Source organism: Triticum urartu, chromosome 2A (genome assembly GCF_056163025.1).
Source record: "Triticum urartu cultivar PI428250 chromosome 2A, HENAU_Tu73, whole genome shotgun sequence".
NCBI lineage: Eukaryota > Viridiplantae > Streptophyta > Magnoliopsida > Poales > Poaceae > Triticum > Triticum urartu.
Window position 1 is genome coordinate 735,169,281 of NC_141874.1, and position 71,887 is coordinate 735,241,167.

A 71,887-nucleotide genomic window follows, 5' to 3' on the forward strand; every position below is an offset into this window, starting at 1 on the left:
GAACCTGGATGCTCATATTGGCTCCTACATATTCTACGAAGATCTTTATCGGTCAGACCGCATAACAACATACGTTTGTTCCCTTTGTCATCGGTATGTTACTTGCCCGAGATTCGATCGTCGGTATCTCAATACCTAGTTCAATCTCGTTACCAGCAAGTCTCTTTACTCATTCTGTAATACATAATCTTGCAACTAACTTATTAGTTGCATTGCTTGCAAGGCTTAAGTGATGTGCATTACCGAGAGGGCCCAGAGATACCTCTTCGACAATCGGAGTGACAAATCCTAATCTCGAAATACGCCAACCCAACATGTACCTTTGGAGACACCTGTAGAGCACCTTTATAATCACCCAGTTACGTTGTGACGTTTGGTAGCACACAAAGTGTTCCTCCGGTAAACAGGAGTTGCATAATCTCATAGTCATAGGAACATGTATAAGTCATGAAGAAAGCAATAGCAACATACTAAACGATCGGGTGCTAAGCTAATGGAATGGGTCATGTCAATCACATCATTCTCCTAATGATGTGATCCCATTAATCAAATGACAACTCATGTCTATGGTTAGGAAACATAACCATCTTCGATTAACGAGCTAGTCAAGTAGAGGCATACTAGTGACACTTTGTTTGTCTATGTATTCACACAAGTATTATGTTTCCGGTTAATACAATTCTAGCATGAATAATAAACATTTATCATGATATAAGGAAATAAATAATAACTTTATTATTGCCTCTAGGGCATATTTCCTTCAGTCTCCCACTTGCACTAGAGTCAATAATCTAGATTACACAGTAATGATTCTAACACCCATGGAGCCTTGGTGCTGATCATGTTTTGCTCGTGGAAGAGGCTTAGTCAATGGGTCTGCTACATTGAGATCCCTATGTATCTTGCAAATCTCTATGTCTCCCACCTGGACTAGATCCTGGATGGAATTGAAGCGTCTCTTGATGTGCTTGGTTCTCTTGTGAAATCTGGATTCCTTTGCCAAGGCAATTGCACCAGTATTGTCACAAAAGATTTTCATTGGACCCGATGCACTAGGTATGACACCTAGATCGGATATGAACTCCTTCATCCAGACTCCTTCGTTTGCTGCTTCCGAAGCAGCTATGTACTCCGCTTCACATGTAGATCCCGCCACGGCGCTTTGTTTAGAACTGCACCAACTGATAGCTCCACCGTTTAATGTAAATACGTATCCGGTTTGCGATTTAGAATCATCCGGATCAGTGTCAAAGCTTGCATCAACGTAACCATTTACGATGAGCTCTTTGTCACCTCCATATACGAGAAACATATCCTTAGTCCTTTTTAGATATTTCAGGATGTTCTTGACCGCTGTCCAGTGATCCACTCCTGGATTACTTTGGTACCTCTCTGCTAGACTTATAGCAAGGCACACATCAGGTCTGGTACACAACATTGCATACATGATAGAGCCTATGGCTGAAGCATAGGGAACATCCTTCATTTTCTCTCTATCTTCTGCAGTGGTCCGGCATTGAGTCTTACTCAACTTCACACCTTGTAACACAGGTAAGAATCCTTTCTTTGCTTGATCCATTTTGAACTTCTTCAAAACTTTGTCAAGGTATGTCCTGTTGGGGAACGTAGTAATTTCAAAATTTTCCTACGCACACGCAAGATCATGGTGATGCATAGCAACGAGAGGGGAGAGTGTGATCTACGTACCCTTGTAGACCGACAGCGGAAGCGTTAGCACAACGCGGTTGACGTAGTCTTACGTCTTCACGGCCCGACCGATCAAGCACCGAAACTACGGCACCTCCGAGTTTTAGCACACGTTCAGCTCGATGACGATCCCCGGACTCCGATCCAGCAAAGTGTCGGGGAAGAGTTCCGTCAGCACGACGGCGTGGTGACGATATTGATGTTCTACCGTCGCAGGGCTTCGCCCAAGCACCGCTACAATATTATCGAGGATTATGGTGGAAGGGGGCACCGCACACGGCTAAGAATATGATCACGTGGATCAACTTGTGTGTCTAGGGGTGCCCCCTGCCTCCGTATATAAAGGAACAAGGGGGAGGTGCGGCCGGCCAGGAGGAGGGCGCACCAGGAGGAGTCCTACTCCCACCGGGAGTAGGATTCCCCCTCTTTCCTAGTTGGAATAGGATTCGGGAAGGGGGAAGAGGAGAGAGAGAAGGAAGGGGGGCGTCGCCCCCCTCTCCTTGTCCTATTCGGACTAGGGGGGAGGGGCGCGCGGCCCAGCCCTGGCCACCTCTCCTCTCTTCCACTAAAGCCCACTAAGGCCCATATACCTCCCGGGGGGTTCCGGTAACCTCCCGGTACTCCGGTAACATCCCGATTTCACCCGGAACACTTCCGATATCCAAATATAGGCTTCCAATATATCAATCTTTATGTCTCGACCATTTCGAGACTCCTCGTCATGTCCGTGATCACATCCGGGACTCCGAACAAACTTCGGTACATCAAAATGCATAAACTCATAATATAACTGTCATCGAAACCTTAAGCGTGCGGACCCTACGGGTTCGAGAACAATGTAGACATGACCAAGACACGTCTCCGGTCAATAACCAATAGCGGAACCTGGATGCTCATATTGGCTCCTACATATTCTACGAAGATCTTTATCGGTCAGACCGCATAACAACATACGTTGTTCCCTTTGTCATCGGTATGTTACTTGCCCGAAATTCGATCGTCGGTATCTCAATACCTAGTTCAATCTCGTTACCGGCAAGTCTCTTTACTCGTTCCGTAATACATCATCTCACAACTAACTCATTAGTTGCAATGCTTGCAAGGCTTATGTGATGTGCATTACCGAGAGGGCCCAGAGATACCTCTCCTACAATCGGAGTGACAAATCCTAATCTCGAAATACGCCAACCCAACATGTACCTTTGGAGACACCTGTAGAGCACCTTTATAATCACCCTATTATGCTGTGACGTTTGGTAGCACACAAAGTGTTCCTTTGGCAAACGGGAGTTGCATAATCTCATAGTCATAGGAACATGTATAAGTCATGAAGAAAGCAATAGCAACATACTAAACGATCGGGTGCTAAGCTAATGTAATGGGTCATGTCAATCAGATCATTCACCTAATGATGTGATCCCGTTAATCAAATAACAACTCTTTGTCCATGGTTAGGAAACATAACCATCTTTGATTAACGAGCTAGTCAAGTAGAGGCATACTAGTGACACTCTGTTTGTCTATGTATTCACACATGTATTATGTTTCCGGTTAATACAATTCTAGCATGAATAATAAACATTTATCATGATATAAGGAAATAAATAATAACTTTATTATTGCCTCTAGGGCATATTTCCTTCAGTCTCCCACTTGCACTAGAGTCAATAATCTAGTTCACATCGCCATGTGATCTAACATCAATAGTTCACATCTTTATGTGGTTAACACCCATAGTTCACATCGATATGTGACCAACACCCAAAGGGTTTACTAGAGTCAGTAATCTAGTTCACATTGCTATGTGATTAACACCCAAAGAGTACTAAGGTGTGATCATGTTTTGCCTGTGAGAGAAGTTTAGTCAACGGGTCTGCCATATTCAGATCCGTAAGTATTTTGCAATTTTCTATGTCTACAATGCTCTGCACGGAGCTACTTTAGCTAATTGCTCCCACTTTCAATATGTATCCAGATAAAGACTAAGAGTCATCCGGATCAGTGCCAAAACTTGTATCGACGTAACCCTTTTACGACGAACTTTTTGTCACCTCCATAATCGAGAAACATATCCTTATTCCACCAAGGATAATTTTGACCGCTGTCCAGTGATCTACTCCTAGATCACTATTGTACTCCCTTGCCAAAATTAGTGTAGGGTATACAATAGGTCTGGTACACAGCATGGCATACTTTATAGAACCTATGGCCAAGGCATAGGGAATGATTTTCATTCTCATTCTATTTTCTGCCGTGGTCGGGCTTTGAGTCTTACTCAACTTCACACCTTGTAACATAGGCAAGAATTCTTTCTTTGACTGTTCCATTTTGAACTACTTCAAAATCTTGTCAAGGTATGCACTCATTGAAAAAACTTATCAAGCGTCTTGATATATCTCTATAGATCTTGATGCTCAATATGTAAGCAGCTTCACCGAGGTCTTTCTTTGAAAAACTTCTTTCAAAACACTCCTTTATGCTTTGCAGAATAATTCTACATTATTTCCGATCAACAATATGTCATTCACATATACTTATCAGAAATGCTGTAGTGCTCCCACTCACTTTCTTGTAAATACAAGCTTCACCGCAAGTCTGTATAAAACTATATGCTTTGATCAACTTATCAAAACGTATATTCCAACTCCGAGATGCTTGCACCAGTCCATAGATGGATCGCTAGGAGCCCACTCAGAATGGCCATAGATGGGTAGGGCTAATAACATCCGGAAGAATGAGCTTAAGGTCACTACACCATGACCAAAATTTAGGAGTCACCACATCTGCCGGGAAAAGTAGCCATTGGAGGCAGACTAACTGCCGGGAATGCTTTTTGCAGGCAATTAGGAACTTCCCTTGAAAGTCCCGTTGGGGAAAACAATTCCCGGTAGTTAGTATAAACCCCGGCAGATTCTCTGCCCTTCATATTCACACCTTCGCCGGCAGTTAGAACTATTCCCGGCATACAGCTTTTTCCCGGCAGGCTTACAATTCAGGGCGGACAGAAGAGTTCCCCGGCAGGTAAACTGCCTGTATTTGTGTCCACTGCGAACAAACAGATCTCCTGTATATTGTATACATGTATTTCAACAACTAGCATTTATCTTCAGTCTATTTTGTGTCATCTATATATAACAACACACATGCATCCAGTAATTAAGATTGCATCACTTAATAGATAATGTGTGCGTGTATATATATAAGCAATCTATCATCCATACATAGGTTCATAAGTCCAGGACAGCCAAAAGCACAAAATTCCATCATGTGTGCCTACGTGCACACATAGGCATACAAGTCCAGTAACAGAACATCCATCAGGTCTACATGTACACATGCATAGATTTGTAGGTTCGTAAGTCAAAGTATTACATAAAAGACAAAATGCAAAATATAAGATCTGGTTTTAGGTAGAAACATATCCCAGCAGAAGATCCTTTTTAGCTCACCAAACACACCTCTAGAAACTTGTGGATGCAAAGGGGCATTATACTGGTGACCTGTAAAAAAAGGAAATGGCCAAATAGATCAGCTTGGAAGAACCCATGTTCCAAACATAGAAGTTGCATGGCTGAAAAAGAAAATCAAATCATCCAAATGAAAAATACACATGTGTGTCACCCTATATGTACTCATAAGAATAGATTATGCACTATGTATGGATCATCAGAAAGACCAATTTAACCTATCACTATAAATATTTACCAATAGTCACCTTCTTTTGGTATATTAATTTCTTTTGATTGCTGTCAAGTTAATAAAACATTCAAAAACTGTAGGTAAGGATTAATTACTGGCAATCCAGTAGCAATGCAGGATGTCTTTTTTTGTACATGTTTGTTCTGTGTGTAGTGTGTACTAGTGCTAGACAGTGAGAATCAATAATTATGAGAATAATTATGAGAATGTATACCAACTGAACAGCCCTCTGATTAAATCTGCTACATGGGTTTCATAAAAATGTTGATTCAACAAAAAGAAGAGTTTGCAGGCACATAAATCATTTGCTGAAATGAATATAGGTTGCTCAAAATAAAAGAATGTTGGTTTGCTGAACATATAGTTGTGTGGTCCCTCTTATTAATCCATGATGTTTGTCCAAATTGTGTGCAAAGTTTCAGTAGTAGCTATAGAATTGTTTAAGAAACAGAGCTGCTGGTTGATTCAGAATAAAAGTACTTAAGCATGTGTTTGAAAGTAGGCACAATTTTAATCTTCCAGGAAAACCAAAAAAAGTACTAGTTGCTCAGGAGAAAATAAGAAACTTGTAGGCTCCTACTTTCAAACACATGCTTGACTCAGAAAAATAATTAGTCTTCAGCATGTGAGAGGAGAAAATATCATGTTAGCTCCCAGAGTGTCGATGCTTGCTATGATTGCTTTTCAGACAAGATGGCAAGCTATGATTGCTTTTCAATAGAATAGCCCTTGGGATCAGAACTAAATTTGTAATTCCAAATGGGTATAAAGGGATCCATGGTAAGGTCTAATTTTTGCAAGGGCTAGTTCATTATACGCCTTGCCTATTTAATAATGGAAACATAAATATCTTTTCATTAGTGTAATATTCAAGAATTCTAAGAAGATGTAATACCTTCTAGATGTGAGGACTGCTACCGGCTGTCATGGTTGCTTCTGCATAACTTTACAAACAACCTCGATCTGCATCCATAGTATTAGAACTACCTACTATGTCGTGTCACTGCATCACGGTTTGTTTGTACTACTAAATTTCAATCCTCGCCTAAATATCGCAAGCCAACACAAATCATTATTTTTTACAAAACTAAATAAGGCCTTGAAAGCATAAGTACTAGAAAAAGCAATCTTTGAGGTATTCGAAATTGAGTCAAACGATAACATGCAACGATAGAAACAAATTACAAGGTATTCAAACTAAAATCAAAAGATCCTGCAGTGTATAGAGCCTTATATAACAGGGTATGAGAAAATTATAACTTTCTTCTATGAGAGCCCCCAAAAGGACATTCATCGCAACCTTATACAGCAGCGTATAAGAGCCTTATACCTTATTATCTAACCTGCATATCAATCACAATCCCAGCTTTTTCCACAGTGCGCAAATATGATTCTGCAGTTTCCACGTCAACATTGGAGATAGTAAGCACAACTGTCAATCTGTCACATAGCAAAGAGTGAAATCCCTCTACAGAAAAACAAGATAGCACTTTTTTCTCAACAAAATACTGTATTCCGCCGTTTTCAGGACTATAGAAGTTTTGTCAAGAACATTAACTGATAAGATTGTACTGGAATGTGCACTCGACTTGGTGCTAGTGATTTGCATGGATATGTGTCATTTTTCTTAGATGGGTTGCTGCTGCATATTCATTCATAGCAGAATTGAAGATCCAAAAGGGAAGGATGCTTTAGTTTTAGTCTAACCACATAATCTTGCCCGGCATATAGAGCTTTGGAGGCAGTTAATTGACCCCAATTCTTGATCATTCCCGGCAGTTAATTGCCCTTAAATTTTTGTCATGGTGTAGTGGGTGGGCAGCCAACATTTTAGAGATTACCTTATAGACCACATTACACAGGCTGATAGGTCTGAATTGTGTACCTTCCTACGGATTAATTACGTTAGGGATGATCACTATTGTAGTGTCGTTCCATCCTTCACGAAAGATTCTAGTATTAACAGCAGCAAGAACTTCTGTAACTTCATCATCACCAAACATTGACCAAAACGTTTATAGAATATAAAATGTAGTCCATCTGGGCATCATGCTCTAAGATTCCTAATATCAAACAAAGCCTTTCGGACCTCCTCTGCTGTATATGGCTTTAATAGCGCTTCATTCATCCCAATGGTAACACTTCTTTTTAACCTGAGATAGGACAACCGGGATTGGAACAAGGACCTCCAATGTTAAAAGATTAGCAAAATAACTAGTTACATGAGCTTTTAGTTGGTCCGTACCTTCATGCCAAACACCTGCGTCGTCCAATCGTTTCTTAATCTGGTTTCTCTTCTTTCTGGATGTTGCTGCATTGTGAAAATAAGCGGTATTTCGGTCTCCATGGAATAGTCAGTTGGCTCTACCTCTTTGGATCCAGTACATCTCTTCCTGATCCATCAAATTCTCAAAAAGCAACTGGATCTCTCTCAATCTCGCTCGAGCCAGCACTGTGTTAAGTCAATCTAGTTGCAGTGAGCTTCACATATCGACGCAAATTTAATACACGCACCGGTGCGAGCCTTGCATGTAGGGGTGGGCCCAGCTCCATTCAAGGAGTGTGGTGTTTTTTTAAGGAACTTCAAGGAGTATATATGTACGGAATTCCCTATTTGACGCATACTGCATCAAATTGGCGGACCTTCGCAGAGGCGAGCAAGGGGAAGCGCTCAATGGGACAGGGCCCATTATAGTAGTTCAGCGTAGCTATTAGGGACGGTTTTCTACCAATTTTGGGAAAGGTTTCCAGCCGGTTTTTTTTTCTGGTTTCGGGAACTGAACCAGTTATTTTAATTTTCTTTTTTTCGTTTCTCTTTTTTCTCTTTCTCTTTCCTTTCCTTTTTCTTTTTATCTTTTATGTTTCTTTTTCTTTTATTTGGTTTTTTATTTATTTTTGTTTTTCAAAATTTAAATTCCTTCAAAAGATATTTAGAAATTTTCAAAATGTTTGCATTTTCAAAATTTGTTCATTTTTTCCGTTTGAAATATTACAAAGTGCTGTCATTTTATAAGTTTGTTCAGAAATTTTGAAAATCATATTGCTCTAAAAAATCAGAAATTCCAAAGAATAGGATTTACAATTTTTTTTGCTCCTGTTCAAAAATACATAGATGTTTAAAATTTATTGTCCGCAAATTCAAAACTGTTCATGAATTTTATATAGTGTTCACATTTTCAAATTCATTCTTTAATATAAAAAATGTTCTTGTTTTAAAAAAAATTCAAAAATTCTAAAAAAAGTATTCTAAAAAATATTTTTATTCTTTTATAAAAATGTTCTAAATTTTTTAAAAATATAATTACATATTTCAGAAAATGATCACATTATTAAAAAAATCACAAATTCAAAAATTGTTTGTAGACTATAAATAATGTTCTCATTTGAAAAAAATTGTTTTTAACTTTCATAAATGTTTGCGTTTTCATTTTTTGATCATGTTTTAAAACAATTGTTCATAATTTCTATAAAAGTTCTCATTTTGAATTTTGTTCCAATTTTTTTCAGAAAATGTTTGAGATTCCTCAGTTCGTCACTTCTGTTTTTGTTATTTTTACTACACAACTCGCTGGTGCCTTTCAATGGGCCGGCCCTGTTGCACGCCTCCTGTCTGCGTTGCGGTCGCAATTCGCCGCAAAATGCGGAGCTCCGTGTATGTACAAGAATGAAACTGATGCAATAAACAACGTGCTAGCTAACTAATTCAGCCCAAAACAAGAGTCTAGCCCAGCTTTGGAATTCTGCCTCACCACCCACGACATGGCCCATAGGCCCAAACCGGAGACTGCACCATCCACACGCCATATGCATCACCGTGCACACGCCACGCCTTGCTCCTCCATGTTTTGTAGGTTCAACTAGCAGTACATATGATCTGTTCATCGAAATTAGATGTATTCATCTTGTTAATTACTCTCTTCGTTCCTAAATATAAATCTTTGTAGAGATTTCATTATGAACCAAATACGGATGTATATAGATGCATTTCAGAGTGTAGATTCACTCATTTCACTCCATATGTGATTCTTAGTGGAATCTCTACAAAGAGTTATATTTAGGAATGGAGGGAGTAGATTTTGGTTATTGATTTCTCTTTGTATCTCATACTTTTCAGCTTATTCCTCTTTTTGATAGAGTCCACTGAGAATACCCAGTAACAGACTGGGAAGCCAAAATTCCACCAGTGTTGCCAACCATGCAGATTCTTAGTTGAACTAAACTCATTTTGAAGCATCAAGGATAGGGAAGTTATCCTGTAATTTGTAAGTTTTTTTATCATTCATTATTTTCTATCTCCATATATCTTAAATGTTGCCACTTTGATATGTTGAACAATTAGTATTTTCTATATGATGGACAATTTGAAGTTATGATCAATTATGTGGACCTATTGTACTTTTCTATATCCTTATTTATTAACCAATTTGTGTAAACTGGTACTAGAATCTGTTATATATGCCAAAACAAGGCTTTAGGCTTTCATAAAACGAGTAGGGCGTTTTGGAGCTCGGCCTCCATGGAGGCCGGATTTTTTGAAAAAATCAAAATTCGCATTTTTCAATTTCAAAAAAATTTGAAAAAAATCATACAAGTAAACAAGGATGTTATGTGTATGTATGTGAAGTTTGAGGATGAAATACCCTAAAATGCGATCTGTGAAAAAAAGACAAATCCATAGACTTTGAGGATGAATAGTGCATCTACTAAAAAGTCTCAGATTTATTCTTTTTGTGTAGCACTCATTTTAAGGTGTTTTGTCCTGAAAATTTACATACATATGCTTTATGTCTCTAAGTATGTGTGTATTTTTTTCAAATTTTTTTGAAACGTGAAAGTTTGAATTTTGACCAAGTCAAACCCAGGCTCCATGGAGCTCGAGCTCTAAAGAGCATTTTCGTCAGAAAACTGCCTTTAAAATTTGAATGCACACTCTTGAAATCTTGGGCCCACCCCTGCTTGCGCGAATGTTGTTTAGTCGTTTGACAGTATTTGTATTTGTTCTAATTTAAGATTTGGCTCACTAGAGAATATACTGTTTTTGAAAGCATATGTGTAAATCACACCTATTTTTTGTGATGCAAGGCCTGCCTGCATTTTGAGCATGTCCTCGTACTCCTCCTTGGGCGTGCCCTTGGTCGCGTACTCCTCTCCCTTGCCCTTGATCACCCTCTTGCACTCCTTCCTCATTGGGCCCTTGACCATTCCCTTGATCATGCCCTTGATCACCGCCGGGTACTCCTCGGTGATGCTCGTATTCGCCTACCCATCTAGAAGCCCTTGATGGCCACCTCCAACTCTTTCAGGAGCCATCTCCTCCTCAGGTAGGCAAACAGGCCAGCGGCACAGAGGATGTGCTCCCAGTCGGTGTTGCTGGCTTGTGCGCCCTTTCTCGATCGAGGGGGTCTGTGGAGAGGCGTAGTAGAAATTGTAGATCGATCGTTTGGATGGATGGATGGATTACATGGTGATTGACGGGTTGGGCCGGGTAGGACAACATTTTATATGCGCGAATTGGCGCGTGGATTCCTCTAGTCTAGAGTAGTTCCAATCGGACTCAAGCGCTCCACCGCGCCAAGTTCTTTCCAAAAAACGACAAAACTCTCCAAATTGGGGCTGCCCGAGTATGATAGCTTCCTCCGTCCCATAATATAAGAACATGTAGTGTCAAAAACGTTTTTATATTATGAAACGGAGGGAGTAGATTCGAATTACTTATGACTTGTACGTCATGTACCAGTTCTTTCCAAATATTAGTATTATTTTTGCGGAATCTTATCTCGTATCTGGCAACCATTCGCTCGGAGAGTGATGGCAAACAAACCCTTTTTTATGGCGTTTTTAGTTTTTATTCGCCAGCTAAGGGCTCCTTTTGAGGAAGAAGTTTCGTTTCTAGTTATGTGAAATCAGGAGAATTTTGTGTTTCTTTTCATGGAGCCGAGGACATGGAAACATGTTGATGTGTCTTGGACTAGGGCTACTGAGCATGTCGTCTTCCAGTCAGGAGCACCGGGCCAAGAATCCCCGTGGCGGTTCATTAGCGAGCCATTTGAAGCACCCCATGACGCATACGTGAAAGAATTCAAAAGCCTTGACGTTCAATAAAGGACATCTTTCCACTGACGTAGTTGACTAGGACTCCTGTTATCCTAAGTCTTCGGTAACTTATATAAATCGAGGTTAGGCTAGTCGATAAAACAATCTCAACACATCTCATAAGCAGATGTAGAGTATTATCTCTTTGAGATAGCTCAAAACTGGGTAAATCACCGTGTCCATTGTTATCATCGCATCAAGGCTACTAGCCCAGGACCTCTACCTGAGATCTACCGAAATCGTCTCCAACACTGGTGGCCCATACAAGTCCTGCTACATAGTCGTCACAGTGCGATGGGAGATCAGATCGATTCCAACACGATCTACGCGCTCGAACGAATCTTCGTCTTCGGCATCTTCATGGCCGTCTCGACTGGTCACCTTGGCCAGGTTGAGGATTACACCCCATGCCGGCTCTCTCGCAGATCGATGGGCATCTTCATCAACATCTACTTTGATCTCAACTGAGATCATAGAAACTTTCACACATGGAGCTTGAGGGCACAACTCCAGCCTTGCCCTCGCGCGACCGTGCAGAATTTTCTAAACAACAGATTCATTTTTGCTATCGCCACTTTCTCGAGCATTGTTTCGAAAATTCCTTCGGTGGGATTGTGCGAAATTGAGTCTAAAACAACCCTGTAAAATTTCATCGCGTTCCCATGGAGGAATCTGTGGTAACGTCCGATATACCGAGACCCTGTCGGATCTTGACAGAAATCCGTGCGAGTTTGAAAGAAAGGGTCCAGCAGCCAACTCCGTCATCTTCCTAAAGGTCCAATCGTTAAAATCATCCCCAATTTTCTTGTCAACAACCCCCCAAATTTGAGGACGATCCGGTGCTGCAAACAACAAGGGGAGCCCGAGGAGTGCATCAATCTTGGATATGTTTTCCGCACAAATGCGATACCAACCTGAGTTCACCCTTCTTCATGAACGGGTTATTGGACGTCATTTTTCTTGGAGAAAGTCACCTTGGTCATTGGTCGGCATGGGCAAGACCGCATCATCGCTCTTTGGATTGCGCGGATCGGGCATGTTGGCATCGCCGCACCTGCACTTCATCAAACGGGCATCAACTGCGTCGCAAACTTCGATCTGCGTAGGCATCACCACCCCATCACTTCATCAAGCCAACATCAACCGCGTCACTAACTCTGACCTGCGTTGGCATAGCCGCATCGTCGCTTCATCAAGCCGACATCCACCATGTCGACCGGCTCTGTCACATCGGCTGACGTAGGGGCTCTACGTCACCACACCAACTTGCCCCGCCACCTCTGCCGGCTTAGGGGCTTCGGTGCCATCGCTTCATTGATCTGCTCCGGGAGCTTCGACGTCACCCACTTGACCTGCTTCGTCATGCCAGCTGGACCGGGGGCTTCGCCACCTCGTTATCGGCTTGGGGGCTGGGACCTCGTCAAGGTCGTGGACTACAAACCATTTGAATTATTTCTATCTAGCTCGCTCATGCATTATATTTGTGTAGAATAAAGACCATCCTAAAACACTTTCTTTATCCAAGTCAACTGGTGGCTCTTAAATTTAAATGTGTCATTTTTAAGTGTTTTATTCTAAGTCGTTGCAAAGTTTTTTTCTACTACTCGTTTTTTAGCTTGAGTACTCGGCCAAATGAGGAGGAGCCGACGGCAGAGTGAGCGAGGAGGCTCGGACAACCAATCTGGGCGGGGGAAAAATGCCTTTTTATGCCTGGAATGCTGGACTGGAACTTTTGTGATTGGGTGCATGTAGAAACTATGAACACACACCTCTTTTTGGTTGTGATCAGGCGCTATTAACACCACACTTTAATTTGCTGATATTGCTATGAATTGTGCTATTTTATAGAATTGTTTTGAGTGATGCTCTATCGGTGGAGAGGCGCGCTAAACTCGGGGACGATCTTCACGGGGCCTGCGGAGGCGCGCGCAACCGACGGGCTAGGTCGGTCGCATGGCGTAGATGAGGCAGATCGCGGTGGTGGGCGGGTGATCAATCCGATCGCGCGCGAGGTCGGGGACGCCGCTCGGTGGAGGCACGGTGGCGGCGGAGTCCAAGATGAAGCTGGCGGCGGCGGGCGGCAGGGCGGCTATGATTGGCCGCCGCATGGCGTGAGGCCGCCGGGTCGGGGTGATGTAGGAGTCTCGGTCGGAGCAGGGCGGTGACGGCCGGCGTAGATCGACGGGCACGCCGTCGCGCGAACGGCAGCGGTGAAGGCCCGCCGCATGACGCGAGGCCGCCAGGTCGGGGCGACCGGCGGGCCGACGCGTGGACGACGCGCGAGGCCGCCGAGTCGGGGCGACCGACAGGCAGACGCGTGGACGAAGCGCGAAGCCGCCGGGTCGGTGAAGAAGCCGGCCAATCGCGCCGGTGTTGGAGTAGAGGCGCACGGGGGCGACGGCGGCGGTGAGCGATGCAAACCGGATCGCATAGACCGAAAAACCAAAAAGTAGACGCCGATCAAAGCGACCGGCGAGAGAGAGAAAAATCCCGATCAAAGGATCGGAAAAAAAGACTCTCTAGGGCAGCCGCCCAGCACGGCCGGCGGACGAATCCTAGGTACGGGCGGCGCGGCCCCTGGCGGCGGTCATGGAGGCCGACCGCCCCGGGGCGGCGTGGAGGTGCGAAAGCGGCAGCGGCTAGGGTTTAGAATCCGGAAACTGATACCATGTTAGAAGGGAGAGAGAGGATTGGTGGAATAGTTCAATTTATTGCTTGAGCCTCGTGGGCATATAAATAGGAGTACAAAGACCAACTTGGAGCACAAGATAAGACAAAGACCAAATCCTAGTCTATCCTATACTTCCTAATAATCCTTATACTCAACAGCCTCCTCCTCCTCCAAAAAAGTTAGGGTTCCTGCCTCTCGTTGATGCCACCGCAGATCCGCCTCGTCTCCGATGGACTTAGGGTCATGGGGCGCGGTGCATCCTCACAAGCGCCAGCGGGAGGGCTCCAATTTTTGTCGTTCCTTTCAATTTTGTTAGGGATTGTGTCTTGCTCAGAAAGACGAGATGGCGGCGGCTCCCTGAAGATGGAATAAAAGTCTCCCCGCCTAGCCCCCGTTCCGGCGGTGCGTCTAGAATCGTTGGTGGGCGTGTGGAGGCGTGTCTCCGGCGGATCTATCTTTGATGGATTTGCTCGGATCTGATCGTTGTTCATCTACGATCGTGTGTCTTTGGGTTGTATCCTTCTGAACTACGTTATTTTTCATCGGCGGCGGTTGTTGTTTTGGCACGCTGGTCCTATGAGGCCTTAGCACAACGACTTTTTGACTGTCTACTACAAAAAGTTGTGCCTGGCTCTGGCGATGGAGGGGCGATGACGGCTCAAGTCCTCGTAGTCGTCGCTAGATGGTCTATGAGTTTGGATGTGATTTTTATTATTTTTGATATTCGTTGTAGTATCATGATTGGAGATGAACAGATTGAAAGTTTTTCTCGAAAAAAAATACACCATAACTTTCTTTTTGACTTGCATTTTCATCATATATATAAATATATATATATATATATATTGGTATATATATATATATATATATATATATATTGGTATGCCAATGATTTTTTGAGTCCCCCATCGTGATGAGTGTGAAAAAGCGAAGCGCCGAACCGCAGCCCTCCTCGTGCGTTTGCTGGGATATCGTATCCACCGTTGGCTGGTCGATCCAACGGTCCAAGCGAGTCCCCTCTTACCCTTGACGCCGGTTTCCCTGCTACGTAGTATTTTAGATCTGGGCAAAGCCCAACCCGGCTTCTCCTTCCTCGCTCGATCCCCAAATCAAATCGCTCCACCCAACCCTAGCCCTAACCCTAGCCGCGCCGCCGCCATCGATCACCAAATCCCTTCTCCCTCCACCCTCCACCCAACCCTAATCCCTACCTCAGCTAGCTAGCCGCCATGGCCCGTTCCACGGCTCTGCTCCAACGCGAGATTTACTTCTCCGACGACGCGGCGTTATCCGGCCGAGTGTCGTCAATCCGCTGCCCGTGGGAAGGACGAGATGATCCACCAAGCCGCCAAGAGATCAGTGACGCAGTCACCGATTACCTGCGGACCTTCAAGGCGCACGCAGTCGTCGCCGATCCGCCGGCGCTCTCCTTCCTCCACATACTGCGGCCGCCGGCATCTGTCGGGCTCCCGATGCAGTTCCACAGCCTCACCTTGGCCACTATCTCCAGCGCGGACAAGAACCTGGTCGCCATGTACGCCGGAGGGTACCGCCCTGGCAACCGTTTGCCGGGAGGCTACCTCATCTACGACGCCAGGAACGACTCCATCTCTGGGATCCCCGAACTCCCCTCCGACCACTCACATAGAGCCATTGGGTGCGAGTCGGCCGTCGTCATGTGCGAAGCCGCCGCCGCCGCCGGGAACGACTACTTTCTTGCCGAGCTCGTCAGGGTCTGGCCAGAAGGCTCCCAAGCTGCGCTCTGGCTGTGGAAGTCGTCCGTCCAAAAATGGGACTTGCATCCCAGTCGCCTGCCCCTTCCATCCAGCACCACCAGCCACTTCTCCCCTGACTTGTGCTTCTCTTGTTGGGGCTCTGTCCTCTGCTGGGTGGATCTGCTCAAAGGCATGGTGCTCTGTGATCTGAAGCAAAACTGCAAGTTCAGCTTTATTCAGTTGCCCAAAGATTGTCCAACCTATGATGCCGACAGCAACAAGTTTACATACGCCTGTGCCGAGGAGTTCCGTTCCATGGCCTGTGTTGGTGGCGAAATCAAGTTTGTCGCCCTGGATGAATGTGATGAACACCAGCCGGAAAAAGGATTGGAACTGACCATCTGGACTCTCTCGCATGACCTCTCAGGGTGGAAGGAAAGCCGCAAGTACAATGTTGAAAACATCTGGGCAAACGAGGCCTACAAGCCTGCTGGTATAAGAAATCTTCCTCCGTCGTTCCCTGTTCTGAGCATCCATGAAGACGGCGTCGTCTACCTAGTCTTAGATGATCTCAGGGAGTTGGACGATGGACTAGAGTACATGGGCCAGTGGATGCTTCGTGTTGACATAGGCAATGACAAGGTCCAGTTCTATCCAAAGGGTGAAAAGAGTTCTGTTAATTCCCAGCTCTTTGCCAGTGAGTTCAGTGCGCACCGACAGCATTTACAGGATCACCGGTATTACTACCACCACTAAGCACCGTTTCATGCTTTCATTTGCATAATAATGTAATTATGCTTAGGTTTTTAAATGATAAAAATTCCAATGCATGTTTATCACATCCAGTTTGCTTCATTACTTGCTAAAAAAATCAAGATATTTGGCCACCTCCCCATGTTGAACAGTAGATGTCTGATATTGATGCTCATCCGCAATCATGACTCTGTAATCAATTGTCACTACCTAATTACTCTGCCCCCTTGTCATATTAGGACCCAACTTCTTGCACATCATGATGACACTTATTCAGGTTTTAGGGCTGTTTTTTCTTCCTTTTTTGCTTGATGGAGATAGTGTTATCATTAGCTTCACATCTCCACTTTAACATTTGAAGACATGGGCATTCGGTGAATATAGTAGTGTATGTGTTATTTTAGTAGTTGTTTCTGAACTTGGAATTTGTATGAGCCATGGCCGTTCAAAGATGCACATAGCAGATGAAGCATAATTTCAAACTATAGATGAACAGTGGCAAGTGTCTGAATGAAATATGTCAATCAAAAGTCAAAAATGTACTCTCTCTGGCCCATAATATAAGAGCGTTTTTTATACTAGTGTAGTGTCAAAAACGCTCTTATATCATAGGATGGAGAGAGTACCTTTGACACATACATCTGTTTCCACAATTTTTTTTAGTAAGGTCATGTTGGACTAACGGTAGACATTGTGTTGGAGTTGCCCAATTTATTAATATCAGTAACACATTTGATAGGAAATGGCAAATGTGGTCACATTAAAAGTATTGTATTTGACAGGCATCTTTATTTATTTTTGCAGAGAGAGGTAAGAGCAAGCCAGTTTGTTTTAAGAGGAAAGAGGATGAAGTCTTGAGATCTTGGCAACATATCATGAGGAAATTTGGACCGATGGCGGCCACTTGATTTTGCTTAGGCCCAATGAAGACATTTAATGTCATCTGTATCGATTAGTTGTAGTTATAAACTTTATCAGTCATGGCATTATGCCTATTGAGTGGCTCCTTTTGGATTGTAACTGGGCATGGTTTAAACTTATCAGTCCTGACTTTATGCCTATTGGAGTGCTTCTTTTGGATTGCACTAGCTGGTTGTGGCCGTTTACGGTTTATTATTTTTTATTGTGTTGATTCTGGCTTCATACTTACCGTATAAAGTGTGTGCGATTGTGTCTTCTACTGTTTTAGTACGTCTAATTTGTCTTAAGTGAACGTTGTTTTGGAAGTAATACTAGATAGCCAGGCATCTGGATGTTTGCTTTGCTTGACCATCATACTGACTTGTCACAAACCAAACATGAAAGTCTGGCTTTCAAAACAAGATAGGCATTTAATAAGTTTTGGTTCTTTTGTTTGGTTTGGTTTGCGACATGGCTTTGGTTTTGCCAACCCAACCTATCTTGGTAAGAGGGCATTTGCAGGTGTTTCTTTTCAAGTCGATCCAACCAATGGTGTCACTTTTTCTTGCTATCAATTCAGTGCAATTTTGTTTTCCTTCTTAAGTAGTATTAGATAAGGGTAATTCCAACGTGTATCACCAAAGCACACCCAAATGTTCGCATCATGCAATTCGGACACTTCCAACGTCTGCGGTAGGTCCGGATATCTGAAATCCAGCATATTAGAAAACAACTCATGGGAGGTTTGGAGGAGTCAGGACGCCCGCCACGTCGGACTCCAAAACACCAGGTCCACCCAAACCCCGTCTCCCTAAGACTTTTACCGCACTCCGTCCCTCCCCCCTTGCTCTACATTCACACCCATCAAGACCAACATTTGGTTCAGTTTTATGCTTTAAAAAAGAAATGGGGTGGACATTTTCTCATTCATGAATCTGCAGATGCTGTGCGGATTACAGCACAAACGTGAACCTGATGTAAATTGGGTTATCAGCACATAGGGCAGCTTATTTTTTCTTCTTTAGGCGTGCACAATCCTGAAAGGTTGTACATGGCCATGAGAAAGAAAATGAAGCTCCCTCGCCAATCACCCATCTACTTGTACTTTGATCACAACTGAATAAATGAGGGATGTTGTATCAAAAAAGAAAAACGAAGCTCCAACGTACACCACAGGTCCACCAAACCAACACAAGAAACAAATGGCAACAAAAGGGAGACAACCCTACATGCGCTTGATGCGTCTTCTCCATTCAAAAGATCACCTTTCTTCGGCTCAGAAAACTCAACCCTTGGTACAACCAATTGTGTTCTTTCCGAGCCTGCGGATAATTAACAAAAGTATCAGCTACAGTTCTCATATTATGTGAAATTATAAACTACAAGCTCGTAACTTACATCGCAATAACTTGGTCCACAAATTCCTGGACTTTGGCAGTGCAGGGTTTCTGTGCATCTTTAAAAGTTACTAGAGCATCGTACACCAGCTGCGGTATGAAACTCTCCCATTCCATGACTAAAGAGAACGCAGCCTCTAGTTCCTCTGGAGAGAACTGCATCAAGACAGGTCATAAGCATTGTTGTATCTACTAGTTATCCCAAGTATATGAGCGATTGTATCCAAAGAAGAAGATTAACGTACACTTGGGGAATGCTTGAAGAAGTTTGTAGAAAAACGGAGTAAACTGATTCTGTTATCCTTATACGGGACACATTTTTTCCCTTTCCTAATAAATTTAAAGTGGTTGTAAGTGGTGTTCATTGCTGGAACCCATGGCACCCTAACAGTCCATTTAACAAACTTCATGTAAGTTTTGAGCAGCTTCTTATCTTCCTTATCAAGTCTTTCAACCAAGAGATCCAGAAGAGCGCTGATAGCAATACGCTCGGTGTGGGACAAGAGTGCCATGTGATTGGTCAAGTATGCGATGATGGACTCGCTTTGGGGGTCAATTTCAGGAGGAGGACCTTGCAGAAAACTAAGCAAATTTAAGGTATGCATAGGGTATCTGTTGCCTTCATATTTAAACGCTTTGTCAAATATGTCATATAGTCTGTTGTAGTCAAGAACAGCCAATCTTTTGGTGTATGGATGCCGGGTAGCATTGATTCGGGCATTCCCGTCCTCATCAAACAAAATTTGCTCTGAAGTAAATTGTCCTCCAAAGCATATCCCACTGAAATGCCTTCTGCATAAATAGATCAAGACCTTTCGAGAACAGAATTGCAAAACTTCTCCCAAGTACTTCACCTCTACTACTGGACCTAGCTTGGCCAGGGACGGGAGAACTAGTGCTCGTCGTAAAGACACGGTGTGCAAGCGGAAGAGACCCAAACCACTAATTATTGCATCCCAGTTTGAGGAACTGTGAAAAACAAACATAATCAGTCTTTTCCAATACAAGAAATAAAGGCTTAGAACTGTCACAAAAATGTTTTAAATGTGAAATGGCACAGCGCAGTCAAGGTAAAAATAACAAAAGCATGGTTTGTCCAAGACCAGAAATGATCGATGGCTAGAATCATACAGAACTAAATAGTGTTCCTTTTACCAAATTAATCTTTTACGATCAATGATGGCTAGTTGACACTGTGCTAGTATAAATAGTTTAGCCACATCAAACTGACACTTTACCTTAACTTATTTACACCATAACCACTAAATATTCAAATAGATCTAACATGATTCTAAAAAACAACAAGTTATGCACCTCTACACATGAACCCTGCAAATAATAATCACATCACTATTATATAAAATCATAGTTAAATTAGCAATTTAGGGCTAAATCAACTAATGGAGTGATGCCAATCAATAATTATCATAACTAAGCTAGATTGGTGAACTCGGACAGCACCTTCAGAGTTGAGGCTCACACACTAGCTAAATGAAGTCTCTACCTTTATTAGGGTTAAAAGACAACAATGCACATCAATTTCCAATCAGCACAGACCCCTAAAAAAGTGTTCTTCCAGTCATACTACAACAGCACAGACCCCTAAATCATGTTGAACTTAACATATGCTATGAAGGAATTCAAAGATAACAGCCCATTGCATAAATCAACCAGTACTACCGATATCATCCAATATTTCCAAATAGGAAGACCAATTTCTGGGTAACAATCGTAAAATAAACAGTACTGTCCATGTCGGCCTGACAAAAATGAAGTAAAGGCATACTGAGGTTAAACAGAGACCTAATCGGCCAGTTTTACTAGATATAGATGGCAAACAAATAAATTGACTAGTTGACAAACGAAACTCAGAGAAGTGTTGTCGAATATTCCGCAAGCAAATTGACAGGCTGACCCATGAAAGCTATAGAGGAAAGTATATAACTCAGCAAGTCTAGTCAATGCATGTTCTAACATCACCATCTAGAATACGAAGCTTGGATTACACAGATTCAAAAGTCAAAATAAGCTCAACTTTCAGGAAGGTTGGTGGATATTTCCATGTGCGTCTATAAGAAACTTAACAATTTAGTGATGCCAATGTTCTATGTATACAAATAAACTCACAGACAAGAAAACTGCAGAAACATGGTACAATTGACTACAGGTATGCACTCAACATAAGCCATGAAGGAATTTGCAGGTAACAACCCCATATCATCTAATATTTATACAGAAGAAGGCCATTTTCCTTGGTAACCATTGTATAAGCTGAACAGTAAACGATAGTGTCCAGCCTGACACAGCAGAATCGAAAGCATGCTGAAGTTAAAATCCACATGAGCCATACATAGATTAATGGTTGGGCATAATCTATCAACTTGAATTGTTAGAATTAAAGGGAAAAAATAGATATGATCGGCACATATTGCATCACCCACTTCAATTATTCATGAAGCCTAAGTTTCAGAATTAAGCAACAGTATTTGTGAAACTTCAATTTTAGTATCCATCATACCAGGAATTGAACAAAATAACAATGTGGAACCTATCCACCAATGGAATGTAATGCCACTTGCAAGAAAAAAATAACATCTTAAAGACAGAAAGCGGCTGTGAGGAAGAGTAAGTTCAAGAAGCTGGTAATAAACCTCTACCAATAAAAATAATTTCTGAAATTTAGTCTAGCGCAATTTATTACATACCAGCCACCTCTGAGTCTTGGATTAATTATGATTTTTGAATCCTTGTTTATCTGATAATAGGATAGAAGTTGCTCAGGATCCAACACTTTTCCACAATAAATTGAGTAAAAATCCTTGGATTTTACACCCACTTTATCACATGCCACCTTCATTAACATATTCACATTTGAAGTGTACAGATTTTCCTGATGAGAAATGGTTGTGCCACAGAGATGTAGAAACACCTGAGAAACTCCCTGCAAATAATTGTTGGATAGAATGTTAGATAAATTGGAAGTTACAATTAAGGCAGAGAGAAAGTTATACAAATATAAGGCATAATAAGCAGATAACATAATTATGTTCAGTTTAAATCTAGATTTGACGTTCATTTAAAACTAATGTAATATCCACCGAAAAACAATCTATGGCTATTTTCTTCAATATGATGATACCTACAATCATCAATACCCATAACAAACTCAGACAGCTACAATTCACTAGATTTAACGGTTATGCTTGTTGGAGACATAAAGGTAGCATGCTTCTCAACAAATCAAATTAGTAAAAACCTTGGAGCCATTGTAGTTGCATGCACAAATGGCAACCATAGAATGGATGGATATGACCCTGATAATCTATATAGAGCTGACGGTTTGGTGACAAGATCGCATTGTTCCAGATCAAGTTGAACCCACTGCCCACATTTACAACAAACATTTGATTCAACATCCAACATCCAAAATACTACCATGAAGCATTGCAACGCAAAATTACCTCAGTATAATAGTCGTTGTCTATCTTCTGCACTAGGCCTAGGCCCTTTGAGCTGTTGGAGGAATTCTTAAAACCCTGACATAACATAAGCAATTGATGAAACCATGTAACAACTCATTGAAATAAACAGACAAACATACAATTGAATAAGTATGAAGAATCATAATCCACCCAATGTCATTTAAGGTATTGTTTCTAGAAATATCACCTTTATAATCACATATTTATTGAAAATTAATTGAAAGGTGCTACTAGTCTACCACACATGGACAGATAATAACACAGCATTTTCCAACATATAGCAACAACAAGTTCCTGTAAAATTTTCCAGCATATTGTAACTCCGGCAGAATTTGAAGCGCGCGCGTGCACACAAGAACAAGGGAGAAGGCCATACCTCTGCGCGCAGATCTGCAGTGGGGGCATGGAGCTCCGCAGCCCGTGGCCTCGAGGTGCCGTAGTAGTCGTCGTGGGTGTCCTTGTGGCCGCGACCCCGTCCAACTGCCACCGGAATGCAGGCCCCCATCTGCGCGCACCGCGTCGAGTCCCTCCGTGGCGGCGTGGCACACCGCCGCACCAGGCTCGGGTTTCGGAAGCCGCACCGCGCGACCGACTCTTCGAAGCCGTCTGAGTGCACTCCGTCGCGGCTCACCTCCACGGGCATCTCGTCGCGCTTGTTCTTCAGGCCCCGCCCTCCGCGGCCGCCCTTGATGCCGAGAGCCGTCGACGTGCTGACCGGTGTAGGGCGTCGGGGCGGGGTGTCGGTGTAGCTCCCGCACGTCCGCACGGCCTCCTCAGCGCCGGCCACGGACGTGCCCTCGCCGTCGTCGACCCGTACAGGGCGTCGACGGGGAACCGCGTCGTGGTGACGGCAGCGCTCGATGTGGCACCCGCACGTCGGCAACGCCTCCTGGATGACATCGGCGGCCGCGCCCTTTCCGCGCATCTCCCCCGGCACGACGCGCCTCTCAAGCGTCCGGCTCCCGCCCTCGCCCGCCGCCCTCACCGCAGGTGTACGAGCGGCTGACCTGGCCTCGTCGTCCGCGTGGCGCCGGGTCGGGCAGATGCCGCCGGATCTGGCGCAGCGGCCGACGCTGGCCGAATACTCGTCCTCCCCCTCGGCCGGGTCGCCGCCCCGCCGCTCCCCCTTGGACGGCGCCATGCCGCCGAGACCTCCCTCAGCCACCGCTAAACCCTACCCAGCTGCAGCGGAAAGGGAGGGGAGAAGGGGAGAGACAGGAAGGCGAGGAGGCCGCGCGGGGGTGAATGATTGGGGGCGCGGAGTGTTTGGGTTTTCCTTCCGTTGGCTGGGTTTCATGTTTGGGGACGTGGGTGGGGCCGGAGTGTCAATCTTACCCTGTGGCACTTTCAGTCAACACCCTTGTTCATTCAGAGAAGGGGTGTAGCAGATCCGGCAAATACAACGGATGGCTACGATGGCTCCTTGCTCGGACGACGAGTCCCCACCGTAGGATTTGCTTTACCGTTGTCGCGATAGCAGCATTTCTACCGTTCACTGTCTTACGCTTGCTGTTGTTTTCCAGCCTATAACCAGCCGGGATGTGGCCGGAGAGGTTCATTGTTGAATCCCCGGTTGCTGCCTACCATGGCTAGCACGTGAACCCTACATTCTTCACCCTATAGAAATAAATAGTTCGGACCGGTCGGTAGTTCCCACATTCTTCGTCGATTTACAATTCATCTCCTTAAATATTGTTCGGGTCCTAACAAATTGGTATCATGAGCCATCATTCCTTGGCAGAGGCATTTCCTTTATGAGTCAAGACTTTTTTGGTGATGCCCTTTGGGCAGTCCAATGCACCAGGCACTTTCCAAGCATTGATGAACAACTTTTTTGGCCCTTATTCGAGACAGTTTGTGTTAGTGTTCTTTGATGATATACTCATTTACAGTACAACTCTGAAAGATCACATGGACGCACATAGAGACTGTCCTGAGAGTTTTAAAGGAAAACCAGTTATGTGCAAAGTTATCTAAGTGTGTTTTTGCATTAGAACAAGTAGAATATCTGGGTCATATGATCTTTGTGGCATGAGTAGCCACTAATCCACAAAAATTCAAAGCTGTTGCAGACTGGACAACACCTGATAGTGTTACAAAATTAAAATGCTTCCTTGGGTTAGCAGGTTATTATAGAAAATTTATTAAAGGGTATGTGATCTATTAATAAAGGACAATTTTCCTGGAAGAGTGAACATGGCAAAGCTTTTGCTCAGCTCCAAAATGCTCTCATTACAACCCCAGTTCTAGTCCTACCAAATACCTCTCAGCCTTTTATCTTGGAGACTGATGCTTCTGGTAAAGGAATTTGGCGCAATGTTGAAGCAGCATGGAAGACCTCCAACATACTACAACTCTTCCTTGTGCCCTAGAAATATTGCACTTTCCACTCATGGAAAAGAGACTGTGGCTATTCTAGAAGCACTTAAAAGACGGAGACTATCTAATTGGAAATGAACTCATCATCGAAACAAATCAACGGTCTCTTAAATTCATTACTGATCAGAAAATAACAGAGGGTGTTCAACATAAATTTTCATAGAGGGACTTCCACAATCTCAAGGCAATGAAGTAATATTGGTGGTAGTGCATAGATTTACTAGGCATGCTCATTTTATACCACTAGCACATCTATACACTGTCCTTGGTGTAGCACGAGCCTTTGTGGACAACATTATCAGATTGCATGGCCCTCCTAAGCTCATTATTTCAGACATAGACGGAATTTTCACTAGTAAATTGTGGAAGGATATTTTTGCTAGTTTGAAAAGTGAACTGAGGTACATTATTCCTCCCATCCTCAAACTGATGGTCAAACTGAGAGGGTAAACCAATGTGTGGAAACTTATCTTAGGCGCATGACAACCAATGAACCCAAGAAATGGTGTTCTTGGCTTTCTTTGGTAGAGTTTTGGTATAATACTACATATCATACTACCCTGAACATGTCTCCCTTTCAAGCTATTTATGGTTTTACTCCACCCTTGATCTCTGAGCTAGCTATTCCGGAACCTGAGGATGAACTCAGACCTTCTTGTCTGTTAAACAACACATGTTGGAACAACTGAAAGACAACTTACAACAAGCCTAGAACAGAATGAAAAGATATGTAGATCTCAAGAGAAATGAAAGAGCGTTTGAGGTTGGAGGCATGGTGTATCTTAAAATGGAACCATATAGGCTAGCAGCTTTCGGATTCAGAGGAGCTCTGAAATTTACAAAACAAATATTATGGACCATTCTTGATCATCTAGAAGATTGTCAAGATGGCTCACATACTTCAATTTTGTGACCATGTGAAAATCCACCATGTTTTTCATGTGAGTCAACTAAAGAAGCACATTGGCAGCAAATCCATACCTAGCCCAAATTTACCCATGGTCACTTCTAATCGAACTATCAAAACAGGTCCTGCTTCAGTCTTACAAGTGAGGCAAGTTCCTAGAAATAACTTGCATGTGTGTAGCAGTACATCCAGTTGGAGGATTTGTCACCTAGAGAGGCAACATGGGAAGACGCGAAATTTATCAAGTACATATTTCCAAAGTTCTTCAAGACAACAACTCAAATCTGGCGTGCAAATCAACAAGCGCCATGAGGACACGTCGTTTCTCAAGGGAGGGGCAATGTCAGGCTTAGACTGTCGCACGTTCAGTCAACACCATTGTTCATTCAAAGAAGGGGTGTAGCAGATCTGGCAATACCGATTCAAAGGAATGGACGGCTGCGATGGCTCCTTACTCAGACGACTAGTCGCCATTGCATGATTTACTTTACCGTTGACGTTTTAGCATTTCTACCTTTCACTGTTTTACGCTCGCTATTGTTTTCCAGCCTATAACCAGCGGAGATGTGGCTCGAGAGGTTCATTGTTGAATTCCCTAATTGGTACCTGCCATGGCTAACACATGAACCCTGCACTCTTCGCCCTATAGAAATAATAGTTCAGATCCAATCAATAGTTGCCAAATTATTCGTAAAGTTATAATTCATCTCCTCAAATATTGTTTTGGTCCTGACAAATTGGTATCATGAGCCATCAATCCTTGGCAGAGGCGTTTCTTGGTGAGAAAAAATTGTCAAAACGGTGATTCACACCCCTTTTCCCACCCTTCTTCGTGAGCGACGGCGAAGGTGGTGTATCAGGCGGCACCGACGGAGGGGTTGAGGTTCAGGGTGGCAGTGTGTAGGCGCTCAAGTCGGTGACAGTTCAGGCATGGATCAGTAGAGCAGAGGTGGTTGTTCGAGTACTCTGCTCGAGCGGTACAATCCCACGTTCAGGCATTGATCTGTGTGCCAGGGAGGCGTGGAGCTCGGTGGCGGCAGGATCAGAGGTTTAGGGATGGTTTCTAGGTGATTCCTAGTGGTAAATTCCCAACCTACACCTCAGATCAAGGAGATGGGACGCGCAAAAGCAATCGATGAGGCGGATCTTCAAGAGGTTCTATCCTTGCACGATGATTTTGGTGTTCTGCTAAAAGATAGTGCCCAAATGCAAACTCGGGTGTCTAAATTACAAGAGGAAGCACAGTCGATAAGTTCCAAGCAGGGAGGAATTTCATTACAAGTTGGGTATGTAGAGAAAGTACTTTTGGACTTCAGTAAGCAACTTTCAGCTATTAGTTATGTTCTTCACACATTGGTGAAACCAATGTAGAACATGCCTCAAAGTGATAACCCTTCCAATTCGACTCAAGTGCTTAGATCTCCTACCTTGCATCATGAGCAAACACATGAAGAAGTTGAAAGAGTGAATCGGTTGAGGAAGCAATTAGCAGCAGAGAACGAAATGTCTAAGCAACTGGAGAACTTAGAAATGCAGAATTTGCCACCAATTAGAACTAACAGGGCAACAATGCCTCCTGGGTTTCCCATTTAAGTGAGATAGGACACTAATAGTGTGGCAGGAAACCCAATTACTGCAAGAAACAATGTACACACTCCTGCATTCAATCAGTTTTATCAACAGAACAAAGACATGCAACTATGGCAAGGTTACTGTAGAACATATGTACGGGAGGTGCAAGCACAGTTCATGAAATCCTTAACTAAAAGTCCCAAACTATATTTTCTGGAGAATATCCAGTAGGCTAGATAAGGCAATGTAATGAATATTTTTAGATGTTTGTTGCACCTGAGGAGTTAAAAGTATCTCTTGCTCAAATGTATGTCACCGATGAAGCTGATATATGGTTGAGAAGACATGGGAAATCGAAGAAACAACTCTCCTTGAAATAGTTTGGAGTTGAGATGGTGAGGATATTTTCAGAGCAAGGCTCTTATGACTTAACTGAAACCTTTGAAGGGCTAATGGAAGATGTGCTGGAAGAAAATGCTGAGCTGGGAGAATTGTGGTTTGTCAGGTGTTATGTGAATGATTTAAGGGAGGGAATTAAATTACAGGTTAGACCATTAAGGCCACAATCACTCACTGGTGCTTATTGTCTAGCCAAGGGAGTGGAAGCCAACTATCCTATAGTTAGTGTAATCCCTAAGAAGCAAATCAGTCCTTATGTCAATTATTATCAAAAGAACAATGGAAGTTTCTAGAACAAAAATAGTAACACAACAACACATATACAACAAAGTATACATGTCAAACAAATAGAAATCACTACTGGCACATTTCAGAAACTCGGGAAAGTAGGAGAATGTTGGAGGTATGGAGACAAGTGGATGCATGGTCATACATGCAAGCTCATTCCTAATGTTCACTTAATGCAACACTAATTGGGAGAGCAAACTTCTAATGCAGAAGAAACTGTTCGAAAAATACAAAAGGAAATTCCTGAAGAAGGGGAACAAGCTATGTTCATTACTTAAAGATGATGTTATCAACCGCTCCTCGATGACCTCCCCAGCAGGGGAAACGAAGACCCTCTTGCATGGGAGCACAGAGCATCTTATCGAGCATGTCCTCCTCTCCATCAACGATGCTGCTCACCTAGCGACTCACATTGTGGCGTACCACTCGACGCAATAGACTTATATCTACACGCAGCAAAACTTATGCAACGTTTGAGTTTGTTGGTTTGTTGCACCTTGGATGCTTTTTTTCTTTCTTTCATTATGTTACCTTTCTGGTAGTGGGATACGATCCATTTTTTGATCGAATGGAAAAAAAATCATGCCCACTAACAAGTGTGTTTGCACATGTATTGTGGAAAGGACCTCCGTCCGGAAATACTTATTCGAGAAATGGATGTAACTAGACATATTTTAGTTATAGACACATTCATTTCATGAGTAATTCCGTACGGAGGGAGTAGAAAACAATCCATCTCTATATACGGCAACAACATTCTTCGGTTGGGTTGACTAGCCCACGCGCGTCGAGTCCGTGTGGCACACCATTTTATTTTATATCTCTTTCTCTCCCCCACAAACATGTGGGACTTGCTACCACGGTGGCATGCCATGTAGGTGGAATCAACAAAACATGAGTGACGGAAATCTGCCCAAGTGTTCCCGAACATCAAGTTACATGATCAACTCGTGTCTTTCCTAAGTTATCGTATGACTATGTACCCACCGTGCAAGTTCATGTACCGTAGGTACAATTACTCCTTTTAGCCTTCCTTCTACTCCCTTCGTTTTCGGACGGAGGGAGTACTTATCACCTCCGTCTTCTCACCGAGGAAGCCGTCGGCCTGGTCCTTGCTCTCACGGTGCAGAAGTCGGTGCCCTACATTGTAATGAATGCCTCGTCCTTTGTCGCATGCGTCGTCTACTACATTTCGTCCTTAGTTGTCTCTGCCATTTGGGACTTTTTGTCCATGTCCTCGCCATTTGTAAGTTTGTTGGTGTGGCAGTGACGACAGCTCCCCTTTACAACTTGGTCATACAGACTCCTCTTCGTCATGTTGGTGCGGGCTCCGGTATCATCATGAGGCGTGTGAACTTATTTTGAAGATTTTGATCTTGGATGTGTGGATCTTCCGGCGATTACTTCGACCTTTTTTTCTCTTGAAAGCATTGGTTCCGCGGGCATGTGTCCTTGATGGCTTGCCGCGTGCAATTTATAATGGCGAGCTGGCTCTGCCGATGGGGAGGCATCAGGGGTGGCGCGCCATCAGCCTGTTCTCGAGGAAGAAGAGAATCAGACCCTAGGGACATTGGTGTATTTTTTGTTTATTTTAGAGGGGTGTGATGCCTCTTTCACAAAAGAAAGTAAAGAAAAACAAAAATACAAACCTGGGTCCCTCTCCGCTGACTTTGTTACAAAGAAATATATTTTTCACATTGTACGTCTTTTTAACAAAGAAAAACTGGTGTAATGCAAAAGGAATAACATAAACTTTCAAAAAACACAGTAAGTACTCCATATTAACCGTGTTAATTCGAAGCCTTTAACGGAAAACAAAATAATGTAGGCTAGTTTTTAAAATACATACTTTAAATATATTTTTGTGTAATCTTCGGCTTTTATTTCTTTTTTGCATAAGAAAACGATGTCCAGTTAATGTAATGCAAAAAAGAATCATGCATGTAAACTTTCTAAAACTATAGTAAGCACTACAGATTAGTCACCTTTGAAGGCTTAATGAAAGAGCAAAATAACTTTTTTATTTCTTTTTTATCAAATACATAATATCTGGCATTTAGTAAATCTTACTTTTTCAGAGTTTTTTAACTCCAATTTTCTTATTTGCTCAAAGGAGAAAATGGATGCTTATCCATATGTGCACCCGTGATACTACACACACACACAAAAATGTGCGCCCGTGATACACAGAGAGGTCACGCACACAGACGTACACGGTCATCCAGTCAAAAGTGGGAACAAGTAATATAGTAGATGGTAAGGTGGTACGCCTGTTTACCGGAGCGGTAGAACTTTTGCCTGTCTCAAACCGGCAAACGAGAAGTCAGCCCCTCCTCTATCTCTCTCACTCTACACATTATTTTCCTCGAATCTCGGCCTGCTTTTTCCTCTCCCCCAGCCAGCCTCTCTCTCCGTCTCCAAATCCCATGACCGCCGTTGTGTTCTCTTGATTGATTGGTTGCCTTGCCTGATACACGGCACAGAGCTGGAGCCCACGCGACGTACGTACATACGTACATACGGCTCGTCTCGGACGCAGCGAATGCAAGCAGCACCGCACCGCGGCGGCCGATGAACGTCGCCGTACGTAGGTAGGCGAGGCACCGGCCGGTTCCACTCGCGGCGGGGGCGTCGATCGCCGTGAGCGCCTCGTCGGCGCTCAGCGTTGGCGGGGCCGGAAGGAGGAAGCCCGGCCGGCGTGTCCGTGCGTGCGTGCGTGCATGCTCGTGGACGCGACGGAAAGGGAGGGAGCGGGGGCGGGGGCGGCGTGCGTGCATGCATGCAAGGACGGACCGGGCGGCAGCCGAGGCGCAGCGCGATCGCAACGCACAGGAGCTCCCAGGCTTTGGCGTGCCAGCCTGCTGCCCGGCCGGCCGGCCATCGCAGGTGTTCAGACCTGGCCCCGTCACGATGTGCAGCGCACCTGACAAGGCCGCCCCGTGAGGGAGCCAGCAACGCGTGCCCGGGCTTCCCGGAGCTCGCAGTGGACGCTTTGCATGTTGCAGCCAGGAGTGGCCTGCCCTGCACTACCATTTCGTGCGTGCCTCTTCGGTACGTACATGCCCCTGCCTCCGTTCATGGAAAGACTACACACTCAACAATGCCCTCCAATGAAAGATGACGACTTGCTTAATGCAAGTTTTATACTCCCTCCGTTCCTTGATATAAGGTGTATAGATTTTTTTTAAAAAAATCCAAAATATAAGGTGTATTACGTTGCACCACTCGTTTGAATAATTTTTTTTAAGGATTTGTTTACATTTCTTATACTAGGCAAGCTCCTCTATTTTCTCATGTCAATTAGTCAGGTGTAATCTCGCCCAAAACTTGTGAAATTTTTCCTCCATGTGCGTTCTTTAATTTCCGTGCCAAAAACTATACACCCTATATTTAAAAATGAAGGGGGTATAAAAAAGGAGGCATCCTCTACTTGGAATGCATCGTGGCATATTCACAAAAATAAAGGAGAAAACATTGCGGCATGCGAACACTGAAATTTTGTTTTCGGTACCCACACACCCCTCTAAAAAAGTTTACATATTTCGATGCAGGTTAAAGATGAAGATTACAAGTTGCCCCTTCAAAAAAAATCAGATTGTTCTAATATCTTATTTCGGTCCGTTGGAAGAACGAGGATCAACTAGAAGGGATCGTTGGTGCTATAATCCTTAATCATAACGGGAAGTTTATAGCGGCAACCAACGAGAAGATGAGTTTCTATTTCGATGCTTTTTCATTGCAAAGGTGATAACTGTTAGATTTCGGCTAAACTTGGCTAGAACACTCAGGTGAAACAAGCTAGAGTTGGGATCTGATAATGCCGAGGTGGTTTCGGCCTTTCAAGCAGTAATGTGACCTATCTTTTTTTATCGAAATAAAGGCAAAGGTTTTGCCTCGTCTATTAATTAAGCAGAAGAGAGTTGCCTGGTTAATTAACGAAAAAACGGGCTAAAACCGTCACAACCGTTGAGCGGCACACACAAGATGCCCCGCACATACCACTCCAAAGAGTGCCTCGTCGAGACAGCGCATGTGCATCATTGTCATCATTCCTCCCCTAGAGGTGTCATCGCCACCCCTAAACCCTGAGCAAACGACTCCAATTCCGTTCTAGGCGATCGTTGACTCAACCCACACTATAGAGGCCGAGTGAAGTTGTATGAAGATCCGCGCCAAACTCAACCACCTACGATCAGACAACGCAGCTCCGACTCTCACGGAGAACAATGAATGGCAAAACCAGGTACGACTGGCGCCACGGAAGATCACCAAACTGTCCACCTGCACCAGTCATCGTATACCATAGGGCCCCCGAAGCCGCAGCTTCGACTTCACAGCAACACAAACAGAGGAAATCCCGTGGACATGCCAAAAAAGAGCCGACTACCTCAACCATTTCCGCGTCGCCGATGTCGCTCCCATGCCACAGAAATCTGAACTCCAAAACCACCGCCATCCACTGGTCCCACTCACCGGTGCCGAGCTCCAAAGACAAAGCCCCCAAGAGGGAATACGACACCAAGGCGCCGCCATCATCCAATCACGCAAGATCAAGGGATGTGAACACTGAAATTCCTTTTCGGTACCCACACATCCCTCTAAAAAAGTTTACATATTTCGATGCAGATAAAAGGTGAAGATTATAAGTTACCCCTTCAATAAAAATAAACATAATGTTTTGATCTCTTATTCGGTCCATTGGGAGAACGAGGATCAACTAGAAGGGATTGTTGGTGCTATAATCCATGATCATAACGGGATGTTTATATCGGCAACCAATGAGAAGATGAGCTTCTGTTTCGACGCTTTCACCCCAAAGGCGACAACGGTTAGATTTCGGCTAAACTTGGCTAGAATAGTCGGATGTAACAAGGTAGAGCTGGAATTTAATAACGCCGAGGTGGTTTCGGCCTTGCAAGAGGGAAGATTGAGTTCAGTGACATGACCTATCTTTGATGATAGCTACTACATGACCCAGGCCTTTAAGCATGTTTTGTTCACTCGTTGTAACATGGAGAGCAATCAAGTTGCCCATGAGATGGCGAAGTTAGGTGGATTTTCTACCCCCGGTACCTGGATGGAGTCATCTCTAGTTGAGGTGGTCTCGTTTATTGTATCTGATACGCTGGTTCTCACAAATAATTAAATAAAAAATCGTTTGTCAAAAAAAGAAAAGAATTAGAATTAGTTGATTGTGAATGTCTGAGAGTACCCTTTGAAATAACTTTAAGATTCGAGTAAACTTTTAACTTGGTATACCGAGGCAAAACAAGTGAAATGCAAGAAGCCACCACATTTGCGCCATCACTAGAAGAGAAGATGTGTTTAAGGGGTTTTGTAGAAACAATCGTAATCCCCTGAACTGACAGACCGGGCCCGCTTGCAGATGTTGACGTGGCAAAATAATAATATCAATTGCATATATACGGATCTAAGTTTCTATTGCAGAAAGACTCCTCCTTAAAAGAAAAAAAAAGAAAAAAAAGGTGATCGGGTCCCTCCCTCCAACTACAACCCGTGCGCCTTCATCTTCCCCGGCACGCCTCCACTACATGCTCGGTCATGGGGAAGGAGCCCCGCGGTATTTTAATCAGAGCATCTCCAACAGGCGCCTCAAAAAAACTCCGCGCACTAAAAATTTATTCTTTTGGGCGCCGAACAGCTCCAGCAGATGCTGTAGCGCTAAAAGATTTAGGGCGCGCGCTGAAAAATGCTATCGCGGGCAACATATTTTGGGCTCCGGATTACGTGTGCTTCACAATTTGCACTGTCTGCTTTTTGAGTGCGCGTCTTTGAACGTCTTCTAAAGCAATGTTGGTCCGACGCATTAAAAGTGCTACAGTGGCGCCCTAAAAGTTTTATTGGGCAATTTTTATGCGGCCGGTGGAGATGCTCTCAAGAAGGAGGGTGTGTACTCCCCTGATGATCTAAAAGAAGGAGGGTGTGCGTGAGGCACTGAATGCTAGAGAAGCACACTTGTTTACAATGACCACGCATGCATGCATGTGGTTCCATTAGAGCAACTCCAACGCACGGACCCAACCAGATATGGGTTTTGTCCCTTTTTTGGCCATATCGGTCATCTGTCCGCCTAGCGGACATGAGACGGACACGCGATGCATCCAACGCAGGGACCCAAACGGACAACAGAACACAGAGGCAAGCGCACAGCAGCAGCAGAACCAAGCGAGCCAGACGACGGGCAGTGCCCCGGCCCCGCGCCGCCGCTGCCGGCCCTAGGGCGCGGGCTCGCCAACGTCACCGCCCCTCCTTCTCCCTTCTTCTCCCTCACCGGATCTAGCGCAGAGGAGTTGCTCCGCCATGGCCGACAGCCCAAGGTGAGCGGCAGTTCTGGGCGGAGCCCACGTCCGTGCTCGACCGCCGCCGCAGCCCCAGCCCCAGGGCGCGGGCTCGCCGACGTCACCGCCCCCCTCCTCCATTCTTCTCCCTCATCGGATCTGGCGCAGATGAGCTGCTCTGCCATGGCAGACAACCCGAGGTGAGCGGCGGTTCTGGGCAGAGCCGACGTCCGTGCTCGACCGCTGACGCAACCCCAGCCCTAGCCCGCCCTCCTCGGCATCCACGCTGTCATTCGAGGTGGCGAGCCTCGCGACCGACGGCAACGCCAACAATGCCTCCCCGCCGCCCCCGCAGGCATGGTCGGGTAGGAGTACGGGGCTGCCGCGGCAGGGCCGGGTCAAGGAGGAGTGGGCGCACCAGCTGGCATGGGGATGGGCCTTGACGCCGGTGAGGGGTGGGACGGCGCGTGTGGGTGACGCTGGATTAGGTGGGGATCTCGCCCCGTCGAGCGGCACGTGCTGTGTCACTGATACGTGTGGGTCCAGGGGCGGACACGAGAGCGCAGCAGCGGACGAGAGCGGACGACGAGAGCGCTCGTTTTGTCCGCCGCAGACTCATTCGTGGCCCATTTTTGCGTTCAATTTGGGTCAGGGCGGAGGACAAATGGACAGCATGCGGACACGAACGTCCGTTTGGGTCGCCCCGTTGGGCCAGCTTTTATGTCCGGATGGCCCAAACGGACGAAATGGGTCACCCCATTGGAGTTGCTCTTATTATTTACGTTTGCCATGCCATGACACACGATGCATGTTATCAGGCCAACTCCACCGCGCGACCCTATCCTGTCCGGCCCCGTCCATTTGGGGTAAAAGGGACAAAAAAGGCGGCCCAGCGCGCGGGAGCAAACAGACTTTTGTCCGCTTTCGACCCATCCACGGCCCAAGTTTGTGCCGCTTTTGGGGTGAAACAGACACCACGCGGACGCGTCGGTCGTCTGCGCGTGTCCTCCCCTGGCCCGCCTGTCGGTGGCACAAGACGGGCCTTTTTCTATCCGCCCCCTCCCTCCCTCCGGCCGCACCCCCTCCACTCTTCCCCACTCTTCCCCTCGCTGCCGTCGCCGCCGCCGCCATTGCAGCCGTGCAGTTCGGACGCGAGCTCGCCCAACCCCTTCCCCTCGGCGCCGCCGAGCTACCCAACCACGGCCACCTGGTTTGCGCACCCGCCGGCCGGTTTTGGGGCGGATCCGGTCGGTCTTGAGGTCGGCCGGCTGTGGGAGGCCGGGCCGCGCCATGGACTGGCCGGGCACCTCGCCGGAAGGCCCTGGCAGGGCCGCAAAGCCACATGCAGGCAGTGGCTCCTCCTCTAGCCGCTCGGATCTACACTGTCGGTGGTCCGCCGGCAGATACACGAATGGCGGTCGGCCGGGTTCGGTGCTTGCCCAAAAGCTCGCCGGCGCACCGTTGCCACTCATTAAGTGCGACCACTGCCCAAGGATGGTCGTGCGCCGCGTGTCTACAACGCCGGAACATCCCGGATGGGTGTTCATCAAGTGCTTAAACGATGGGGTATGCGCTTTTTTTAGCTTCGGTTTGTGCTCTAGATTTAACTAGTTGTACTAACTTCAAATTTTGTTGTGTAGAACGGATGCAAGTTTTGTTATTGGGAAGAAGAGTACATTGACATATTGATAGAGAGAAATTTAGTACATGTTCGTGCACTTTTAGCTAGCATAGAGGCTGTAAATGAGACAAGTACACTTGTTGCTAGATTAGAGGCTAGACACGAGACTAGGTGTGAGGAGGAAGCAACATCGACTTCCGGCTTGAAGAAGAAAGGAGGATGCCACATCGAGCCTTCTGGCTTGAAGAAGAAAGGAGGATGCCAGATCGACCCTCCTCCACAGATCAACAACGAGTGCATCGAGAAGACCCTAACCCAACTCAAGGAAGCAGTTATGGAAATTAGGTATCTTTTAAAATGTATTCTTGTGATTCTTGTTTTCTTTAGCCTTGCTTTACTAGTCAAAATGTGATGATGCATTTTTCATGTACCAAAAATAAATGATGAAATAAAGTTAAGGACTTGCAAAAAAATAATACGCGGACAGGATGCGGCCGGGATGCGTCCGCGCGGTGGGTGCACGGCCACCACATCCCAGGACACACCCGGACACGACCCCAAATCTCTACCCAAACTTGAACAGAATCCGGACAAAACAGACGTCCGTTTGGGGTCGCAGCACGGTGGAGTTGGCCTCAAACGGACCTTTGCTACGGAGAAAATGATTCCCTGTGACTGTGAGTCCCTGCATATAACTGGAAGTTAAAATATTCAAGCGACCGGAAGGTTTGTGCCTATGCATGGAGGAAGCTAGAGGCGAAGCAGGAGTAGGCGCACAAGTCAACCGACGATACAAGAAGAGCCTCAACACTCCATCCATCCAACAGGCCAAGAGGATGTCGGAACACACACACTCCACTGTTGGAGGAGCCGAGCCTCACATGGACATGGATGAGACGACCTGGGTCTTGGTGTTGCCATGCATCCCCGAGCCGAAAACAAGACAAGGATGCCAACACTTGGGTGGGTGGGTTCTGTACGCCTACGCCATCGCCACCTAGTGGCTAGTAATAATATATACTTCCTTCATTTCAAAATATAGTGCGCCCGCGCTTTCTGAGGTTAAATTTTGACCATAAATTTAACGAATAAGACCGACTGCGGCGGAAGAAAAAGTTACATAATTAAAAACTTCTTTCGAATACGAATTCACTAATATAACTTTTGCTCCCGCCGCAATCGGTCTTGGTAGTTAAATTTACGGTTAAAGTTGAAGCACGGGTATAGAGGAAGCACTACATTGTAGAATGGAGGGAGTACACTCTACGTAGGTTTAGACGCAGCAATCAACCGCCCATCCCATGGACGAAATCACTATTCTGACCCTTTAAACGAACGTTGTCACAAAATGAACTCGACGTCAAAGTATTTCACGATTTGACCCTTTTAGCAACGCCATAGCCCGCGGCGTTTCTGTCCAATATAGAAACGCCGAGGTAGCTAGCGTGTCTGACCAAAGAAGAAACGCCGAGGTAGCTAGCGTTGTGGACCAGGTAAGAAACGCCGAAGGCGCTGGCGTTGCAGCCCATCATGGAAACACGAACGACCATGGCGTTGCTGCCCACTTTGGTCATAATTAATTAGCCTTATTAATTAGGTTGTTCATCCAGGTTTCACATGCACATGAAAAAGGGCAGCAACGCCATGGTTCTTTGGCGTTTCTATGATGACCAGAAACGCTAGCGCCTTCGACGTTTCTTACCTGGTCCGCAACGCTAGCTACCTCGGCGTTTCTTCTTTGATCAGAAACGCTAGCTATCTCGGCGTTTCTTCTTTGAGCAGAAACGCCGCGGGCTATGGCGTTGCTAAAAGGGTCAGATCGTGAAATACTTTCACGTCGAGTTCATTTTGTGACAAAGTTCGTTCAAAGAGTCAGAATAGTGATTTCGTCCCCGTCCCATCCCATCCCATCCCGACCTGTCTTGTCCCCCATTCCTCGCCTCGCTAGCTGCTGCCCGTGGCGTGGCGTGCGACCCGGCCGGCCGGCCATACCGCATTACCGCTGACTGCTGCCGTGCTGCGGCCTGCGGGTGGTGGTGCGCGCGACGCCGGCGCGGGCTCAGCTCGAGACGACACGCACACACCTTTCTCCATCTTGCTTGCCTGTGGACTCATACTGGATAGACACATGAGGAGAGTGACACACGAGACGCATCCTGTGATGGCGCGCTCGATCCCCGCGCTCCACAAAGCCAGCCGATTTTAATGAGCCTCGGACCTATCTCAGGCCGTCCATGCGCCGCTCCTCTCTGCGACTGGGCCACGCCCCACCCACCCTAGGTCTGGCGCTGACATCATGCCTGCATGCTGGTCTTGCATGCACTCGAGTGCTCCTCACCCATGCACGCCTTGCCTTGTCACCACCGCAGGCTAGCTAGCTACAACCGCCCATCGCCGGCCGGCCGGAGAAAGCCTATCCACCTACCCTATACCCTACCCCGGCGTCTCGTCTCGACACCGCTGCTGCCTTGTCTCTCGTGCGTGAGGTGAGGTGAGGTGAGGTGAGGAGGTTGCCAACCCCATCCCAGCACACTGGCTACACACGTGCCGTGACGCTCTACCCACGCACCGTGTCAGCCCGCCCGTCGCGCGCGGTGACATTTCCCCTCTCCTCTGCTCGTTGGGCACGCCGGCGACAGGTTCGGCGTCTCAGCCTACTACGACACGATCTGTCGCACGCTACTGCGGGCCCCTCTCGAGCTCGACTACTACCTGACCTGACCTGACCTGGAGCACATCGGCAGCGTCGGGCACGGTCATTTCGTCTCCGTCCGCGCGCGTCCTCCTACTCCGCCTGCCCGACCACTGCCGGCTCACCGGAGCTCCTGTCCGCCGCGATGACCTCCTGCTCCCTCAAAACCGATTATAGGAGTAAAAAATTGGTTTTAAGGGGTTAAACCGACCTAGTGATCCCCGACTGAACTTTTCTTACTCGCGTCGGCCACCACTTATATTTACTTGGCCGAGGCCGAGGCATGTTTACTGGAAAAAAAATATCTCCTTCTCCCTCGCTCACACCGCATCCATTCCAGTGCCACCCAAACCCCCTCGATCGCCCGCACTGCAACTACCCCCACACACCCGCTTACACTTCCAATCGGTTTGCACGTCGCCAAGGAGCGTCGGTGGCTCAAGCTGCACAAGAAGGGGGCTACCGACAAGGAGGAGGTCAGGCCGTCCTATGGGGAGGATGGACCGAAAGTGATATGATCCTATGGCGATCCTCATCGAGGTCATCCAGCACGCGATGTTCGAGGAACGCGCGCGGTTCACCGGCAACGATGGAGGGATGGACTACGAGCTCATCTTCTGGGCCATCCAGGAGCGGAGTCAACGAATCCGAGGCAGGCGGCGAAGTGGGCGAGATTCAGGACAAGGAATCCGTCGCGCCTCAACATCCGGCCGCCGTCGGTGGTGCAGATCGCCAACATCCCCCCGGAGTACCTGCCGCCGGGGACCGTCCTGCCGCGGGTCCCCTGACTCGTGGGGAGCTGGCGTGCTCGCCCCGCAGGGCCTCTCCAACCTGCGGGCGCGGCGTGGAAGGAGCGAGGCGCACTTCCTCAACCTTCCACCATGGCCGGGCGACCGCGGGGAGATCCCACATCTCACTGATAAGGTGAGGAAATTCAGACCCAATTCTCATGCTCGTTCGGGATCTGGTTGTGAGTTGGGTGTTGAATTGAATGTTAAGGAAAATAGGGTTGTCCCTTGTGAGAATTTATGTGTATCCACTCCTATTTTTCCTGAATCAGTGAGAGATTCTTGTGAATCTGCGGTTCCGGTGAGCTAGGCCGCCGCCGACGAGCTCGCTTTTGCGGGAGGGGCGAGTTTGGTTTCGAATCCGGTGGTCCCACAAACGGGGCCGATCACTGAACCACCGCCGTTGATTTCGGGTCGTGTGGTTGGGAAGAAAACGGGTCGTAAAAATACGCTTCCTGCTTCTGTAAGCGGGGACGGGGAGGAAGTGGCGGATTTCTATGGTCAGCTATGGGTGGTTCCCTCTCCCAGTCGCTGCCAGCGCCTACATATTGAGAAGCAGGCGCCACCAAACCCTAGCTTTGCAATTCCCAAATTGTTTTGGGTTAGGAAAGATCTGTTTAGGGATAGAAATTTCTCAGCACAAGATTGTTTCCCGATTAGGGCGGTGAGCAGATTCGATCCGACTCCTACTATCTTCAAAATTTCCACCGAAAAGCTAGGTTTTCCTAAATCGTTTGTCGAGGTGGTCAAGGGAGGGATGGAGCGGGGGCAAGGAGGGCAACGGCAACGCCGGCCGCCACCAGGGAAGAAGCCTGCGCTTCAGGATGGGAAGGTTGCGGCCCCGCCTGTCGGAGGTGCGGCTACGGTGGCAGGCGCTGTCAAGCAAGGGAGCAGCCCCCCAAACAGGCGATGCGGGGGATCCAGCAACAGCAAGTAGCCGATGCAACAGTCCCAGCTCCACCTCCTCCCCCTGCTGCTACAGTTCAAGCGCTGGATCCAAGGTACAAGGACATGACCTGCTTTAATTGTAGTTGGCCGGGGCATTATGTAGGGAACTGCATTGAACCGAAGAAATGCTTTATTTGCGCGGGAGGCCATAATGTCAATAACTGTGCTGCCTGGGCGAAACCACATCCTACAGCGACATACTTTGGTAGCGCAGCGGCTGGTCTTGGTTTTTACCACATTGATGTTCCTACTGCATCTGAACTAAGTTGGCTTAACTACAAGAATTGTGCAGTTCTCAAAGTCGTTAAGGGTGAGGTTTCTGCCTCGGAGTTGCTGATCCAGCTCAAGGGATTTTCTGTAAAAATAAAGAATGGCCTTGGCAGATTAGGGACTTGGGAGAGAAGAAATTCTTGCTGAGATTTCCACCTTGGAAGAATGTGGAAGATCTGATTGAGTTTCCTGCATTTGAGCTCCCAATTGATGGTGTTTCTGTTAAGATATGTGAATGGGTGGGGATGTTGGATGAATTTGGAGGACTTACTGAGGCCTGGGTTCAAATTGAAGGGATTCCTCCAAAGTGGTGTGCATGGAAGGTGTTTGCCCAGATTACAGCTTGTTTTGGGATCCTAGTAGATATGGACTGGAATGGTATATTCAAGAGTTTCTATGAGAATATAAGAGTTAAGGTGGCTTGTAGAGATCCCAGGAAAATTCCTTTTGAGAGGTTAGTGGAAATGAAAACGAAGCTATACATTCTGTTCTTCACTGTGGAGGGTTTTGAGCAACTGGGGGAGGACTCTGATGGAGATGATTTAGACCCAGATGTTGACAATATGGAGAAAGAGGAAGAAGACAATAATGAAGACATGACTAGCAAGGATAAAAATCAAGAAGAAGACATGGGGGAACCTATTGATGAGCTGGACAAGGCTAATTTCCCTTCCAAGAATAATTTGGCTGCAAGCTCTAGTCAGTCAAACCCACAGAGATCTGATTCTGCAGTGGATTTTCACCCTCCCAACATGCTGGACACAATTCATGAGGATTTTGTGGAAGAAATTAGGAGCAAAACTCCTGAGAAGAAGAAAGAGACAGAGAATGGAGAATCCACTCCTGCAAAAACCTTTTCTTCTGGAAGACCTGATCCCTTGTCAGCACATATGGAATATTGCTCTGCACAACTAAGCAAGTTTGAAATGGCTGAGATTGATGAAGAGGAGGAAGAACTAGTGGATGAAATGCAGTGTTTACCTGATGATTTGGCTTTGGCAATGGGATATGTCAAAAAATCTCTGCTGGAAAGTGTGGAATCAGTGCAGAAGAAGAAACCAAGTGTCAAAAAATCTCCGGTCTGGGGACCAGTTCTCGCAAACAAACCAACAACTAGGCGTCATGGAGATGTTAAGATCATGGACAAAGCAGCTGCGTACATGAAGAGGAAGAATCTGGAAATCCCTACTACCTTCAAAGGTAAATCGTTTGCTGTCCTTGACCCTGATATTCTGGTTTCTAACACTAGGAGAGTTGATTTATACATTGGTAGTAACATTGAAGAACAAGTAGATATTGTCAGGGATATGATAGATGAGGAGAAAAATCGTTGCCTTAAATTTGCTGATGATAATCCGGAGATTGTTCTCCCTGAGAATCTTGATTTAGAAACAGGGGTCGATGAGGTCGAATCTAATAACAGTGACCTTCGCATTAATGGCTCAGATGGCACTGCTGGACCATTAATGGAAAGCCATGTCCTGAACACAAAAAAGCCTTGTGGCTTGTCGCATCATTTTAAGATTAAATGATAGGGGCCTTTTGGAATATTCGGGGAATGGGCCAAACTGGGAAAAATCAGTGCCTAGGTGACTTTGTTAATAATAATCGTCTGGATTTTGTGTGTTTCTTTGAAACCAAGAAAGAAAACATTGATAACTATGTACTTAGATATATTTTTGGTAAGGAGGAATTTGTTTGGCATTTTTTGCCGGCTGTGAATACTGCTGGGGGGATCCTTGTGGGTCTTAAAAGTGATTTATTTGATGTGATAGGCTTTATTAATAAATAGTTTTATATTGTGGCTATGGTTAAGAATAAATGTGATGGTTTTGTTTGGCATTTAGCGGCTATTTATGGCACTGCTTACAATGATAAGAAGCTCGAGTTCATTGTTGAGCTCCATAATACTGTGGATAGCCTCACTTATCCAGTTTTGTTGGGAGGGGATTTCAGCTTGGTCAGATCGGCTGACGATAAAAATAATGGGGTTATTAATAACCAGTTTTCCTACTTGTTTAATGATTGGATCAATAAATGGTCCCTTATGAAGATCAAGAGCGCCAATAGGAAATTTACTTGGAGTAATAACCAGAATAATCCTATTTTTGCTACTATAGATAGGGTTTTTTCTTCGGGATCGTGGGATACCAAATTTCCTTTGTCTGTTGTGACAGCTCTCCCACGTGTTGGGAGTGATCATGCCCCTCTACTTATTGACACTGGTGCTCGGAGGATTACCTCCCCCAAGATATTCCAGTTTGAAAAATGGTGGCTTGACCAACCTGATTTCAAAGATTTAGTACGCAAAATCTGGAACACCCCGGTATCTGGCAATACGGCCATGGATAATTGGATGAATAAAAGCAGATTATTTAGGAAGAAAGTTAAAGGCTGGAGCATTAACATAGAGGCAGGTATTAAGAAGAAGAAGAGAGAGCTTCTGCTCGAATTTGATATTCTTGATGTCTTTTCGGAGAGAAATCAAATCAATGACGTGGATAGGCATAGGATGGAGGAGATTAAAAATGAGCTTAATGGTATTTGGAGTAAAGAGGAAACTGCTTTCTAGCAGCGCTCCAGAGATCGTAAAATTGTAAATGGTGACAAGAACAATGCTTATTTTCAAGCGCAGGAAGCTTCTAACAACATGGCCAGCAGGTCCTGCGAAATGGTGCTTCTCGGGAGCACAGGTCCTGAAGGAGGTAGCCCCTGGAGCTTCAAGAGAGGGACGGATTACTCCTTTGATGACCCTTTCTCAGCGGTGCAGATCCGCAACATAGCTTAATATCTGTATTTGCTTCTTTTGGTACCTGATTTTGGTGGTACTTACATTGCAGACTTTGTGTTAAATTCGTTGTCTGATCTTTGATGAGAATCAGAAATACTATGGACTGATGATAGCTTGCTTGCCTCTTTCCTGTAGTATATGCTCCTTGCAACTTTTTGATTGTGGCAGCATGTTTTAACTGTATTCTGTGGATCATGTCGTCCTGATCGCCATGCAGATCAATTATCATCAGAACTCTATGGTCTTTAGGCATGTATTGTTTTGATTATATATGTCCTTGAACTTCAGGAGGTACCATTTTATTTCGGGCCTTACCTGCATGTCTGCTTGAACTTGTCAATATTATTTGATTTCTAATTTCACATTGCATTGATTCTTGACATGCCAAAGAGGAAGCGTACCGATAATTTTTTTTTTTGACTTAAGGATCCATTTATTTGCATATTGATCCTTTGACTTATTCTAGGAACATATGAACGACCTGCATGATTCTGTAAACCAACATGTGCTAATTTATTATCTCCATACATGCTCTGCTAGGTACACGCGAGAAAATCGCAAATTCAGGCCTCAAAAGTCTGGATCCCACAACAGTGCTATATGGAATGAGTTGATCTCATTTCTGCGATAATTAATAATGGTGCCCAGGCTCTTTTGCTCCCGTGAACAGTACATTCGAAAAAAGAGAGCAAAAAATTCAACAAAATCTGAACTTTTTACACATGAAAGATAGAGAATTTTCTAGGTGCGTGCAAAATTTCAAGGTGTTGGGACATTTCACGAGCTCATGGTGAAAGAAACAAAATTCGGTCTACACAGTGCACTTTTTGAAAGTTTCTTTGACAAGCCGAATTTGTTATTTTTGCCACGAGCTTGTCAAATGTCCAAACATTATGAAACTTTGCACGCACCTAGAAGATTCTTTGAACTTAAATGCGTAAAATTTTTAGATTTTTTTGAACATTTTTGCTATTTTTTGTATTACTGTTCATCGGCAGGTGCAACTGAGCCTTGGTGCAGAAACGCTGCACTCTCTCCTTCCTATCTACAACAAGTAGTAGTTCTTAGCAACTGCTTGATTTTACAACAAAAATAACTTGATTTTTTCTCAAGATTAAAGTAACTTGATTTTACAGCAATGATTTTTCAGCTACTGCTCCATTTTGTTATACAGATCGATTTAGCAATCAATTTAACTACTCAAGGGATCTCTTAACGTTCAGTGTGGGCTAAGGAAATTGGAAAGATCTCTCTAATTGAAAAATTGTCTTACTTTAATAAATACTTGGCTGAAAAATCTGCAATGTTATTGTTTTTTTTTAAAAGGAGGATGTACCCTCGGCCTCTGCATGTGGACGATACATGCTGCCATATTATTAATTATTCACAAAGACCATACAAGGTGATACTCCCTCCGTCCGCCAAAGAGTGAACTTCTGCATATTCTAAGACAAATTAAAGATTTTGCAAAAAAGCCCTCCCACCACTCGATTAAGGTGCCATCAGTTTTGCCACTGCTTTGATTCTTGGATAATAATAAATGAGAAGGGAGAAGATAGTTGGCGGAGAGGAAGAGGATTGGGGGAGTTTGCATGCAGTGATTGCGCTGGAGTGACGTTCGATGCATGGACCAGGGGGCAAATGCAAAAGTACTCTGTATAACGTAGACGTACAGTTATTTTCGGAAAAACGCTGGACTCTAAACGTCCACTCTTTGGCGGAGAGGGGGAGTACATCAATAAGCCTGAAGTCACCATCTTGGCAACGCTGTTGCTACTCCTATCCCCTTGATGAAGGTGTGCCAAATGTCCGGGCCTAATACCAAATAGACATCACACCAAAACGTAACATCTAAAGCCGAGTGTCCCATCCAAGCCACTACCTGAATTGGGTCCCACCCTGGTCTGGCATACTCCCAGTGAGCACCGCACGCTGCAAGGGCCGTCACCTCCATCTTCCCTCGGTCCATCCTCAGAGCAGAGCTGATGCACCGACCTTGCCAGGCCTCTCTGCCATCAACGCCACCATGACGCCAGACAGTTTCCTCCTTCTGCGCGAGTCCATCTCCAGACGCGCCCATCGCCGAACCTCCGCGATGCCATGCCGCCGAGATCCGCCGTCGGCCTTATAGTAGATGTAACACCGCTCCTCCTTTTGTCCCCTCCAGCCAGCACGTGTTCCAAAATGATGCCCCCAGGAGGGACAACGGCATCGAAGGTGCCATCATCGTCCGACCCGATAGGCCCAGATCTAGGGTTTCCCCCGGAGCATCACGAGTGGGGCGCCATGACCTACAACAGCGATGCCTCAAGAAGGGAACAATGTCATAGACGCCGCCATCGTCCGCCATGACCGTAGTCGGCGCGATTTTCACCGGAAATCACGGCCCCCCGAGCTCATAGCTGACTGAAACCGAACGGAGCTTCGCCGTGAAGACCAAAGCCGCCGTCGGTAGGGAGCCTCCAGCCGCCCCTCACCGGTCCTCCACGCGCCACCGGTTGCCACGCCGGGGCGGATCTGGACGGGACGCCAGACCCGTGGCTTCTGTCCACCCATCTCTAGGCATAGACTCCACCGAGGGGAAGAGCACCATGCCGACCATGGATCTGGCCGCCGCCGCACAGGCAAGGGACGCCGCCCTACCTGCTGCTCACGTATCCAACACTGGAGTCGCCCCTGTCGCCTCCGGGTGATCCCGTAGCCCCCACCATGTCCGGCCCTCCACGCGCAGGACGAGGCACACCGCCGCTAGACCTACCCACGCGCTGCCACGCCCCGGATGAACACGCCGCCGCCACCCAAGGATGCGTGCCCGCGCCGAGCCCTCGCGCGAGGAGAAGATGGGCCCCCGCCGCTGCCAGCACATACCGGGCTTTGCCCGACGGCGCGGACCGGCGATGGCGAGGGGAGAAGAGGGGCGGGGGTCTGAGGCGCCGGCGGCTAGGGTTGCCCCTCGGTCGCTCGCGGGGGGAGTGACACGAGGGGGCGTGCATCCTGCAATGTTCTTGTCAAAGCTCCTTTGTTCTTGCATATCCTGTTTGGCCTTCTGGCTCCTACATCCACTTAAAAAAACATTCCTCTTGTACTCGTCCCCACCCATCACCTCATTGATGCACCTCCTCAACCCTTCTCTTCTCACCAAGTCCTCATCTCACGTGGACGCAAGCCAACCCGCGCTTTTCACATGCGTTGCGGCGGTCGGTTGCATTGGTTCGCCCATTGTGGTATTGCGACCATGGGTACACCGGTGACAATTGTGGTATTGCGACCATGGTTGTCGAGTTCTATCTGCAGTGTGTGAAGAAACAAGCTCCATTTCGGCGGTGCAAGGTTAACTTTTACTCCCTCCGTTTTAAAATAGATGACTCAACTTTATACTAACTTGCCGTGAGATTTGTAGTAGTATATTTGTTGTCAATAAAACTTGAATATGCTGATGTTCTCAAATAAAAATAAAAGTAAGTCCAAATGAGCATCTAGAGAATGAGCTGGCGTACATAATCGGAACAATGCCATGGACAATGACAATGACAAGGACGCATGGAACGATGTGCACGTGATATGTGTGTGGGCGCTCGCCGAGCGTGTTCGGGAGGCCAAGGCGCAAAAGCTACATCGGGACACGGAGAACCTTGAGTTCAGTGATGGTGAGTGCATCGAGGATTTCACATTACGACTTTCTGGGCCCGTCACTTATCTGTGGTTGCTCACGGATGAGATCTTGGACGAGCGCGTGTTGTGCCACCGAGATACACACAGACACAGGTGGCCATCTCCATGGAGACACTCGTGGACATGAGGAGAGGAGAACCCTCTCCATCGAGGAGATCACGGGGCGTCTACTCATGAACGTGGAGCGCTTTGCCCAGGGTGGCAAGTGCGCTGGTGGCGCTCTCTTGCTCCTTACCGAAGATGAGTGGAAGGCGTGCCAAGGTCTTCCGGTGGTGGCAAGAGGCTGGACAGAAAGACCAATGCGAACTCGCGCAACTGCATGCTCGAAGGTAGCGTTGGGAATGGCAACGATCGACAAGGTAGCGGTGGGAATGACGACGACGGTTGGCGGTCGTGGCAAGTCGCAGCGGTGTGCGGGCAAGTGCCACTAGGTCAGGGAATGCCGCAAGCCGTGCAAGGACAGGAGGATCCCCGGGCCCTGCTGCTGGTGATGGCTGGCGATATCACTGTTACGATGGACCAACGCTCTGAGGCGGCTTCGGGAGAAACGTTTCCATGTCAACGAATTGGGATGCCACTGCAATGATTCTTGAAGAGGCCCAAACTGCTATGTTAGCAGCGATCCCAGGCTCCCAGCGTCATGCACACTTGAAATGATTCTCCATGTCAATTGAAATGATCCCTGCGTCATGCTCCTCTACAATGTTTAACACTGGCAACGATTCTCCAGTCGGTTTCCACCGGAGAAGATGCACGTCATCCCCGCCAAAGGACAACGACGAGCGCGCCATGGAAACACCGCGTGTTGTGCCAGCGAGATATACGCACGGGCACGGGTGGCCATCTCCATCGGGGGCGTCTACTCATGAACGGGGCGTCTACTCATGAACGAGGAGCGCTTTTCCCAGAGTGGCAACTACGGCGCTCGCCTGCTCCTTACCGAAGATGAGTGGAAGGCATGCCATGGGTGCAGCTATCCCAGCGTCATGCACAGTTGAAATGGCGGCTATGGCAGTGATTCTTATTGTTCAGAAACGCCCTGTTAGACTTTTGAAGGCATTTTCCCAGCCTTCAAAGGCATTTATTAATGCCTCCTAGTCCTAATTACTACCGTGTTGTAGTGTCCTGAATGAGGAGCGCGTCATCCCTGTGTCGTCCGTTAACGATCGGTCGTACCTCGACACCGGCGCTAGCAATCACATGACAGGGGTGTGGTCAATTTTTACCACCCTTGACGAGCATGTGAACGGTATATATGGTGAAATTGGCGATGGCTCTGTCCTTGAGATTCAAGGGCGCGGGCAAATTTGTTCTGTTCGTCTGCAAGAACGACGAGCACAAGGTGCTGACGGAGGTGTACTGCATACCGCGGCTCCGAAGCAACATTATCATCATCGGCCAGCTGTATAAGATCAGCGTGAAGACGGTGGTCGGAGAGGATGTCATGAGCCTGTAAGACCATCAGATGGTGCACGCGTGTGAGGCGGATGCCCAACCGCCTCTACCCCGTCTTCCTCATCCTGCCAGAGTCGTCGGTCTGCTGCTGCAAATAGGGGACACGGCCTGCACGACCTCACCGCCAAGGCCATGGCCGTCTACATCCCTGCGGTCCATCGCATCGAGCAGTTTACCGAGTGGTGCCCCCTTGGGAAGCAGCACCGGGCGCCGTTCCTGCACGCCATGGATTACCACGCGAAGGAGCGGCTGAAGCTCTCACACGGAGTCCTGTGCGGACCGATCACCCCGGCCCGGCGACATCAGCAAGTAACAACTAACAAGTACTTCCTCCTCATTGTTGATGACGCGATTGGATACATGTGGGTGGAAGTGCTCATGTCCAAGGAGAAGGCGCTTAAATTCTTCAGGAAGGTGAAGGTCCTCGCGGAGAATTAGCTCGGCCTGAAAATGAAGGTGAAGGGGAATTTCAATTTATTTTCTTCTTCTTATCGTTAGAATGTTGGGCAAGTGTTATATGACATTTGATACTGTGATAGAATCGTTATGGTTTACAAAGAAGGTGGATTTAGTGAGCACATGGGCACGTGGCCAGATATGTGCCTTACCAATCATGCGGTGTGGGTTCTCGGCGGCGATGTAGAAGGGGAGGGGGTGTTAGAGGTATGGTTGAGGGAAACGATGGACCGAAAGAGAAAGCGGCTCGGGAAGGCACCACACGGCATCGGCACCAGTCGCAACCAGTGTGAAAAGGTTGGTCATGGGACAGAAGGAGGAAAGAAGACGACCACAAGCATGTAATTTTCTTGAGGGGGTGGGGATAGAGGGATGGTCAGGGGCAACGATGGACCTACGGAGAAGGCTGCTTGGGCAGGGCGGCGCACGACATCGGTACTGGCCATTACCAGTGTTGAAGGATGGGCCATGGGGACAGAAGGAGGAAGACAATGATGATCACACAATTTTACCACCGAAAAAACAAGCGACTGGTGCATAGTTGCTCTCATGTATACGTTAAAGAAATAGATAAAAGGCGATGTATATTTAAAGGACTTGATTCATGTCACTTAGTCATTCATTTGATTTATTTTCCTGTATTGTGCCCGTAGCAACGTCATGGGCATTCTACTAGTCAACTGGTGAGATATCTCCGTACCTCTTCATAATAAAAAATAGGATGGTCATGTCACTTAGTCATCCATTTGATTTATTTTCCCGTATTTTAGCAACGCCATGGGCATTCTACTAGTCAAGTGATGAGATCTCTCCGTACCCCTTCATAATAAAGAATATGATGGTCTTTTTTTTAATACATCGCCCGACGTACTTTTTTCTCTTTTTAAATCTTCAAATTAACTGCGCCATGGGAGATTCGAACTCCAACCCTTAAGATTTAGTTCTAGTTCTAGTTTTAGTAACCAACCGGGACAGGTTACTTGTTGTGCCCACTTGCTTTCTTTTTGCTTCTTATGTGACAAATGTAATTTTGTGATCTTTCAGGCCGGGGTTTCTCAGTGTTTTTTAAATCGGAGTTTGTTCTGTTTTTTTTGTTTTCTTTTTTCCCTTTTCATTTCATTTTTTATATTTTAAAATGCATAAAAAATTTAAAATAAAGGAAATTCAAATTCGTGAACTTTTTTGAACTTGTTTTAGCGAACTTTTTCGAAAATCTGTGAATATTTTTCAAAATTGATGAACTTTTTTCAAATCTGCAAACGCTTGGGCTGGCCCAACAGGCGCTCGATGGAATCAATTTTAAAAATAAAGATTTTTCATTTACTTTTGACATATTTCATTCAGACAATTGTCAGAGTTCAGCTCTAGTTTAGAATTACGATTCATCATCTATTATGTGCATCTTTGAATGGACTTGGCTCATACTGGCCAATTCCGAGTTCAGAAACATACTACTGAAATTCAACACGTACCCTATATATATATAATATATATATATATATATAATATATATATATATATATATATTCATTGAATGCCCAGTTCATCAAATCATAAAGTGTAGAGGTGAAGCTAATGACAACACTATCAGCAAAGAAGAAAAGAAAAGAAAAAACAGCCTTAAAACATGCAAAAGAGTGTCATCATGATGTGCAAGAAGTTGGGTACTGATTGACAAGAGGGCAGAGTAATTTGGTAGAAAAAGTTGATTCCAGAATCATGTTGCGGATGAGCATCAATATCAGACTTGCACTATTCAACATGGGGAGGTGCCAAATATTTTGATTTCTATTAGCAAGTATGAAGCAAATCAGATGCGATAAACAAGCATTAGAATTTTAATATATTTTTTAAAACCTAAGCAAAATTACAGTACTAGCAGCAAGCCTGCAAATGAAAGCATGTTGAGTGATGGTGAACATATATTATAAATGAAATGACAGCAGTATGCAAATGAAACTATAGAATCAAATGACAGGGTGATGCTGTAAACCCTGTCTGTCGGTGTGCACTGAACTCGCTGGCAAAGAGTTGGGAACAAATACGCCTTGTAGGCTGTGGAGAGATGTGGACCTCGTCGTTCTCCATGTCGACGCGAAGCAAATACTGGCCTTTGTGCACTAGTCGATGGTCTACGATGCTTTCGTCATTTACGACTAAGTAGACGACGCCGTCTTGGTGGATGCTGAGGACAGGGAGCGACGGAGCAAGCTGTCTCAAACCTGCAGACTGGTAGCTCACGTTTGCCCAGATTTTTTGACATTGTACTTGCAGGTTATGTTCCAGCCTGAGAGGTCAGGCGACAGCGTCCAGACGATGAGTTCCAATCCATATTCATCCAAGGCGATGAGCTTGATGTGTGCAGCACAAACGCAGGCCATGGAACGGAACTCGCCTGGGCGGACGATGTCTGGATACTCGGGGTTTACATCATAGGCTGGACAGTCTTGTGGCAACTTGATAAAGCTGAACTTGTTGTTGCAGTCTTGGTTGAGATCACAGAGCAACATGCCTTTGAGCAGATCCACCCAGCAAAGGATAGAGCCCCGGTAAGAGAAGCACAAATCAGCGGTGAATCTGCTGGACGGAAGGGGATGGCTCCCGGACAGCAAGACCCATTCTGGTTCTGGGGAGGACGACTTCCACAGCCAGACCCCGGCCTGGGAGAATCCTGGCATGAAGAGCTCGGCAAGAAGGTAGCCCTCCCCTTGGGCGTCGCACATGACGACGGCCGACTGGTGCCCCATGACTCCATGCAAGTCGTCGTCGTGGTCGGGGAGACGGGGGATCACGGAGAGGGAGTCCTTCCTGGCGTCGTAGATGAGGTAGCCTCCCAGCAAACTAGAGCCAGGGCGGTACCCGCCGGCGTAAAGGGCGACCAGGTTCTTGTCCGTGCTGGAGATGCGGCCCGAGTCCAGGCCCATGTATGGCGGCGGGAGCGGGAGGGATTGCGGCGGCACCAGTATGTGGAGGAAGGAGAGTTCCGGCGGATTGCCGACGATTGCCCGGGCCTTGAAGGTCCGCAGGTACTTGATGACTTGATCACTTATGGCTTTGCGGTTTGGTGGTCCACTTCCTTCCCAGAATCCCCACGGGTAGGGGATTGACTCTCCGCCGTATGCCGCCTCGTCGGGAGAGAAATCAATCTCGCGGTCGAGCAGAACCATGGAACGGGCCATGGCGGCGCTAGCTAGCTAGCTAGGGATTAGGGTTGGGTGGACCGGTGGATTTGGGGATCGATGGTGGCGGCTCGATCGACCGGGTTTTTTTTAGGAAAGGCCATCATGGTTAGCTTTATTGAAATTAAATAATAGATACATCGTCTACGAGCTTGCTCACCAACACGTCAGGGGGCTTGTTCATCCAAACCAACGAGATCTTATTACAATAACTATAGTTTGCTAGCACATGCGCCGCTTGATTTGACGATCGATAACAATGTTCATAGATGACCTTCCCAATTAATGTAGCCGTGTCCACACACTCCGCGAAAATTGCTGCCGCTGCGTCCCACCATCTCGACTGACCGGTACAAAAGTTGATGACTTGCGTAGAATCAGACTCAGCTTCCAATCGATTGAACCCAAGAGAATTAGCTAGTTTAAGATCATCCCTCATGGCCATAGCTTCAGTTGTGACTACATCAGCAGCAAACGGAATAAATTTGCAAGTAGCCGCAATAAAATTACCTTTTTTATCTTGTATTATCGCTGATGTTGCTCCCATTCCTTCATCCTGATAGTACGCCGCATCTACATTCACTTTCACAAATTTGGGGTTGGGTTTAACCCATTTATATTCCTGAGGCCTGAAGGTTTTGGTAAATGCCTTCTCATAATTGCTTGCAATAGCCAGTACAAAGATCGGCCATCGGACTATCGGAGGGACCGATTCATTATGTGTAATATGCCTTCTTATTCACCATAAGTACCAGCAGGCGACCGCGATTACCTGCTTAAAATTCAGACTTGGTTCAAGGATTTGGGGACTATCCGGCATTAGAAGTAAATATTCCAAGATTGCCGAACCGGATCTATCAACAATACTGGCATGGTCAATTATCTCAGACATCCTCAAGCATCGCCACATGTCCTTAGCATGCAGACAAGTGAAAAGCAGGTGGCAGAGATCCTCGGCACCTTGGTGGCATATCGGACATGCTCCATTAGTCTCTATATGCCTATTCATTAATATTGACTTTAGAGGGATTATTCCATGCAATACACGCCAGCAAAAGATCTGAACACGCCAGGGTTAGAACAACTCTTTCCTGCAAAAACTTGTTCTATAAAATATACGGTTCGCACTAAAACGGATAGGCTGTACCGCGCGGTATCGCAAATCCGTTACGGCAAACCAAGTTGTAGACTGAGTTGGAAACAGTTAAGGCCCTGCTTGGTATCGGTGTAAATTTTTACACCGGTATTGATTTTACAGGTGTATTTCATCGGCCACAGTGTGATTTTCATCTGGATAGAAAACGACGGGTGGAGGTCTATATATTTTACAACGGTATATCCTAGCGAAACGACGTTCCAATCAGGGCCTAAAGGTTCCGGTCCAAATTTTGTGATGTGGGTTTGCCGTATTTGTTTCGCCCGATGTCGTACGGTACCGCAAATCTGTTTTAGGGGAATAGGCAAAATCATGATTTCAAACAATAGTCTTGTTAAGTCTAAGTCTGACTAACACTTAACAAAGTTTCAGTCGACACTATATCCATGAAATCTTATATTGAGATTCATGTATTTTTTTTGTTTTTTTATTTTCGCTCTTGCACGTTATGTCATCTGACTAATACTTGGTTAAATCTTAGTCGATTAATACCTAGCCACACTCTTCAATATAATCTTAAAATAACAACAAAATAAATCAAACTTAATAATGTTTTAGCATCATACAACACTACAATTACAAAAAATATTCAAATCCAAATAATTATTACAATAACAAATGGTCCGAAATCAAAAGAATTCACTAGTAGAAAACGGGTCAAATGTGAAGCACACTAGTGCCGGTTTGAATTTGAGCCGGCACTAATGTGTGCATTAGTGCCGGTTCCAACGGCTAGCCGGCCGCTCTTATTAGTACCGGTTCATGGCGAACCTTTAGCACCGGTTCGTGCCACGAACCGGTACTAAAGTGAGTGGTGGCAGGATGTTGTCAGTCCGGAGCCCCTCCAGCACCTTTAGTACCGGGTCCTATCACGAACCGGTACTAAAGGTCATTCTACATAGACCCTTCGTCCACCCGAGCTCGCTCTGTTCTTCCCCTTTCCCCTCTCATCTCTGTTCTTTTCCCTCTTCCTTTCAAGCTCATCACACATTTTGCCCAAAATTTGTCAAGATTTGAAGGCCCTCATCCATTTAAATGATCACAAAGGTTAGCAACTTTGTCCTTTCATCTCTCATTGCTAGATTAGCTCGTGCAATGCTTTATATAGTGATTGATTTTTGAGTTTAGTAATTTGGGAGGAATTATATATATGTGCTAGTATTTGATTTATATGCAATTTGAGGTCAAAAATAACACTTAGTTTGCATATGTAGGTGTGGTTTACTTTGTACCTTCTAAATCTCTGTCGTAACCCCACCGTCGATCGCTCGCAACGTCCCGTCGCCGGCACCACCTTGTGGTGAGCCTCTTGTTCATGAAGTTTTATATAAAAAATTGATGTTTGTGTGATTTGGATATATAGTTACTCGTATAATTATCTTACCCATACGTTGTTTGTTATACATAGTGCCATGGTTTTGATATCCGTCCCCGTCGGCCCTCGTCCGGGTTATGATTCGGATGTGGTATATTCTCTTTTAAAACTATTCATTGCATTTTGTATTTATGACAAATTATGCCCATCAAGTTGACATAGATATTTGTATGTAGGAGGTAGTTGAACCGGAAATTCCAACCGACCCTATTGTCGAGAGGTTAAATTTAGTTGGAAGAGAAAATGAGGATTTGAAGGAAAAATTGAAAAGAATTGAGGGGGAGAAGATGGAATTGGAGTTGCATGTTGCCGATGTCGTCGATGATCACAAGATTAAGATGGAGAAAATGCGCTTGAAGATTAGAAAGATTAGAAAATATGCCATTCATAGTGAGGCTTGGTATCATTATGCTGTTGGATCAATTGTTACCTTAGTTGCGATCTTGATCGCATTTGTTGTTGCATTTAAATTCTTTAGTTAGAGAGTTATTTGTTTGTTGCATTTAAGTGTTGTATGATCTTTATGTATGAACTTTATGTATTGTATTAATTTGGTGTTTTCGGTGCTGTGTATTGAAGATGAGCCAGCAATGGATGTACGATGACCGATGCTCTCCCGAGTTCATTAATGGCATGCGTACTTTTCTGCTTGCGGCTGAGGCAATCAAGAGGGCGGATGGTTTTATGCCTTGTCCATGTGCTGGCTGTAAGAATGGTCACAATTGCTCTACATCAAGAACCATTCACGTCCACCTGTTTGAGTCCGGTTTCATGCCCCACTATAATGTTTGACCAAGCATGGAGAAAGAGGAGTTATGATGGAAGACAATGAAGAAGAAGAGGACGACGACAGCTATCCTGGCCATGGGTTCCCTGAATACGATGATACAACAATGAGGGAAGAAGCTGAGCCGGTAATGCGGGAAGAAGCTGAGCCGGCAATGCGGGAAGAAGCTGAAGAAGAGGCATCGGATGAACCCGTTGATGATCTAGGTCGGGCCATTGCCGATGCAAAGAGAAACTGCGCAAGTGATTTGGAGAAGAAGAATTTGCAGCGCATGTTAGAGGATCACAAAAAATTGTTGTACCCGAATTGCGTAGGTGACAAGAAAAAGCTGGGCACCACACTGGAATTGCTACAATGGAAGGCAGAGAATGGTGTATCTGACAAGGGATTTGGAAAGTTGCTAGTAATGATAAAGAATATGCTTCCAAAGGACAACGAATTGCCCGAGAGTACGTACGAAGCAAAGAAGGCTGTCTTCCCTCTAGGGTTAGAGGTGCAGAAGAAACATGCATGCCCTAATGATTGCATCCTCTACCACGATGAGTACGAGGATTTGAACGCTTGCCCAGTATGCGGTGCATTGCGCTATAAGATCAGCCGCGATGACCCTGGTGATGTCGAGGGCGAGCGCCCCAGGAAGAAGATTCCTGCGAAGGTGATGTGGTATGCTCCTATAATACCAGGGTTGAAACGTTTGTTCCAAAACAAAGAGCATGCCAAGGCGATGCGATGGGACAGAGAAGACCGTAAGAAAGACGGAAAGTTGAGAGTACCCGCTGACGGGTCGCGGTGGAGAAAAATCGATAGAAAGTACAGGAAGGAGTTTGCAGGTGACGCAAGGAACGTATGGTTTGGTCTAAGCGCAGATGGCATTAATACTTTTGGGGAGCAGAGCAGCAACCATAGCACCTGGCCTGTGACTCTATGTTTGTATAACCTTCCTCCTTGGTTGTGCATGAAGCGGAAGTTCATTATGATGCCAGTGATCATCCAAGGCCCTAAGCAACCCGGCAACGACATTAATGTGTACCTAAGGCCATTAGTTGAAGAACTCTTACAACTATGGAATGGAATAGGTGTACGTGCGTGGGATGAGCACATGGGGGAAGAATTTGACCTAAAGGCGTTGCTGTTCATGACCATGAATGATTGGCCTGCTCTCAGTAACCTTTTAGGACAGGCAAACAAGGGATACCGCGCATGCACGCACTGTTTGGACGATACCGACAGTATATATTTGGCTAATTGTAAGAAGAATGTGTACCTGGGACATCGTCGATTTCTTCCGAGCAGGCATCCCATAAGAAAGAAAGGCAGGCATTTCAAAGGTGAGGCGGATCACCGGACGAAGCCTCGCCACCGTACTGGTGCTGATGTACATGATATGGTCAAAGATTTGAAGGTGGTCTTTGGAAAGGGTCCTGGTGGACAACCTGTTCCGAATGACGCTGACAGACGCGCACCCATGTGGAAGAAGAAAACTATATTTTGGGACCTGCCCTATTGGAAAGACCTAGAGGTCCGCTCCGCAATCGACGTGATGCACGTGACGAAGAATCTTTGTGTGACCCTGCTTGGCTTCTTGGGCGTGTATGGGAAGACAAAAGATACACCTGAGGCACGGGAGGACCAGCAACGTATACACAGAAAAGACAGCATACATCAGGGTCATACTAGCTACGCTCTTACCAAAGAAGAGAAGGAAATCTTCTTTGAATGCCTGCTCAATATTAAGGTACTGTCTGGCTTCTCGTCGAATATAAAGGGAATAATAAACATGGCAGAGAAAAAGTTCCAGAACCTAAAGTCTCATGACTGCCACGTGATTATGACGCAACTGCTTCCGGTTGCATTGAGGGGGCTTCTACCGAAAAACGTTCTATTAGCCATTGTGAAGCTATGTGCATTCCTCAATGCAATCTCTCAGAAGGTAATCGATCCATAAATCATACCAAGGTTAGAGAATGATTTGGTGCAATGTCTTGTCAGTTTTGAGTTGGTGTTCCCACCATCCTTCTTCAACATCATGATGCACGTCCTAGTTCACTTATGTGAAGAGATTAACGTTTTGGGTCCTGTATTTCTACACAATATGTTCCCCTTTGAGAGGTTCATGGGAGTCTTAAAGAAATATGTTCATAACCGTGCTAGGCCAGAAGGAAGCATCTCCAAGGGCCATGAAAATGAGGAGGTCATTGAGTTTTGTATTGACTTTATTCCTGACCTTAAGCCGATTGGTGTTCCTGAATCGCGACATAAGGGCAGACTGGATGGAAAAGGCACGCTAGGAGGGGAACAAATAATATGTATGGACGGACATTCTCTCACTGAAGCACACTACACAGTTCTACAGAATTCCGCCTTGGTGGCTCCATATATGGATGAACACAAGAATTTACTACGCTCCAAACACCCGGAGCGGTCTGATCACTGGATTACACGTGAACAAACCAGGAGTTTCGCCAGCTGGTTGCAGACACGTACCATGCATGACGCCTCTATTGAAGATGACCTGTACTTGCTGTCCCAGTTACCATCTTCGAATATAATGACTTTCAAAGGGTACGAGATAAATGGTAATACATTTTACACGATCACCCAAGATAAGAAGAGCACCAACCAAAATAGTGTTGTCCGCTTTGATGCAGAAACCAAGACGGGAAAGGAAACATATTATGGTTATATGCATGATATATGGGAACTTGACTATCAACGTGGTTCCCTTTGTTTGGGTGCAAATGGGTCAATATGACACGAGGCGGGGTAATGGAAGACCCGCAGTATGGAATGACAACAGTGGATCTCAACAATCTTGCGTATGCAGACGAACCATTCGTCCTAGCCAATGATGTGGCACAGGTTTTCTATGTGAAGGACATGTCTACCAAGCCGAGAAAAAGAAAAGATAAGGAAGTGAATGCATCGTACGATGAGCCAAAGCGGCACATAGTTCTTTCTGGGAAGAGAAACATCGTGGGAGTGGATGACAAGACAGACATGTCAGGAGATTATGAAAAGTTTGATGAAATTGCTCCATTCACAGTGAATATTGACCCGAGCATCCAGTTAAATGATGAAGATTTTCCATGGCTACAGCGCAAAGGGACACATGCGAAGAAAAAGTTTCACACCCAAAGATCTGGGATGTGATCGGCTTCACTATCATCACTTTCTTCTGTGTTTCACACCTAGGAGGGAATCTCTGTAATCGTTAGGGTAGCTAGTTATGTGTTTTGACATTTGAAACGCGAAGAAATTTTATGTGCAAACAAACTGGATGCACTCATTACCAAATTGAATATAATGATAAAACACACTAATATTAAACATAAGAAAAAAGAATCACTGAAAAATCTATTTTCAAAGATAAGTCATTCACAAACTAGTGATTCACAGAAATTTCAAATAATTCAAAATTTAAACTATTCAAATTGAAAACTACGGGCACTAACAGAAAGTTTGTAATTTTTTGTACCTAAAGCAAAAATATTCACAAAGAAACTCTAAATACAGCAAAAAACAACTCAAAAATAAATAAAACAAAAATAAATAAAGCAAAAAAAACAAGAAAATGAAAAAGCCTGCCTACTGGGCCAAAGCGGCCTGCATACGACTAGAAACCCAACGTGTTGTTGGCTAGGATGCAGGCCCGCAAATGCCCTGTAGGCCCAGAGTGCAGCACAAAACAGGTAGGCCCAGTAGGCCTGCTTTGGAGAGGAGCTCGAGAGAGCTACCGCACTGGGGCTTATAAACCAGTGCGGACGCCCCTCGGCTAGCGAGGTGGGACTAAACTTGCCGCACCGCACCTGCGCCAGCACACTCCCTTTAGTACCGGGTCATGGCTCCAACCGGTACTAAAGGGGGGGGGGGGGTCTTTAGTACCGGTTGGCGCCACCACTCGGTACTAAAGGGGTGCGCTTCCTGCCGCTTCGCCTGGCCAAAAGAGACCTTTAGTACCAGTTGGTGGCTCCAACCGGTACTAAAGGTGTTTTCTATATAAGAAAACACTTCGAAAATTTTTGTCAGTTTCCTTCTCCACTTCCCTCTGCTTCATCGCCGCCGCCCAGTCCCGCGCCGTTGCCACCCCCGTCGCGCCGTCCCCGTCGACTCCGCGCCGCCCCTGTCCTCGTCGCGCCGCCCCCGTCACGCCGTCTGCGTCGCCGGCCCGTCCCTGTCCCGGCACCGGCCCGCGTCCACATCCCCGCACCTGTCTGCGTCGCCGTCGCCGTCGCCTCGACCTCTCGCCCGCCCTGTGAGTCCCTGTCCCCCCTCTCCTCCCTCCAATCGAAGCCGCCGCGCCGCCGACGCCGTCCCCTTGGCTCGCCGTCGCCGTCGCCTCTGCACACACATGCATACACAAACACACACATACACACACACACAATGTTTTTAGTTTTTAGTTTTTCTATTTTTAGTTTTTAGTTTTTTTCTGTATTAATGTTATAGAAATGTTAGTTATATATAGAAATGTGTTAGAAATGTTAGTTATATAGAAATGTTAGTTTTTTCTGTATTAATGTTATAGAAATGTTAGTTATATATAAATGCTAGTTTTTTCTGTATTAATGTTATAGAAATGTTAGTTATATAGAAATGTTAGAAATGTTAAAGAAAAATTAGTTATACAATTTTAGTTATAGAAATGTTAGAAATCACAATCCAATCATTTAAAAAATGTTACTTTTGCGACATATAGTATTTGTTGTCGACGATGCCCGGCCGGCATCCTCGCCGTCGACCCGTTCGCGACGACGTCCTGCTTCAGAGGACCCATGTCCGGGACTGGGCTCCGCCAGGCTGGCACTGGGAGGTGCTACCTTCAGGGGCGCGACGCTTGGTGAGGAACCCGGCCCCGGGTCCCGTCGTCGACCCTGATCTCCTTTGGTGGCGTTCGCGTGGGCCACTTTCAATACGGAGGGAGCCGGCCCCGCCAGAGGTGGTACGTCGCCGTGTCAGGGAGGAGGACGAGCACGCCCATCGCTACATGGCTGCTATGGACGTCAGGTTCTCCAATACCTGGCAGGTTCTTTTGGGAGATCACCGGAGCTATGATCCAGTAATGGTTCCTTCTCTTTGGGTGTCCACCGCCCGCACCTCAGGAACCGCGAGTGGCCTAGATTACTCTGTAGTATTCGATCTTTATTAGCTTGCTAGCTAGATAGCTAGTGATGTATTCGATATTATATCTATTATTCGAGACGATGTATTCAAGATTATATCTATTATTCGAGACGATGTATTCGAGATTATATCTATTATTCGAGACGACGTATTCGAGATTATATTCGATGATGCTTATTATGTACTATGATTGATTCAGTTTTTCCTTATTAATTGATTGCATCCATGCATTGTAATTTGAATATATTTCTTTTGGATTAGTTAAATAAAACCTATGGCGGACAATACCGGCAGAGAGGGAGAAGAGGCCCTGTTCAATATCATACACAATCCTCACGGGCCAGATGATGATCAGAATGAAGAAGATTATGACGGCTCCGAATATCTAAACAACACCGGGGAGGGTGATATGATATTCGATCGCGACGACCGAATTGATGAAGTCATGAACTATGAACATGACGAAGAAAATGTTGAACTTGAAACAACAAAGACTGGCGAGGTATATATATATTTATATAAGCAGGCATCTGGTGATCATCACATGTTTTAAATGACTTGAAGATATATTAACGAATCGATCTTTCTTCTTTCAGCCATCCGGATCGAGCAAATCTTCAGGCAACAGGAAACGAGGCCCGAACAAAAAGTTGAAGGAGGGCGTAAAGTACAATATCGAGGCCATCAAACCTAATGGCGAACCATTAGCGCCTAAGAAGATTGCGGACAAGTTCATTCGTCAGTGTGGAGTTCTTGTGAAGGACCAACTCCCGATCTCCCTTCAAGAATGGAGAGAGCCAGCAAAGCCATGTCCAGGAGTTACTTTTGTCGATGACAGACAAAAACTTCTGCTTTGGGAACGCTCATGGAACATTTCACCCTACCAGATCATTTCACAGATGCAGATGTGGAGAAAGTCAAGGACGCTGCTCTTAGGAAGATGGCGGTTGCATTCAAAAACCACAAGAATCGTGAATGGTCCAAGTACGTCAAGGGAGGAAGGAAGACTCCAGTATTCGAGGGAACACTAGAGAAGCAAAGTGCTCATTGGGACGATTTCGTGAAATTCAAGGATTCGGAATTATCTAAGGAACGGTCGAGAATAAACAAGGCCAATGCCGCAAAAAGGACAAGTTCCATAAGCTGGGGCCAGGTGGCTATGCGGTGGGAATGCCTAAGTGGGATAAGTCTGAGAAAGAGATGGAGGATGCAGGTGTCACTCCAGAAACACTGAGCTGGCCCCCCAGGTGCAGGACTTGGTTCTATGCGCATGGGGGGGGGAGTTGGATCCGAAGACAGGCAAAGTTTCGAAGAAGGCATGTCTGGACGGAGCCGAAGATAAGCTACTTGTTGCAATAGAAGAGGCTCGATCGGGGGTGTTCCAGCCCAACAGAGAGAACGACGAGCTTACGCGTGCCCTGGGAAATCCTGAACACCCGGGAAGAACACGAGGCATAGGCGCTATTCCGTGGTATGAGGGGTTTTCGGACTGGAACGCCGACTACAGAACCCGTGCGAGAAAGAAGATTGCGGAGGAGAAGAAGAGGAAGATGGAGGAGGAGAAGAGGAAGCTAGACTATGAACGCCTTCAAGGCCTAGAATCAGCGCACGCGGACTTGGCGGTCAAATTCCAGCGGCAGCAGGAGCAGATCGACTCACTTAGCCAGCAAAGGGGGTCTCAGCAGCTGCAGCAGCTAGCGGATGATCCAACATTGGATAGCACCGTCCCATCCATGCTGAGAAGCGGCGTGGGTTCCGCCCCGGGCGACGCATTGCTGGATAGCTACCCAGTGGATGACATCATGGAGAACACTAACTGCGAGCTACACTTCAAAATGAAGAACATATCCATGAAGGTGGCGGACGCCCTTGCTTTTACAAATCCCCCCGAGGCAACCTTCCATTGCAACCCGATTCCAGCGGGCTATGCTCATGTCTTGGTTGATGAGGTGGTGGACCAATATTCGGGGCTAGAGCTTGACATTCCTGGAGGTGACGATGAGCACACACTGGGAGAGGCCAACCATCGTATCATCCTATGGAGAAAGGATTGCATCATCTTTCGAAGGCCACCGACACCGCATCATCCGACTCCTCGTCGAAGTCCGCCACCGAGTCAGCAGACTCCCGCTCCTCCAAGTCCACCAAAGCATCAGGCCACTCCTCCTCCAAGTCCGGCACAGCTTCATGCCACTCCTCCTCCAAGTCCGGCACAGCTTCAGGCCACTCCTCCTCCTCCAACTCAGCCACGTCAGCCGTCTTCGCCGCCTCAACAATCACGGAAGAGAGCTGCCTCAGCTATGGTGCGTAGCGGTACAAGTCAAGGTAGTACTGGAGGTACAGGCGGAGGCAAGCGATTTCAATATGGTCCAAGCCTCGCACCTCTTCTGCAGAGGCCTTACGACAAGTCCGAGGAGGAAAACGTAGCAATATCGAAGGCCGAGGTGGAAGCCCATTTTGCACCGAAACCGCCACCGCCGCCAAGGGAGAGAGTGTCTGAGGAAAAGATTGACCACTTCATTCGTATGGCTAGAGCACCAGCTCCCAAGCCTGTTGACACAGACTATGAGTGCCACATCAAGAAGTTAAATCGAGCACGTCTACAGAAAGAGGCGAGCTCGAGCTCAAGCAAATCAGCTGGCAAAAGGAGCGGTAAAACCGTTCCCCGGCTGGGAGAACAGGCGGCGCAATCAATCCTCCCGCTTGTTGTGCCAACAACACATGAGAGTAGGCGTGCCCAATATTATTGTGGGCAAACCGTTAACGTTCCCGGGCTGGGCGATGTGGTAATAACCGAGGAGCATATTGAGCAGGCTGAAACGCTCATGATCACTGGTGGACAACTCCTCGATATCGAGCCCATGTCTCCGACTAGAGAGTAGGAAGTAAAACGGAAATATGTCCGGGGCCAACCTTTGGTTGAGCCAGACGAGGTCAAGAAGCTCCCAACGAGAATGTATGAATTGCATCAATGGTACATGGACATTACCAAGATTTCCAATCGAGAGTCCCTTATGGTGAATGTCAAGAAGGATCATTACTACCATGAGACAGCTGTGTCCGTTGAGTATTCAGAACTATTTCAGCTATACAATCAAGACGCACTCGACAAATCTATCATCAGTTGCTATTGTCTGTAAGTGATTTCTTTCTGTAATTTAAGTCTCAAGCTAGCTGTAGTGATCATTTTGATCAATCATTACCTGTAATTATCCTTACTATATTCTTTTCTGTGGTGTTATGCAGGATGAAGATTTATGAAATGAAAAAAGGTGGACGCTATGGCATTGGGTTCGTTGACCCAAATACCATTAATGAATACACATGGAAATTAGATCCATATTACGAAAAAATTGTAGAGGAAAGCATGCTAGAGTTCTTCAAGCGCCTCAAATACAATGAAGATATACTACTTCCTTACAACTTCGAGTGAGTCACACAGTCTTGTACTACAAATTCTGTTTTGCCTACTAGCTAGCTACATGTTTTTGCTTACATATGCCCGCTTAATTAAGACATGCAAACGTGTGTGCATGCAGATTTCACTGGATCTTGTTAATCATTAAAGTTGATGAAGGAACAGTTGAAGTACTAGACTCACTACTTAAGAAAGCAAGTGACTACACCATCGTGAAGGGGATAGTCAACAGGTAATTTCAATCATTATTAACTATATCTCGGCCTATTTAATTAGTTCGTTATTTCCTAATAACAACTATTTAATAACCCATTTATTCATTATTCATTTTCTTTGTTAGCGGGCAGGGCTTGGGCAAAGCTCATCAGGGCCACTCCAGGCCCATGGAAACAAAATTTGAAATGGTATCGACCCCAGGTAAGTAATTAAGTAGTACTAGCTAGCTGCCATCTCTTTAATTATCATGCTTGATTAATTATTATCTGATCAAATTCCATTCTCGTAAAGGCCTTGAAGCAGGCGCCGGGGAATAATCTGTGTGCATACTACATTTGCGAGAACATTCGCATGATGGCGTCCGAAAGGAGCAGATCTCAAAGACAGGAGTGGGTACGTTTGTCAGAAAAATATTCACAATTTTTACACCATTATCGATATCTAGTCACACAACTAATACACATGCATATTGATCTCCTTCTTAACAGTTCAAAGAGGTGCGGGAGAAGCTCCTACCAGAGGACCGCATAGAAGCAATTCAAGAGGAAATAGCGGGATTTTTGCTCGACCAGGTCATAGATCCCATAGGAGAATACTATTACCCGCTACCGCCCCCATGAACCACTTCCAATTGTTATCGTGCTCCGAAGGCACCAATTAGGCCAATGCCACTGGCTCCGAAGGCACCAATTAGGAGAAATTGTAGATAGCTAGCTAATTGTGTGTGTATATATATATATAAAGACGGTCTATTCTGCTAATATTAGCAGAATAACTATTCTGCACACCACTTCCGCACTGCACGCTAAACGCAAGTGCACTGCATCTTCTTTACGTTGGGCACTGCAATGCTTCACGGGAGAACTGCTTCATTTTCCGGTGTTCCGCCCGCGTGTTCTATGTGGAATCGGGTGTCGCGGGATGATTCAGTTTGTGTCTGCATCTCATTTTAGCTTTATTCTTTCTAATTTACAGGAAAATATACTAGAGTGCTTGCAAATCGAGGGATTTGGCAGACGAGCTTTCTCTGTTCGTTCGTGTTCGCGTCAGATGCGATTTTTTTGTGCTCGGATGTTGTTATTTAGTAAGAATTGTTTGATTGCGTTCGTTTTAATCGGTCCGTTCACTCTATAATTTGTTAATTTTTAGGAGTTAGTTTTCAATTTCTTGCTATTTTGGTTGTGCGGGCGGGTGAGCTTTGTCCACTCCTCTGTTCTTGTTGATTTTTTTGCTTTTTGCCCGTCCATGCATGTTTGAATATTGTAATTACTGTTGCTGTAGGTTTGAATTCATTGTATTGCAGGTATAATTGTCATTTTTTGAATCGCGGTTTTTAAATGAAAGGTGATGTTGTTCGTCAAGTTGCCATGTCTTCCATGTAAATTTTTGCGGGTGTATTTTTCGATAGTTTAGTGGCTGTACAATTTTTAGGAGAGTTATGGAAGTGCGAGTGAAATTGACACCTCTATCAGTCTATCACATTGTCTGTAGTTTCAGTGCTTTAATTTTATTTGTTGTAGTCGCGGCATACGTTGTAGTGCACTACATTTTCTTTGGTAGCGTACTTCGTTGTAGCTGTATTACAGTGGTTATGGCTGTTTATGAGATTTCTCCTTTTCTTAAACTACATTCTGTGTTCTAGATGACTGCATAATATGCATTTCTGTACTGCATTAGCAGTGTTGTTAATTTTCTATTCTACTATTAGAATGGATGGTCCATGATACGCTTGTGTTAGCTGAATAGTTATTATAAGATTTTTTTTGAACTGCATACTATGATAATTGTTTTTGAACATCGTATGTTAAGTGCAAAGTTTCTACCATTTGCATTTCCTTGTTACTGTTTCAGATGACTGCCTTTTGTTATTATTAGTACCACACTATGTGTTCGAGAGAACTGCATTACTGCCAACAGCAACTTTGTCTAAAAAGGATGATAAAATGACGTAGTTGAGGTTGCATACTTTAAATAGGCATCGTTCAAATTGTCTGTTGGACATAATTTTAAAAGCATACAGCATAAGCAAAGCATTAGAAATATTGGTTGCTTCATATTAGACAGCGTGGAGTGCAAATATTGTAAACTTGATGGAGTCTTCTTCTTTGTAGAAAAAGACCATGGCCACTTCTCCGGCCTCAAAGCCATTCTGGGAGACAAAATCTTTCCAACCAGTACTTATGTTCATGCAGTCTTCAGAGTCGATGTGGTAGTCAGCTTCCATGTCTCCATAGCCATTCTTGTGTTCTGTCTCCAAAGTAAGCTTCCTTGAACTCGGAGCATGAAATTTTATTGTGGATGACAGTTTCTGCATATTGTAATGGGTGGAAAATGAATTTGTAAGTAAACAACAAATGTTTTTGTTTTATACTTAGTATGATTTGTTTATGTTTACTTAAATAGTTACATACATATGATTGTATTTTGTAAAGTAGTTGCAATGTATGAACAAACTTATATACGCAATTGACTCCTAGTTTTACTGGGATATATATTATACTGCAACATGTGTGCACTGCAATGTCAGTAACAGTGTACTTCTCCAGCATGTTAAGATAATTGCAACTTATCTACTGACCCTTTTTTGTACATATGTCGATACATGGTGTGGTACTGAAGAAAGATAGGTGGAAGCATCTAGTCTTAATAGCTAACAGATCTGAACAAGAATACAAATTCTGTTTTGTATTTTTGTTGATATTACTGAACAAATTGATTGAACTATATATTCAGATGTGTATTTGCAGTCTAGATTATGTGCAAAAATTGTGAGTGGAAAAACATACCCAACTTTCCTGTAGATCTGCGGTTGTGAGGCGATGAAGAAATGGCGCACGAAACCCCCTGTTGGTATCATCAGGCAGCCGAGCATGCTGCACCACTCGGTGTTGGTGAGTTGTAGGCCTTCTGCGTAGACGCATGTGTCCGCTACCGGAGCCATCCTTGCCAAGCACCCGCACTTACAGTCCATGGCGGGTTCAGTGGAATTCCAGAGAAGAGCTGTGGATGGGATGAACCCTAGATCTACGTTTTGAGGAAAATGAGGAACGGGGGGAGGAGTTGTGTTAGTCTGTAGCACGAATGGATAAGTTTTTATGCAACTAATCGAGCAATGGAAGTAATAAATGGTGTGGTTGGCGTTAGGTGGTGGATTGGGTGTGATTCAGTGAACACGAATGCATTTAAGAAGCAACAAGACTGCTTACTTGAAAATAGCGAATTGCATTGTCATATCACGGCAAACTACGAACGCGTGGTTGGGCCTGTGTTTGTGTATGGTATGTAGCATTTTTTTAATTTTCAGTGGCCTCTCTTTTTTTTGTTGGCCCTATGTTCTGGTAGTGAAGACGCAATTGGGCCCAGGTCGCCCTGTGAGCACACGGTTGGTTCCCGGTGCGCTGTGTGCGGTCTAATGTTTAGTCCCACCTCGCCCGCGGAAGGCACGGCCGACATGTTTATAAGCGATGGCGAGGCATCTGTGTCGAATTCCTCTTGTTACTTATTTGGGCGCTTAAACACGGCGCTCGCAGCTGTATGCTCTCTGACCTGTGGGCCCATGTGTGGCCGGCCCCATGCACTGTGACTCAGAACGACTCGCCTTCTGTGGGCGCAAACCTATTACGAGACTGGCTGGGGCCGGTGCCACCTGGGTGGTCATTTTTTTTTCTTTTTATTTTTCTTTCTTAGGTGTTTTTTTCAATGTTGGGAGCTTGCACTGCATTGATCAGGGTTCTGTACTGCATGTGTACGCATTACGTACTGCATGTACAGTTGCCATTTTTTTGTTTCCGTCTTTTTGCTATTATGTAATCTTTTTTCCCAATGTATGGGAGTGCACTGCTTAGTAAATCATACGCGTAATGCGTTGATTATGGTTTTGTACTACACGTTCATATATTTCTGTACTTCATTGATTATTTACGTGTTTGCGTTTTTCATTTTCTGGTTTTGCTCTTATGTATTCTTTTTTCAAATTTAGGTTCATGCACCGCTTTGTTGGGTATGTTAAGACTTCATTGGACAGATTCTATACTGCATTCGTACACAACTTGCACTGCATGCGTCCTGTTTGCACACTGCAACTCTTTTTTTGTTTTCTGCACTGTTCGAATCTAATGATACATTAGCAGACAACAGAAAACAAATTATCATAGATATTCTGTACGACAATTTTATCACCAGCAAGCTAAGTTGAACAGAAAGCAAACTAACATAATCAGAGTTCTTCATTACAAAGCGATTGTGCATGGCAAGCAAACTAGGTTCAGCACACAAGCAAACTAACGATACATAAGCAAACAACAGAAAGCAAATTTGATGATAATTCTAAAAGAACGCTGACATTGTTGGCTCCTGGCCGGCACCATCTTCTTCTTCACCAGTCAGGCTCTCCCCATCCCCAGCTGCTCCAGGCTCTCGTACGCTGCGTAGGCGTCCTTTGCCGCGTACTCGATGTGCCTCCTAGATAGAGGCAGGATGGCCCAGCACTGGTGCTCGTCGTCGGTGATCTTCTTCTTCATGTTGTTGTAGTAGTCGTCGATGAGCACGTTGGAGACGTCTCTGAGGGAGTCCAACGGCTTGGTTGCCTCGGGCACCCTCCACTCCTTCTGGATGTCGACGAAGTTGGCGACCTCCAGTTTGACGCGCTCCAGACTGGTTTTGTCCCCGTCGATGGAGAAGCCTGCAAAGGTGTACCTGGGGTCGGCGAGGAAGTTGTCGAAGACGGTGCACCTTTCACTGTCGCTCATTTGGAAGAGCAGCACCGGGTGATTCTTGCCGATGGAGAGCTGGCAGAGGGTGGGTTTCTGCGTCGCTTCAGGGTCGTTGTCGTACTCGAGATCAATGCCGACGATCTTGTGGCGCTGGAGGCTGAGGTGGCGCTCGTACTGCGCGAGGGTGATCGCCATCTGCTTCCTGTCGTTGGTGTGGATGACGTGCAACTTGGTGTTGCCGTGCGCCTCCACGGCGTTGTCGCCCTTGTACTCGTCGGTGAACGTCATCGCCGGTGGCAGGGCTTGGTGCTTTTGGTGGGAGCGCAATGGATACTTGTGTTGTTTGTGGATGAGAAGGCCTTTGGCAGGGGTCTGAATTTAAGGGGAGGGCGCGGGGTGGGATGGCCTCGTCGGATGAACTGCACGATCGCGCTGATGATGCGGTTGTGCGGATCGTGGGTTGGTTTTTGCATCTGTGATCATGGGCTTGTGGCGTTGGAACTTCTCCGATCGGGTGGTTGTATGCGAACGTGTGGTTTTTTTTAAGGTGGGTTTGTTTTTATTTTTGATCAGGACATTTTTTAACCACCACCTTTTTCTATGCGAACGGGCATTTTGTCATGTTTTATAGATGTATACTGCGTGACAACATAACTGCATTGATGACACTTATGCACTGCGTTGCGTATGAATCAGAACTGCAACATTGTATACATGTGTGTACTTCATCGTTTTTTGCGTGTCTCTGCTATATGCTTCGGCGGTCTGCATTGCGCAACGGAATGCACTGCATACTTCTACCGCACCGTACTGCATCTTGTTTTTGCCGGTACTTATTGCAGTCCCTTGCACGGGATGAGTAGGGAATGGGAGGGAGGGGGGGTGGCCCCCCCACTTTTTTTGAATTTATTGTTTTTCTTAGTCGGTTTTGTTGGGCCTGTGTTCGGGTAGTTCAGAGACGCGTGTACGTTGTCAAATTTTGTGTGGCTGGGGCTGGTATCATTTGGGTGATCAGTTTTTATTCTTTGTATGCTTTTTAATGTCGTGGAGTGCACTGCTTTTTGGTAAATCATCGGTGCACTGCATTGATCATGGTTATGTACTAGATGTGAACTTCATTCCTTACTGCATGTACAGTTCTCTTTTTTGTTCCCGTGTTTTTACTTTTTTTGTAATCTTTTTTTTCGAATGTACGGGACTGCACTGCTTAGCAAATTACGACTGTACTGCATTGTTTATGATACTGTACTGCACGTTCGTGTACTTGCGCACTGCGTTTACTTTTTCCGCGTTCGCGTTTTTCTTCATCCCGAAAAAGAAATGCATAATGGTGTACTACATCCCGTATAGAAATGCACTGCATTTTTCCAGCAGTGCGTACTGCATTTGTTTTTTTGCCTGTGCTTACTTCACTATACGAGAGGTTTAAGGGGAGAGCGGAGGGGGGGGCACATTTTTTTGTGTGGCACTTAATTGAAGGTAGACTTTTTTTGGATGTGTTTTCTTAACATGCGTTTTGTTTTTGATTTTAACTTTTTTTACGAACTTTATGTATTTTATTTGTTGTTTTACCGTTTGAACTTCATGATTCTTCACAGAGAACTGCATCATGTTTTTTTTGTTTTTTAGTAATATGTGCGTTTTGATGTAGACTGGCTTATTTTGTCCGGGCTGTTTTTGGGCTGGCCCGTTATTTGTGACCCTTTTTGCGACACGCGGGCCTCCTACGTATCGTTTCCAGGCTATTCCACTGCTCCGCTGTCAGAGAAAGAGACCGAGAACAATTCCCTCTCCTCTCTTGCAGTTTCTCTCGAGGCATCTCTCCCTCGGGCAAAACCGCCGTCGCGCGCAGCAACCGCCGTCGCCCGGAGAACCGCCGCCCTCAAGAGGTCCTTATTCCTGCATTCGGCGTCGCTGTCCGCTCCGTGAGCCCTTGCCGCTGCGTTCCCGCAGCCCTTTCCTGTCTGTTCCCGTCGCCGCCCCCCCTTCCCCCTTCCCGCCGCCATCGTCGCACACTTTTCTTCGGTACGTTCCGCTTGGCTCGGTGTTGATTGTCCCCTCGCCTTGTTTTTGTGATTCTTGTAGTTGTTGTAGCTCTTTTTGCTAGTGTAATTTTTCATAGGCAGTCGATTTTATCTCGTTTTGAAGTCAATAGTTGTGTGTAGCAATGCGGATCTAGGGTTTCGTGAGATTTTCGCCTATTTTGTTGCTTATGTCTGTCACTTCGTCCTTTGTGTTGCAGGGAAACGCTATGTCTTCACCGAGCAGGCCGGGAGAAGGAGTTCAGGGTATGTGGAGTGCTTATTCGTTAGGCTTTGTTTATTTTGTTTGGTGTTTATCTAGTTTCCTAATTCATCCTGCATATTGGGTTATGCTCTGTTAGTTGTCAGCGTTCGTTTGCATTATTTTGTCATGTGATGTTTTTGTAATTTCTGTTTTCTTGTTTTTTTTAATCTAGCAGGTGATTGCAGTGCTCATAATGATACACCAATTGTCTCTCCTTGTCCTAGTGGTAAGGATCATGGTGTCGAGGGAGGACATCAAGTGAATTCGCCGATTGAATCTTCTCCTATAAGTGTGGCCCCTTCTTCTGGTATGTGATTAATTTGTTTATTTTTGTGTATGCTTTGTTTTATCTAGTTCGACATTTTTGTTGCGAATATCCGTGAATTTAGTATATGCAGCACTGCATTTTATTTTTGTATGTGAACTCCAGTGTATGTACTTGTGAACTGCATTGTTGTTTTATTCAAGTTTTTTGTACAATGCATTATTTTTTATTTTGAGTTTATGGTTGAGCACTACATTTATATGTCTAACTGTACTGCATTTGTTCTTTTTGTGCAATTTTTAACGAGCATAGACAAACTTTATTTTGACGCAGTGTCTGTTTTCCATGCTGGGGCGCCTGTGTTTGAGGAGGTTACTCAATTGATTGACCATTATTTTGCAGAGGGTAATGTTGGTGT

General features: G+C 45.7%; 4 protein-coding genes, 1 long non-coding RNA gene and 1 pseudogene across 5 annotated transcripts; 2 read left to right on the forward strand and 4 right to left on the reverse strand.

Annotated features, from left to right (window-relative positions):
- Positions 1-4,860: 4,860 nt before the first annotated feature.
- Positions 4,861-7,108, reverse strand: LOC147987378 (uncharacterized). Its single transcript, XR_015615287.1, has 2 exons — positions 6,302-7,108; positions 4,861-5,207 (listed from the first exon to the last, which is right to left on the reverse strand). It is a non-coding gene; the product is annotated as an uncharacterized LOC147987378 (long non-coding RNA).
- An 8,130-nt stretch (positions 7,109-15,238) lies between these two features.
- Positions 15,239-17,726, forward strand: LOC125540215 (uncharacterized). Its single transcript, XM_048703792.2, has 2 exons — positions 15,239-16,622; positions 17,443-17,726. Exons 1-2 carry the CDS (start codon positions 15,400-15,402, stop codon positions 17,450-17,452), a joined length of 1,233 nt encoding a protein of 410 aa, XP_048559749.1. The 5' UTR covers positions 15,239-15,399; the 3' UTR covers positions 17,453-17,726.
- Positions 17,727-18,438: 712 nt separating this feature from the next.
- LOC125540214 (uncharacterized) lies at positions 18,439-23,667 on the reverse strand. The gene is made up of 6 exons (XM_048703791.2): positions 22,794-23,667; positions 22,397-22,471; positions 21,641-21,876; positions 19,181-19,904; positions 18,937-19,091; positions 18,439-18,860 (listed from the first exon to the last, which is right to left on the reverse strand). The coding sequence occupies exons 1-6, from the start codon at positions 23,556-23,558 to the stop codon at positions 18,824-18,826; spliced, it is 1,992 nt and encodes a 663-aa protein (XP_048559748.1). The 5' UTR covers positions 23,559-23,667; the 3' UTR covers positions 18,439-18,823.
- A 16,682-nt stretch (positions 23,668-40,349) lies between these two features.
- LOC147987379 (uncharacterized) lies at positions 40,350-42,112 on the forward strand. The gene has a single exon (XM_087542363.1). It carries the CDS (start codon positions 40,826-40,828, stop codon positions 42,110-42,112), a length of 1,287 nt encoding a protein of 428 aa, XP_087398489.1. The 5' UTR covers positions 40,350-40,825.
- Positions 42,113-50,913: 8,801 nt separating this feature from the next.
- Positions 50,914-52,133, reverse strand: LOC147987380 (uncharacterized; annotated as a pseudogene).
- A 16,455-nt stretch (positions 52,134-68,588) lies between these two features.
- Positions 68,589-69,206, reverse strand: LOC147987381 (uncharacterized). Its single transcript, XM_087542364.1, has one exon. The coding sequence runs from the start codon at positions 69,204-69,206 to the stop codon at positions 68,589-68,591; it is 618 nt and encodes a 205-aa protein (XP_087398490.1).
- Between the last annotated feature and the right edge of the window lie 2,681 nt (positions 69,207-71,887).

Excerpts from the sequence above, each read along its gene's own strand:
- LOC147987379 (XM_087542363.1), top strand. The coding sequence starts at position 40,826 with ATGTTGGATGAATTTGGAGGACTTACTGAGGCCTGGGTTCAAATTGAA.
- LOC125540214 (XM_048703791.2), bottom strand. The coding sequence starts at position 23,558 with ATGGCGCCGTCCAAGGGGGAGCGGCGGGGCGGCGACCCGGCCGAGGGG. Across the intron at positions 19,092-19,180 it reads TCTTCAAGCATTCCCCAAGT|TTCTCTCCAGAGGAACTAGA; the intron begins GTACGTTAATCT and ends GTCTTGATGCAG. Across the intron at positions 18,861-18,936 it reads GTGGACCAAGTTATTGCGAT|GCTCGGAAAGAACACAATTG; the intron begins GTAAGTTACGAG and ends AATTATCCGCAG.
- LOC125540215 (XM_048703792.2), top strand. The coding sequence starts at position 15,400 with ATGGCCCGTTCCACGGCTCTGCTCCAACGCGAGATTTACTTCTCCGAC.
- LOC147987381 (XM_087542364.1), bottom strand. The coding sequence starts at position 69,206 with ATGACGTTCACCGACGAGTACAAGGGCGACAACGCCGTGGAGGCGCAC.